Source organism: Solanum lycopersicum, chromosome 8 (genome assembly GCF_036512215.1).
Source record: "Solanum lycopersicum chromosome 8, SLM_r2.1".
NCBI lineage: Eukaryota > Viridiplantae > Streptophyta > Magnoliopsida > Solanales > Solanaceae > Solanum > Solanum lycopersicum.
In genome coordinates, this window is record NC_090807.1 from 55,967,754 (window position 1) to 56,028,725 (window position 60,972).

The window sequence follows — 60,972 nt, forward strand, 5'->3', positions numbered from 1 at the left end:
TACTTCCCATTTAGCCACAATGGTCACAGTACCTTTTCTGATGTCTTGCTATCATCAATATGTATATAAAGGGTTCACTGGTCGTCTGTAAATTGCTTCTGGACTGCTTTCCAGCAGTGTATTTGAACCCAAAAGTCTAGGGTTGTATATATTCATTGAATAATAGAATTGCTGCCTACATTCTATATGGATTCCTGGGGTTTGGATGTTGTATTGTTGGCCAAGAAGTTGCAACTATGTTATGCCTATAGGACAGGAATACTGTTATCGTGAAGTTCAAGCTGCTGTCTCTGATTCCATAATGTTGAGCAAGAGTAAAGAGTTATTGTTGTATTCATTGACACAAAAAAATGGGCATTTGTTTAGTTAAATTTCATGTCACATTAAAGGATATTTTTGAGTCTAAAGAAAATGTCGAGGGCATTTTAAAACGGAAGGACGTTTTTGAACCATTTCTAATAGGTTAAAGGTATTTTAAAGTTCTTTTCTATATTTATTATAAGTTTTGAATTTAACGGTGCCTTACTAATAACATTAGAATGATTGGATAAGGGATTTGAACCTATAATCCTTGTGTAAAACAAACTCATTTTTTTTGCTAATGCCTAAATTAAGATAATATTAGTGCATTGAAATTCTTTAAATTTTTGGTTCACCTGTAACTAATACTTTTATAAATTTTTGCCCTTGAGTGAACACTCGTATAATAACCTGTAAATAGTATGGGAGATGTAAATTGCATAAGTTAAAACCATATGTGACAAGCTCTACTCATAAATTTAATTTTAAAATATATATTTTAATATTTATAAAATAATTTATAGCTATATAAACATTTATTACTATTACTTATTTTGAATTATAAATATAAAAAAAAATTATTTTCTTAAATTTGGTAACAATCTATCATATATTATTATAAGCATGAAGCTCTAAAATGTAAAGTTGAATTATTATTTTACCCCTATACTAAATTAAAAAGTAATAAAATACTTTACCCAAATATAAATTAAATATCTAATTAAATAGTAATATTTGAATTACATAATAGAGGAGCAAAATGAGAAGTTCAGCAGTCTATTCAATTACTATGTGTGAAACAAATAGGATGAACACTAATAAAGTTTCAATTAATATAGAAGTTGAAACGTATTTTGCTATATGAGAAGTTGAAAGGAATCAAATTAAGTAATTGAGGAATATCAAAGAGTTTTTATCAACAAATCTTCAAGACTACACTATATAAACATAATCAATATTAGTCATTCAACACAAGCTTCCATTGTTAAGTGGGTACAAAAGTGTCTTCTAATTTTCAGGTACAATCTTATTAAGTCTAATTTTTCCTTTTGATTTGTTAACTTCATTTGAAGGATAACTTTCTAATTTTTTTTAATAGGTAAAATAAATAGTTTGAAAGGTATAACCACACATATCAAAAACTGAATGTTGTTGTACACATATGGTTTGATGCTGAATGATGATCAACTCTCTTTGAAACTCTCTACGCATAGTTTCCCGCAGAAAAGAAACCATGTTATAAACTTTTAAACTATTAATAATAAATTGAAATTGCAGTTGTTTGCTAGCAAAATATATCACATTTTCTTCAACAAATGCAGCAACTCCAAGTCTTCTCTAACAGTGATGGATAGTAGTTTTAAGCCTGTAAATGTAAGTCTGGGTTTATCTGAAAGTTTTTAAGGAAGTACTTACATTTGTAACGACACACATTAAGGATACAAGAAGACTTTATGTAACATCACACTTTCCCTTTTTAATTCTTTAACTTGATGTGTCTTTCTTGGAAATTTTACTTGTTGATGACTGTCTGTACATTTAATTGCTTATAAATGGGTAAGCTGTTTGAGACTTATCTAATGTGCAGTAGATTGAAAATATCGAGAGAACACTCGAAAAAAATCATGTTCTCCTAATAGTTTATTATATACTTTTTTATTTATTTTTTTTATTGATTTTTATTTGAGATATACGTGCAACGCACGTGCCGAAGACTAGTATATATAAAAAGGGGAGTGAAGGAATAAATGGAAAACAAAAATAGCAAGAAAGCAGCCAAAACTGCTGCCATCTCTGTGTGCTGACTGCATTTCTTTATTCAATTCGCCGCCCTCAACTGCAGCAGTATATCAGTATTCCTTTTTGCTTTCTCCCCACCACCAAAACAACTAAATCTGCAACCCCAGGTCATTTTCTTGATCCATCTCTCTGCTGAGTGCTGACTTCCTCTTTTAAAAGTTTGGGTTTTTTTCTGATACAGATTCATCTTAAATTAACAACAAAGAGAAATGGGAATTTCATCAGAGATGACAAGGGAGGATTCATGGGCAAAGCGAAGGGAATCTTTGTTGATTGCTTCTGCATATGAAGAGGACAGAATTCGCAAGTCTAGGGAATGTACTCAAGGTTACAAATTTTGAACTTTTTTTCCCTACTTTTTCTAGGTATTTGGAGTAATAAAAAATTGATTTTTAGCTTTGTTGTTTTCTTGATTGGGTGTTATTTGTGATAGATTATCCTCTTCGTTATCTGTTCCTTTTTCAGATTAGTGTTACTTTTCCATGATGGTTGTTCTGTGTTCTAGAGAAAAGCTAGGAACTTAAGTTTTTCAAGTAGCATTTTTGTTGGTTCTTGATTCTAGTTAAGGATTCCATGAAGACTTGAATTTGGCTTTCTGGACAACTAGATGGACCCCATTTTAAAATATGGAGTTTTTTTGCTGGATCAAGGATGTGTTTGGTAGGAAGGAGAATATTTTCCTAGAAAATGTTTTCTCTGAGAAACAAATCGGTTTCTTACTTATGTTCTTGTGCTTGGTAGTAAGCAAAAAATTGTTAGCTCAAGAGAATTCATATGGGGATGACAAAGGTGGAATTGTAAGACGTAGGGGTTGGGGGCGTTGGGTGGGTGAGAAGGATACAATAAACATAGACTGTCACTTACGGAACTTGTTTTCCCTACTTCCACTAATGAAGTCATTTTCGTCAATTTTTAAGGAACTTGTTTCTTTTAGAAAATATTTTCCAAAAATTTTGTCCAACCAAACATGTGAAAATAAGAAAACATTTTCCTCCTCTATACCAAACACAGGTCAAGTCTTGTTTTTCTGTTAATGAAATATTTTTGATCATATATGTAATTGGCATCCTTCCGCAGGTACAAGGTTCCCATCTAAAACAGCTTCGTTTAGCAAGTTTTGTTATATATAGGAAAGCACCTTTTATAACCTCATTTTGTAAGAGGGTTTGTTGTTTATATTCTAGATTGATGTTGGAAAGCATCGAAAATATTGAAAAATACAAAATGCACAAGCCTATTGAATCAGCATTTATCATGTTTCATGTCCCTAGATGAACCGATTTCTATGATAACTTGAACAAACTATGAAGCTGGCTGCTCACGGTTTCAGCACACTTTGTGTTGTGATTTCTTATGGAAGAGATTGTGCTACTTTTGCTTTTAGTAGAGTCGAATCAGCCCTGTTGTAATACAAAATAGCATAAAAACATGAGTACCAATGATTTGGTAATTGTTGCTTTTACATACTTGGCATGTCTGACCTAGAACATGGTCTTAGGAATATCCACATAAGTTGGACGCTTCAAAAACATCAACAGGAGCGCGTCGGATCCTCCAAAAGTCTATTCTTGCCTACCTTAAATATAAAAAAAGGGATAAAAACTGTTTGTTACCTCCTAAGAAGCTATAAAGTTGCTTCTGCTTTCTGGTTGGTTAAACCGTTAAAGTGATCAGGTTTCTTACATTAGATTTCTTCTTCTTGACTTGGTTTTGGAATTGGTTTGCTGGGTCATGAATGAAAAGAAACTTTGCGTGAATGATATCCTTGCCAATTTCAACTTTTGTTAGTCTTTCATTATTTCATCTTTCTCTCTGTAGGCTGTTATGAAAACTTGTAAAAAAAAAAAAAAGAAACAGCAGCTGTTAGAGAGTTGCCTCGAGTTCTATCATGTTAAAATTGATTGAAAATTTGTAATGCTTGGCTTTAGGTTAATTTCTCTTATAAATATTTTAGTCATTCAAAATTATGAATACCCTGTTTTTTTTATTTAGTCGTGGTATGGATATTTACTTCAACAACTTTTCTGCTATGTTGACAAGGTAAAAGAAAGTTCTCTCGTTCTTTTTTATTTGAGAGTGGTATAGTATAATATTTCATCAGCACAAAGCAAGTGCTGGAAACCATATGGACATTACAAAAAGCAAAAACTACAGGTCCTTCTTCTTTTTACAAGGCCCCTATGATGTTTTGCGGTGTACCAACATCTTCTACAAATTCTTCTTTACACCAAAATGAAACAAATGTAGACAGTTCATTTTGATTTTCTGCAGAATGCTGCATCTTGTGTTTACTCCCTTCCAAATAGTCCACCATATGCAAGCAAGAACTCAGTTCCACCAATTTTCTGCCAAACAGAACCACCGACACTGTTCCAGCAAGCTAAAAGTCTCCAGAAGCTTGGGCATAATCCCCATGATGCCTTTCATTTTGAAAAAAGAAGAAGAAGCCACATCTGTCAGTGATTGGACAGGGTATAAGGAGATGATTAATGCTTAACGCTCCCTTCTTACACAAATAACCTATTGAGGACAGTTCCATTCTCCTTCTCATCAAGTTATCTTGAGTTGGCATGCTTACCCTACAATGAACCATGAGAAGCATACCACCTTGCATGGTATTTTCACTTTCTTGATGTGCTTCTAGGGTCAATTGTTGATCTACTGTCCATAGTGATTTGAGTGCTGCATATGAAGATTTCCCTTTGCAGTCTCCTTTTCTATGTTTCGGCCAAATCAATTTATCTTTTGTAGCACCTTGGAATGGCTCTAAACATCTGAAGAAATTCAGCTACTCTGGTACCTACCTAGTCATTTAAAAGTCTCCTAAATCTTATGTTCCAAACTTTATCCCAAACTTCATGAATTGTAGATTCAGGCTGCTGCTTAAGCCGAAGCTACTCGTTTTTCTTTTCCTCTGCTAGTTAATTTACATATGATATAGGAAAGTTGCCTATTTATGAATTTTGGTTAGTACTATAAAGTGGAAAAAATATGCCTTATACCTGATTTGTTTGTGCATTTTGCTGAACTTGCAGAGGGTGTCCGTGCAGGAACTAAAGCAGCCGCAGTTGCTTGTGTTGCTAGTGCTATTCCTACGGTTCGTGAATTGATGTTCTTCTGATGATTGATTATTGTCTGCTGACGTCGAAATCCCCTTCTATTCATATAGGAAGTGTACAGAGTCCCATGCAATATAATTTACTCAATTAAGATTTGATTTTTTATAAAGATAAATACTTATTAGAAAGCATATAAAGTGATCAATGGAGTCATTCTCAAGCAAAGGAAATCAAGGGACTCAGAAAATAGGGAATACATTAACATCAAGACTAATCCATTGGATTTAATTAACTATCATTACTTAATTATAGGCCTAGAAATTAGTCTTGGAAATCAATTAGCCTAAAGTGTTTCTCAACAACTAATGCACTCTTGACTACCCACTAACTGTTTCTTAGCACCTTAGTGCATCTGTTTTAGCTAGTTTTCTCGAATCAAACTAAGAAGCATTAAGCTCATTTTAATTTCAGGGTACACTTCGCTTCATCCTATCCACAGTTTAAATCTATTAGATAAGGTTTAAAGCCCAAAGTTGTGTTTATTGATCTAGCCCTACCTCAACTCCCTCTCTCGAATTTCATTAAGGCTAACTAGGGCTGTTCGCTCCCATTGGAAAGAAATGATAGCACTAGACAAACTAAATTAACAAAGATCGATCCATAAAATCACAAATATTCAATTAATACAAAAGCGACTAGATACTAACCAAAACCATAATAATATCTAGTAGCATTATTCAACTGAAAATACAACAACTAAAACCAAATATCTCATTGTAATGCAAGGAATTAAGGAAAGGAGTAAGAAATTCTCATAAATTTTGCTCCAAATCTTCAATCTCCAAGGTTTGGTTGATGGATTCTTGCTCCCTAAGATTTAGTCAAAGTTACTCTGAAGATCTTCTAAAGTTTGAATTTATACATTCCGAAGTCCCGAAGTTGAAATTTCACATCTGTCCAGTTTTTCTCTCAGAACTACTCTTTCGCGTGGCATTGCCATCTCGATCATGGTTCAATGTTTTCCCAGCCTTCATGGTTGCATCCATCACGTTGCAGTTGCGTGTAACTTCTTGACACTCCACGATCACGTGAATGCTTTATGAGAATGCGAAGGGCAGTAACTGAGCAGAATTTCCTTTTTTCTGTTTAGCTACCTTTTGGCTTGTTTCCACTCGGTTTCTTCCAATTCACTTGTCAAAACATATTAAACTTGTAAACCACCATTAGTGCACTAATTTTCTCATTATTCGTCTCCAAAATCTTAGTAGAAAGAAGAGATAAGTTGTTAAAAAACTTATCATTGCCAAGCATTTAAAGTTTTAGACTATTTTGTTGCTATTATAGGAGTACAATATTGTATTCAAATTTCATTATGAATTTAGTTTGTCAATAGTTCCATGTATCTCCTCTGGTTCTGATAGCTATTGATGGTCAAAAAGTAGCTAGATAGTGCCGACTGCAACTCATATGAAGAAAATAACATTTTTGGCCAAGAATCTCCCACAATCATGAAAATGGAAAAATGAGACGTCATGGCATACCAATTTTATGTCTGAACTATTTTCAGTTGTCAGCTTAACTGTATAGTAAAGATGATCTTGCTCTAGATAAGTATGAATTCAATCTTATATTTCATGAAACAGGCCCTTCCTTTATTGATAATTACTCTTCTCTTTCAAACACTTTGATGCAGTAGCACCTTTGCTGTGACGGCAGATATATTCATTAAAAGGGAAAAGTTATTTTTTCTTGTCTTAGTTGCCTGTATCTTATAAACCTTGGCTCTCTGATTCTCAGTTGGTTGCTGTGCGGACAATTCCTTGGGCAAAGGCAAATCTCAATTATACTGCTCAAGCACTCATCATATCTGCTGGTATGACCTTAAAACATATGTTCACATATTTTATTGATTAGTCCTTCCAACTGTTAATTGTGTGAGTGGTCAGTGATTATATGATTAGGATTATATACCGGTGAAGACACAAAATCTTCCATATCATTTGACTACATTTTATGTGAATTATTATTTTCATCTTCTTGTTGTTTAATCTTTTTTCCTCAAATGGAAATGAGCATGTCAATTGTGCATGAGTATCATGCATGTTAAATCAAATAGCAATATTCTGTTTAATGCCTATCTAGCATGAGATTAAGCACATCAACTAATTCTAGCATATACTTAACCCTTGAATTTATTTTAACTTCAGACAGTCCACTCGATGACGTTTTGTAAGCTTAAAGTTAATTATATCAATTGAAGAGCCTTAATTTCTATCATCACTGTAAAATGTGGAAGAATTTGATATCCTTTTATGTAAAATTCAAGAGGTACTACTCTTTTATGGAAAAACTTTGTGAACAAATATAAATGAAATTTTGTGGAGATGGTTATAAGATTTGATAGAGAAGTTATTAAGAGTATTGGTCGAAACCAACAACAGATTTGAGCATAAAAGCACCCTTTTCTTTTTGGAGGGAGAGGAAGTGAAGTCCTCTTTAAAATATTACACTTTTGGATGCCCTGTTTTGACGAAAAATGCAGTTTGTTAACTTATTTTCTTAAATGTAACTCAGATGCACCATAAAGAGCTTTCATTTAGGATAATTTGCACCTTCTTTTTTAGTGATAATTTTTCGTATACTGATCACGTATTCATACCCAAAGGCATGTAATGCTGGTTAGGTACTTCATCTTCAGTTACCCTTGTTAATTGTTTGTGAAGTGCGGTAGCCTCTTTAAGTTCCTGAATGCTTCAGTTATCTTCCAATGAGAAATTTCATTATCCGGTTTCTTCATTCTTACAAGTCCAGTTCGGACATCTTGATGCAAGAGCTATATCTTACCACAATCATCTTTTGATCATACCACATATGAGCATTAAATACTTCAGTTTTGTCGAAACCTCCTTTTGCTTTTGGTCACCAGACATTATATCATGTACTGTACGTCTAGAATAACATAGCATGTTAGGTGTTCTTCAACTTCTATGTAAATTCGTTGTAATAATAGTTTTCTGTGTTTGTTTGCTTTAGTTTTCTTTCTACAGCTCGTAACATGTTTCTCGAAGTCCCTAGTTTATATTGTACTGTTTTCTTTATGTGAACAGCTTCAATTGCTGCATACTTCATTACTGCTGACAAGACAATCTTGGAATGTGCAAGGAGAAACACTCAGTACGATAAATCTGCTTAAGACACTGGCTGGTAGATCCTAATGTGTATTTTGTATGTGTTCCATTACTATGTACCTCTGTCTTAAAATGATATCTATGAAAGTTTTATGAATTTCATCATCTTTGCACAAATGTACTAGTTTTGGTTTGCACCATATATGAGTAATTTTCTTCTTCCTGTGTGCTTGTGGAGATTGAATAATCTGCATATTAATATCAGATTTGTGAGATTTGGTCTTTGATGATCATGGTAAATACAACATTTTTTTCTCTCAATTTTGGTTTGGGGCAGATAGCTAGATGTGGGATAATAATCCTTTGGGGTGGCCCAGTGATTTGAGTTTAGAACCTCGGGCTTCCAAACACATCGTAAGCTAAAATTGTGCTGATAAATAACCAAACCTGCAATGAATAGGGAAGGTATAGTGTTGTGCGGAATTTGATATAATACGAGAAAATATAAACGCGAAAAATAAGACAACAGATTTACGTGGTTCACCAATAAATTGGCTACGTCCACGGGAAGAGGGGGAACAGTTTTATTATGGAGAGGCAAGAACAAAATTACAGAATAGGGTTTGCCATAGTGTCTATATATAGTGCTAAGCTACGCCCTAACAGGCTTGGGCCCAAAATACATAATTGAAAGATAATTAAGGGTCCAATTCAAGGCATTCAACAAATCTCTACCTTGACTTGAATTCTCCAAACAGATTCTTCAGACGCACTATGATAGTGCCAGGCCTCCCCCTCTTCCTCAGAATTGTCCCGCAGGGCAATTAACAGCTTCTGATGTTGAGCAAGTCCAAACAGTGTTGAAACTTGCTCTGTGGAACCGGCTTTGTGAACATATCAGCAGGATTATCAGCAGTTCCTACTTTTTTCACCTTGATTCTCTTCTCACTTCTCAGAAAATGATACCTCACGTCAATATGTTTGGTTCTCTCATGATGGACTTGATCCTTGGCTAGACAAATTGCGCTCAAACTGTCACAATACACCGTAGCCTGATCATGATGCAGACCACGATCACTAACCAGCCCTTTCAGCCAAATCCCTTCTTTTGCAGCCTCTGTCAAGGCCATGTACTCCACTTCCGTAGTAGACAAAGTCACTGTAGGTTGCAAAGTTGCCTTCCAACTGACGACAGATCCTCCAAGGGTAAACACATAGCCAGTCATCGATCTTCTTATGTCAACATCTCCAGCATAGTCAGAATCAGAATAGCCAGTAACCAAACACTGAGTATCACCTCCATAAATGAGACCAACGTCAGATGTACCTCTAAGGTATCGGAAAATTCTCTTCACAGCCTGCCAATGTTCTCTCCCTGGTTGTCCCATGAATCTGCTCACTACACTGACTGCATGTGCTAAATCTGATCTTGTACAGACCATAGCATACATCAAACTTCCTACGGCACTGGCATAAGGGACTCGTGACATATACTCTTTCTCTTCTTCTGACTGTGGAGCGAACATGGCAGTGAGATGGATATTGACAGCACTGGGGGTATCAATAGGCTTAGATAAAGACATGCCAAACCTCGCCAAGACCTTCTGAATGTAGCTTCTCTGTGACAAGAAAAGTTTCCTTCTCTCTCTGTCTCTAATGATCTCCATCCCTAGAATCTTTTGAGCGGCTCCCAGATCCTTCATCTCAAACTCAGCACTAAGTAAACCCTTCAGCTTCTGAATGTCATACTTCTTCTTTGCAGCTATCAACATATCATCTACATAAAGTACCAGATAGATGAATGAATCATCCTTGAGCCTATTGTAGTAGACACAACAATCATATGAGCTCCGAGTATAGCCCAACTTCACCATATAGCTGTCAAACCTTTTGTACCACTGCCTTGGAGACTGCTTAAGTCCATATAAGGACTTCTTCAACTTGCAGACGTGATTTTCCTTCCCTGGAACTTGGAGACCATCCGGCTGAGTCATGTATATCTCTTCCTCCAACTCTCCATGTAGAAACGTTGTCTTCACATCAAGTTGTTCAAGCTCCAGATTCTGATGTGTAACTATCGCTAATAACACTCGGATGGAAGTATGTCTGACCACTGGTGAGAAGATCTCATTGTAGTCCACTCCCTCTCTTTGGTTGAAACCTCTGGCAACAACCCTGGCTTTATACTTGACTCCTTCTGCTGGTGATATCCCTTCCTTCTTCTTGAAAACCCATTTGCAAGTAATAATCTTTCTCCCCGAAAGCTGTATGAACAAATCCCATGTCTGATTCTTGTGTAAGGACTCCATCTCATCTCCCATAGCAGCAAACCATTTTTCAGAATCAGGACTTAAAATGGCTTCTTTGTAAGTAGACGACTCAGATGTATCTACCTCTTCAGCAACCTGCAGTGCATAACCCACCATGTCCTCAAAACCATACCTCGTAGGTGGCCGAACTCCAACCCTCCTTGGCCGATCTTGAGCTGTACTCTGATGGATATCTGATGGCATAGATTCTGGAATATCAGTTTCTGTCTGTGGCTCTTGATCCTCCTCTTCAGGTTCTTTCAAATCGCTCTCATTCTGAATGACTTGAAACTCCACCTGTTTATTAAGACTCCTAGTTTCTGACGTAGTTGTAGGCTTCACAATGGTTCTAAGCAGAGAACTTTCATCAAAGACAATGTTCCTGCTCATAATAACCCTCTTTTCTGTTGGAGACCAGATTCTGAAACCTTTCACTCCATCTCCGTAGCCCACAAATACTCCCTTTTTGGCTCTTGATTCTAACTTACCTTCACTGACGTGATAATAAGCCGTACAACCAAAAGCTTTTAGATTTGAATAATCAGCAGCTTTTCCTGACCACATCTCCATAGGTGTCTTGCACTGTATGCTGTATGTGGTCCGCGGTTAACCAAGTAGCAAGCTGTACTAACCGCTTCTGCCCAGAATCTTCTATCTAGCCTAGCATTAGAGAGCATGCACCTTGCTCTCTCCAGAAGTGTTTGATTCATCCTCTCAGCTACACCATTCTGCTGTGGTGTATTTCTGACTGTACGATGTCGAGCAATCCCTTCACCCTTACAGAATTGATCAAATTCAGACCAGCAGAATTCCAGCCCATTATCAGTTCGCAACCTCTTGATCTTCTTCCCTGTTTGATTTTCCATCAAAATTTTCCACTCTTTGAACTTTTGGAAAGCTTCACTTTTATGTTTCATCATGTACACCCAAGTCATCCTTGAGTAGTCATCAATAATGGACACAAAAAATCTACAGCCTCCCAAAGACTCAACACGGCATGGACCCCAACAATCAGAATGGATATAATCAAGTGTGCCTTTTGTTCTGTGAATGGCCTTTGGAAACTTGTTGCGATGTAGTTTTCCAAAGACACAATGTTCACAAAACTCTAGGCTCTTAACCTTATGACCAGCAAGAAGATCCTCCTTTGACAGAATTTGCATCCCTCTTTCACCCATATGACCAAGTCTCATGTGCCATAACTTAGTCATATCCTCCTGGTGAACTTTTGACGATGCAACATGGGCTGAACCTGTAACCGTGGAACCTTGTAGAAAATACAAAGTACCACGCATGACACCTTTCAGAATCAGATTTGAACCCTTCCAGACTCGCAAGACTCCATCTTTTTCCGACCAGCTGAATCCCTTGCTGTCCAAAAGACTGAGAGATATCAGATTTTTCATCATAAATGGAACGTGCCTGACCTCGTTCAATGTGCAGAAGCTACCGTCATGTGTCCTTATCTTGATCGAGCCTGTCCCAACCACCTTGCAGACAGAACTATTGGCCATTGAGATGCTGCCTCCGTCTATCTGCTCATAAGTCGTGAACCACTCTCTCCTAGGACAGATGTGATAGGATGCCCCAGAATCAAGAACCCACACATCTGAATGATGAGTGTGCTCATCCGCAACTAGGGCAATGTCTTCTTCAGAATTGGTGCCTTCTTCAGCAACAGCAGCAGACACTGATTGTTTTTTCGATTGCTTCTTCTTCTTCGGGCAATCAAATTTTCAATATCCCTTCTCCTTGCAGTAATTACAAACATCATCCGGCTTTGCACCCTTCGACGTCGGCTTATTTTTCTTTCCGCCGTTTTTTCTTCCCTTTCCGCTACTGGTGAACAGGCCGGAAGGCTGTATGTCCGTACTTGTGTCGTTAGCCTTATGTCGTAATTCCCTGCTATGAAGGGCCGATCTGACTTCTTCCAGCGACACAGTATCTTTCCCAACAATGAATGATTGAACAAAATTCTCAAACGACATTGGGAGAGATACTAACAGAATCAGGGCAGCATCTTCATCCTCGATCTTCACATCGATATTACGCAATTCTAATAACAAAGTATTCAATTGCTCTAAATGTTCCCTGAGTTGTGTACCTTCAGCCATTCATAAACCGAATAGACGTTGTTTCAGAAGCAGCTTGTTGGTTAGAGATTTTGTCATGTACAAACTCTCCAGCTTCAACCACAGACCAGCAGCATTCTCTTCATCCGAGACCTCCGTGATGACGTCATCCGCGAGACACAGCATGATCGTCGAGTGCGCCTTTTCCTCCAGAATCGCCATCTCAGGAGTAACGACGTCGTTCTTGTCGGCGCCCAGAAGCCTTGTTGTTTCAACAAAGCCCGCATCTTGATCTGCCATAAACTGAAACTGTTCCTCCCTGTGAATTTGTCGATTTTCACGTTCAAAACAGACATCTCGAATTCTCCAAGAACACCGACTAACCGAGAGGCTCTGATACCAATTTGTTGTGAGGAATTTGATACAATACGAGAAAATATAAACGCGAAAAATAAGACAACAGATTTACGTGGTTCACCAATAAATTGGCTACGTCCACGGAAAGAGGGGGAGCAGTTTTATTATGGAGAGGCAAGAACAGAATTACAGAATAGGGTTTGCCATAGTGTCTATATATAGTGCTAAGCTACGCCCTAACAGGCTTGGGCCCAAAATACATAATTGAAAGATAATTAAGGGCCCAATTCAAGGCATTCAACATATAGTAATGCTATGAATGACCTAGTATCGAATACTGGTAATAATATCAGCAAACGAACGTTGTCCCGTGCTTCTAGACATGCTGAGCTCCACATATTCTTGTACAATCAAAGTAGATCGATTCCGTAAAAGATGAGATCAGTAAATGACAATTAACTGAAATTTCATCTTTGTGAGATTGTCAATATTGTACCGAGGGCGTCTTTAGAGTATACCGAATCAATATAGCTATCCTTCTTCTGACAATTTGAATTAGTATCAAAAGTAAGTACTAAATAATTTTTTTTTCCTTTACTTGTTGATGTAAAATCATCTTCTATTCAATAGAAAATTCTTTCGAAACCCCTTGTCCTGGGTCAAGCTCGTCGCACCAGGCTTGCCTAGTGCAGGTTACTCTCCTATGTGATTTGCGAGCTATTGAGAGTTTTACCATGTGCGGAGCGGTGGCGGTTTTCTAGTTAGATAGTGAGATAATAATCTGTCATCTGCCATTCTCAGTCTTTCTCAATTTATATTCATTTCCAAAAATTATTCTTTTAATTATGGTCAAAATACCTGTTAAGTTCTTTAAAATTGGATAGTTAAAAGTGACAATAAACCAAATGTGCATTTTGAGAAAATAGAAAAGAAAAAGTGCAATTGAGTGAAGCTGATTATTGGATGATTATATTTTTAAATTAAGTGTGAATTAGAAAATGGGTCTATGAAATACTCCCTCTAATCCTGAATTATTTGGAAATAAATTCATACTTCAGAATTAGTGGAGAACTGTTGGGACTTTTTTTTTTCTTTCATATTTACGCTTCATTTTAGTGAGATTTTTAATTATTTTATATATTTAGAAAAATGATTTGGAAATATTAGTCTTTGGTTTATGTTCTTAAATATTTTTCTTAAAAAGTTGTGTGATACCTAACAATACAATCATATCAACTCGATTATTAAATAAATAGGTCTTTCCGTATTATTTAATGTTGGATTTAAACGATATGATATGAAACAATATAATTTAAGTATAATAAAAATAAATGTTGTATTTAAACTGATAATATAACAAGCAACAATCATCCAAACGAGGTGTTATTATGGACTAGAGAGTGAACATGTAGGAAATGAAGTGGAACATGTTTGAGCTTTTACAATTTATCTAGACTGGTACGTATAAATTAATATATTTTAATCAGTTGACATATTTATGTAATTGACACTTGAGAATACAAGAAAAAAAACATCATAATTCAAAACAAAGATATCTAATAGGAATATTTTTATATATATTCAGATGCTCAAATATTAAAAATAAATATCAAAACGATAAATAATCTGATTGTATAAAAAAAAATTATTGATAAATTTAATAAAAATATGTAGGTAAAAATGATAGAAAAATCCCTTTCCCTTCTTACATAGAATAAACAACACAAAATTTTGTCCACTTAATTTAATAGTTTCCCTTAATTTTTGGCAAATTTGTTAAAACAACTATAGAGGAAGGTTAACCTTATTTTGAGAAGACAGAGGGACAGTATAAAAATATATTTCTCTATAAAAACACAACTAAAATTTTGATTTTTACTATCACTTTCTTGATATTCAAATTGATTATCATTATAATTAGATATTAAAAAAAAAATGCCACCAGTTACTGAAGAACAGAAAAATCAAGATGTTCAAGGTATTTTCTTCCCTTTTTCTTTTTAATAGTTATTATCTCAGAATAATTACGTTTTTTTTTTAATTTTCTTCATCAAAGAAAACAATTAAAAAATAGTTCTTTCATTTCATATTCCTTTTTTGAGAAGCATATGTATCATTTTTAATTATAATTTGTCTAATTCTCTTATTTATTTTTAAGATTTTTATAATATTGCTTGATTATGCAGACATTATTCAAGATGGATTTAAAGGAGCTGTCACTACATGTGCTCTTACTTCTATAGTTGTGGTAATCTATCCCCTCCATTTCTTAAAAAAAATCTTTTTTCTTTTAATTTAAGTCGTCAGATAGATAAAAAAAAATTAATCATATTCGATATTTATATGAAATCAAATAATTTAATTTTAGTAGGACTAGTGAAAGTATAACGTGAGGATGCATACCATTTTAATCATGGTTAAGTAATAAATATTAGTAAAAATGGTTAATATTATTCATTCACTTCAATTGATTATCACAGAGTCACTAAAATTATCATTTTTACAACATAAAAATCATTCAATTTTTGCTTAAGAATCACAACGTGTCAGTAAACAATTTCTTTTTAAACAAAACGTCATTCAAATTCAATTTGTCTAAATATCATGTAATGTGTATTATTTCTTTCTAGTGATGCTTTTTATGATACAAAAATCAATGTAACAACAAAATGAAAGTTGAGCGATTATTTGTTCTCTGTCCTTGGTATTTATTTTTATTATTTTTCAGTTTGCTTCTACTCGTTATTGTCCATGGGCCAAGGCAAATATAAATTATGCTGGTAAAACATTCATCATATCTGCATGTAAGTAATTCAAAACTATATATTATCTTCAATTAAAATATTTCATTATTCCTAATGAAATTCAAAAAAAAAATTTCAGTGACTGCAGCTTCTTTTGCATTCAGTGCTGAGCAGTCTATAGTGAAGAAGCATCGTGGTAAAGAAAGGTGGGAATGACCATGACTCCCATAATAATCAAGAAATTAAATTTTGAGAATTAAAAAAAAAAATGTTACACTAATAACTATGTAGAAAATATTCCCCTTAAATTTTGTAAATCTTTGTTATAGTTTTAAGTAGATGCCTTCATTTACTTAAAAACTTATCATTTTGTGACGACTCCAAAGTGACGAGAGAACCAGAAAAACTTATTACATCAAACCATATTAATTGGTACATTGATGCAAGAATGTATAATCAATCATGATTTTATTGATAAACATGTAAAATATGTATTAACAGGCTTCTGGGCAAGATTTTATCTTTGGAGCATTATCTATTTATCTTGCATGTGAAATTAAAAGAAACGAATCGCGAATATAAGAATTCAGGCTTACAGTAAGATGTCATTGACATACCCTATGTTCAAGGGAAAAATGATGTTCTCTGCAGATACGAAATATGCTTCTTACCTCATTCTTTCAAAAGGTAAATGACAACAGATAGGGTTTTCTTTATCTAAATTCATTATAAATGGCCTATAATATGAACGGAGAAGGGGGTGAACTTGATCCACTACAGCCTAATTGGTGACTACTGAGAAGTTTACTCGAATTGAATAAGTTAGAAAACTAAACCTTGGTACTTTATGAAAGTGTGGATAGCCCTCTCCAATTCTTGCGTTCCTGAAGATAACCTCAAAAAGCATAACGGTAGATTGCATCAGCTGCTCCATTTTCATCGTTGCTGGCACCAATCACGTCTGCAACAGCTTTTGCCTTCTCTGATCCATTGCTAAGAGCAACACCGAGGGAAGCCAACTTAAGCATCTCCACATCATTCTCTCCATCACCAATGGCCATTATCTGAAAATAGAAGTGGAAGAGGAGTTGGAGAAACTATATAACTAGACTACAAAATTTTAGATTGTGCACGCTCATGCAGATCTAAAAATGGTATGAATAAAACGAAATTGATACAGTTTCATCACATCTCTGCCCCATCTTGAACTAGTCATGCAAAATATGCAATGGGAAAATCAACTATTCCCCCCTAGGCCATGGCCCCACTAAGGCTGTAGAGAAAGGAAATGATTAATCTATAGAAAGAACAGAAAGCTCCCCAGTCCAGAGGCAGATCTAGAAAGCTCCCCCAGTCCAGAGGCAGATCTAGGATTTGAAGTTCATGGATTCCTACTATAGGTTCAAGTTAATAAACAATAATAATTGGATTTACGGTCACATATATAAAGGTATTTAGTGGATTTCTAAATACATAATCAGGGCTTGAGTAAAACTTATTGGGTTCACGACATCACATGAACGCATAGATTACATTGTAGATCCGTCCTTGCTCCACACTGTCAATCAAAACATAGGTGTTCCATGAGGCTATGAGAAAAACATAAACAGGTCTACCAATAAAAGATGTTCCGTCATTTTGAGAGCGTTTGACAATGTAGATATCTCCAGCTCACTCCATATAGGCTAGGTTTTTATTTGCGATAATTATGTTGTCCGGACCAGCTTATCATCGCGAGATTTGCACTATATTCAGTGAAAGAATGTGTCTACACCAGAGGAACACCAATTCTTCAGAAAATTCTAACGTGTTATGATGACATTTTTCAATTAAGTCTATCATTTGGGAGTTCCATTCTCACACTTAACCGCTGTGATATTAATTTTACATTTGAAACGATTGAAAATAATAATAATAATAATATACTCCCCCCGTTTAAAAAAGAATGACCTCATTTCCTTTTTAGTTTGTTTCAAAAAGAATGACCTCTTTTTTTTTTTGATAACATTTTAATTTCAACTTTCCACGTGGCATGTTTAAGGTCACAAGATCAAAGGACAATTTTGTACATTTAACCTAACTTTAATTTAGAACCACAAGATATAAAAGTCTTCTTTATACTCTTAAACTCCGTACCAAGTCAAACCAGGTCATTCTTTGTGAAATGGGGGGAGTGTGTGTATATATATATATGTATATATGTGTGTGTGTGTGTGCGCGCGCGCGCATGTGTGCGCGTCTTACATGTATACAGCAATGCCCCTGAATCTTAAGCAACTCAAAAAAAACCTCAAAGTTATAGGCACATTAAACCCCATTTGTTCAGATATGTGCGGGTAGACTTTTCTGGCATTCTATTGTCCCAAATTCTTGGGTTATCAATCCCATTAACGGTAACTTCTTCAGCATATGTGCATCAGAGAGAATGAAGCATGTTTCAGGAACGAAACTGATGATACTACATTTTTGCTGAGTTAAGGATATCAAGGCAAGTTGCAGTAAACTTAAGTGTACCGTGATGATTAAATGCTAAAAGTAACATAGGGAAGATAAATATTAATACTTGAGTCAAGGTATTTTATTTTATTCTTTGAGAAAAACTGTGTCGATGTAGTTCTGGTTAACAATCTTCAATTCAACTGTTTTGAGATATTAGGTAGTAGAAGAGATAATGGAAAAAGTTCGATAGCACTCACCTCCTTAGGACTAACACCCAAATGATCAAGAAGAATCTTTACTCCACTGCCCTTAGAAGATCCAGGAGGAACAATTTCAAGTATGTCCGGTTGAGCTTGGACAACAGAGGCATTATCTCCAAGTGACTCCTCCCAGTATGGTCTCAATGTAGAACTCACTCCCTCCACAGTATCGAAGAAGATCACCTTCTGCAAATTGACAATAAAGGATTAGTTACAACCAAACCTAGAATATGGATGCTGAATGAATGAAAAAAAAAATATCCCCTACCACCTGCAGATGAAAAACTTGGAATGTGAACAAGCAAATAAAAATGGGGAGGAAGCCAAAAGTTAAATTTAAGAGTAAACAGAAGAAATGTGAAAAAAGATTTAAAACACAATTGGAAGTAAACAAAAAAGGTTGATAGAACCATTTTCCTTTTAGGGAGGAGTAATTCCCCTCCCTACAGATGGAGTGCATACCATGTGTTTACTTAAAGCGCCACCACTAAAAAGGGGACGAACCCTCCCATCCACACCCCAACAAGGAAAAAGAAAACTAAGAAGATCATACAGTGATGCAACTGTCCCCTTTTGCCCTCGACCTTGAATACACAAAATAACCATGACCATGGGAATGTCAAAAAGATAACAACCCAAACCTCCACACACCAGCAAACCTGACATCTGCATCTTCACCAACAAGCGATCCTCAAAAGAACCATTGTGATGCCTGAGCATACTTCAGATCAAAAGAGTGACTACTCAGGTATGGCATATGTTCCACACTCTTATTCAAGAACCATGGGTGATGCCTGAACATACTTCAGATCTTCTAAGCTGCTGGATAGGAGAGGTGGGAGACTGGGAGTAAAAAGCAAAAAAAATGGTGAAGCCTAGTTCCTTCTTGCATATGGTGGTCAGTTTGGAAGGAAAGAAATAATAGATGTATTGAGAATATTACTAATCCAATGCAGAAAGTAAAAGAAAACTGCATCAATACTTTATATTTTGGTGTAAAGGAGAGGGTATAGATGAGGTAGAACAATTAGCAGATTTCCTAGGCTCCATGTAATTATGATTACCTGCCTTGTCAGTTTATGATAGTTGTCAGCATACCCTCATTGCTGAGGAATACAGCTTTACCTTTCCCAAAAAACACATAGTAGCTAAGTTTATCTCTTTAGGTTGTCTTTTATTTCTTATCTTCCAGATTTCTAGCTAATTGCCTTTTCTTACTTGCTGTGATTACTATAATACGTAAATTATCAACTTCAAAAGCAATAAGAGAAAAGATTGTTTTTAAGAATCACTGAGCTCAACTTGCATTAGTAAACAGAACCGTGAATGGGCTATTTTAAGCATATGGAGAGGAATTTGACATCTAGACAAACTTTGGAAGGGTAGGGGAGGCTTCACCTCCACAACATAGCAATGTGCGTACAAGACGTAAGCCACCCCCACCCAAAAACAAAAGTTAAAAAGTCTATGATCAAATTTAACCAACTACCCAGTGTTTTGGGAAGCGAGAAGCGGAAAAAAGCGACGAGGGCTTGCTTCACAGGAGCGAGAAGGTGAAGCGAAGCGTGCGCTTTTTTTTAAAAAAAGCGACATTTAGTATAAAAATAAAAAAATATTAAATAACTAAAAAGAGGTAATATAGTCTTAGATTGAAAGAAATTACTTAGGCAAAAATACTCACAAGTCATAACATATAAAGCAAAAAATCAAAAACATAATTAAATCACAAAATACTAAAAACAAAAGGAAGTTTCAGAAAATAATAAAAAAGGCTGCTAGCATACACACTGATCATAAAATTAAAAAAAAAACAAAAGAATTGAAAAAAAAAACAGAGGCAGCAGTCAGTAAGAACTAAGAAGAAAAGAGCAGGCAGCAAAGAATAGAGATGAAGAAAAGAAGAGAAGAAGAAGAAAAAAGAGATGAACAAATTACCTGCAGGCCTCAGTCGAGATCTTGAGGAGAGAAAGAAGGGAGGCAGCCAGCAGCCTCAGTCGAGATCTTCACGAGAAAAAGAAGGGTGACAGCCAGCAGCCTCAATCGAGAGCTTCAGGAGAGAGAAGGGAAAGAAAGTCGCAAGGAGAGAAGGGAAAAAGAGTCGCGAGGAGAGAAGGAAAGAAGAGTTGTGAGGAGAGAAGTTATATTTCAGATTTTTTAAAAAAAAAACTAATTTTTTTAAAAAAACCCTAATTGTCGCTTTTTTTTTTTATAAAAAGCGCGCTTTTTCCTCAGCGTCGCTTCTCGCTTCTTCCTCTGAAGCGAGTGCTTTTTTCAAATCGCCTCGCCTCAAGTTAAAAAAGCGCACAAGGGTCGCCTCGCTTTGAAGCGCGCTTTTAACAACACTGCAACTACCTAATCATGTGGTGCATCTGCATCCTAAGTCAGCCACCAGCTTGAAAAATAAGGACTCTTCCAGCAACTTCAGATGCAGTTTTCCTTTCAGCTTAAATGTGTAATACTAGTGCAAGGTACAATTCCCGCTCAATAATAAATGGCACATGTTCAGGGCAACACTAAAAACCTACAATTGATCTCCAGTACCCTTCAATACTTGGAAAGTACTAGTCATATGCTTAGCAGCTAATTTCAGCTACATACCTGTATGTCTGTCCCAGTCAATAGTTGCTCAACTGAAGGAATAATCTCGGCCTGGCAAAATAGATTAGATATGAAGCATTCAGCAAAAAATCCCAATGCTTGTATACTGTCTAGCAAGATATAAAATATTGATATGGATGGTACCTTTGGCTCATTATATATGGTATGAAGTGAATCCACAAGCGGGTGATGAAACAATGTAAAGATCCGGTCCTCACTAAATGCAGCAAGGGGAATCCTATGCTCAAGAGAGTAGAGACATGCCTGTAAACTGAAGAATGGTCAGAATCAGGTCTCATATGGACAAATAAATTTAATGAGTCCTTTTTTATACTCCCTCCATTTCAAAAAGAATGGTCTAGTTTGACTTGGAACAGAGTTTAAAAAAAGAAAGAAAACTTTTTAACATACAGAGTATTTTTGATAGACCCTCGCTTCAAGTAAAGCATCTCCAAGAAGTTTGGAAAAGAGAATACGGAAATGAAAGTAGTAAGGACAACGGAATATAGCATAACAACAACAAACTAGTGTGATAACCGAAGCACAGGAAACACAAATGATAACAACAATTGATGAACAAGAAACTCCGTGAATAGTGCTAAAAATACTGGTAAGAGAGTAAGTACCGATACCACCACCTATCCTACCCCGCAGGAAAGCGAGAGAATTACTAGTAACATTTTATTCCAATTAGCAACCTGCAAAACCTCTAATTTAAAAACATGTTCTCGGAAAGCTCAAGATGCACATGTCATGTCTAATCGCCTCTCCTAATATTTCTTCAGCCTACATCTACCTCTCCGAATGCCCACCACTATCAACCTCTCACACCTCCTCACTGAGGAATCTATGCTTTTCTTCTTTACATGTCCAGACCATCTTAACCTCGCTTCCTTCATCTTGTCACCACGGAGACTACTCTCACTTTGTCTTGGATATCTTTTTTTGTAATCTTATATCTCCTAGTATACCCACATGTCCACATTAACATCCTCATTTCCGCAACTTTCATCTTCTAAGCATGAGAGCTCTTGACTGGCAACACTCCGCTCCATACAAAATAGTCAATCTATCCACCACTCTATAGAACTTATATTTAAGTTTAGGTGGTATCTTCTTATCACACAAGACTAATTAGGCGAGCCTTCATTTCGCCCACCCGACCCAATATGATGAGTGATATCATCGTCAATGTCTCCATTACCTTGAATTAAGGACCCATGATACTTGAAACATCCTCTCTCGGGGATGACCTGGGTATCAAGCCTCACTCTACACAAACCTCATGGTTGCATCACTAAACTTGTACTCTAAGTAATCAATATTGGTTCTGCTCACCCTGAACCCTTTAGACTCTAGGATTTGCCTCCTAACTTCTAGCTTAGTATTAACTCCATCACGAGTCTCGTCAATAAATACTATGTCATCCGTGAATAACATACACCAAGGCACGTCACTATGGATATGTCGTGTGAATAGACATTTGTAAGTCGGGGAAAAAAAGTATGAGATGTAGAAGGCTCTAACTTTAGAGAAAACTAATTTTGTTTGAAAGCAGACATTATTGAGTATCATGATGAAATTTGTGAAATGATGTGGAAGAGGCTTATTCCAATTAATTTGAAATTAAGGAGTAGTTGTAGAACAAGGTGCCCCTCATCTTCCATCGAAACATTTGTGATTCCTTTCCTTCCATATTGTTACGGACATTGGAGTTGTGATATTTTTATCTTTTTATAATCATGGTGTCCGTGCCAGGTCGTACAAGCCTTAACTAATTCCACGAGGTACCTAATATATCCCACCAACACTTGTAAGGAAAGGTAGGTACTCCAAGAGTCAAATCTGATGGTGGTGCGGTGTCTAGGCCAACTAGCCACACTTTGATTATTCCACCTGGTACTTGCTACCTCCCGCTAGCATAGATACCGAAAAACTTTGTCTATCCAGGCTTAGACAAATGAAAAGAAGTTGACTAGTAAATTTTTTTGCCAGATTGTCTCGCACCCACTTAATTGACCAGTAGGTACATCTTGATGCACTTTTTAAAGTTTATGTATTTTATTTAAAAAGAAGAGAACCAATAAACTGACCCATAAAATATAGGACTTACATCCTTCCATTTGAATTGACTCCTAGTGGATCAATAACATTTTGTGGTGCAATTATATCTTTTAATCAAAGAGATTGAATAATGATATGTGAGTAATGGGTAAAATAGATGTTACCAACCATAAAGTCGAACATACAAACATGATCCGAAAGAATAAGAAGAATACGATTGTAAACCAATGAAAGGGAACTAAGGCTGACACAAGCAAAGGAAAATTACCTCTCTACACACAACTGGATCCAAGTTTATTCGAGATATTTCCCTGCCTTGTCTGCCATAAACGAGCAACCCCTAGCATTGGGAAAAATTCAAAAAGTGAAAGCTATTAAATGGCCGATCAAGTGACATAATTACTCCTTTTAGCCCAAACTAATGACAAACTTTATATTTTGGGATGTTCCAAAATGTGTCCTTTTTCCTGAGAACCTTTCTTTTTATTGACTGATCAGTACTAACTCAACATCTTATAACCAAGAAAATTTAAGTGGGGACAACTTTTAACTTAAAAATGCAAACATTCTTCAAAAAGAAAAAAGTGAACTTCATCTCCATTCCTTTGGGTTGATTTTTTTAAAAAGGAACTTCATCTCCATCCTAAACCACTATATATTCAAATATAATAAGTAATAAATTCTAGGTCTAATTAATACACTTACCAATAAAAGTAGGAGTATCAGTTTACTTCATACTTGTTTTATTTCATTTTGGTCATAAAAAAGAACAACAGGACATAAAATACCTATGTCAAAAAAAAAAACATAATAGAGATTTCCAAACTCCAATAAACTTATCCTTCTAATTCTCCATCTTAACCTCGTTGTATTTTCAACTCCATGCCTTTCAGGCATTGATCACTTCATCCTCCTCTCTCTAAATATAATCATTTAAATTGTTCCATAAATTTCAGCCTTCCCAAAAAAAAATGAAAAAGATTGTATAAATCAACTTCATAAACTTCTTATTAAGGAAATCACCAAATCATTAATTCTCATTCCACTCTCCCCAATTTCACTCACAACACTAACAGACCATTTGATGTACATGCCGTGATATAGCTGCTGAAATAACCTGAATAAATAAGGTTGTAGAAAAGAATTTGTCAAGCAGTTGTTTCCTAAGTATATGATTGTCCTTAATAACATCATCAGATATGGTTCACAAATAGGCTACTCCGTCTATCTCTTATTGCTCCACGTTCCATTTTCTGTAGTCCCTAAATGGTTACATTTGTTTCCGAACTATCATTCAACATACAAGATTATTTACAACACATGAAGAACTTTCACTTCTTTTTTGGGAGGGGTGGGGGGTAGTAAGTGATCAACAAAATTCCCTAGTTTTGGGAGGATGTACAAGACGTTATGATTATCTTAAATGAATCTCTATATTATTTTTTAAGTGAATCTCGATTACCCATATCCAATTGTACATGTTGAATGGCTCGAAAAATTCAAAAGATGCTATTAATTAGGGATAGAAATGGAATAAGTTAAACCTGCACAAATACTCCTGGAGAAACCTCTGAAATAATGCCGTCTTTTCCAGCTAAACCTACACTCTTGAGCAGAGTAATGGCAGCAGGACGAGTCTGTTCACCAAGAAAAATACAAAGCTTATGATATTTGAACAGAAGCAGGAAAAAAACACAGTATATCGCATCAAGAGATACTATTATATCTAAAGGAAATCAGAGAAACTAGGCAGGATATGGGGAAAAAAATAGTTTGTCCTCACTTTTCCAGTAGCTATGACCACTTTTACACCCCTAGAAGTGGCCTCTCTAAGAGCTTCAGCAGTTGCTGAACTAATCTGACTTTTGCTGTTCAGGAGGGTACCTAACACCAACAATGAAAAGAAAATAACGAGATAATAAACAAGGTGAAACAGATTAAACGAACCAATTCTAAGCATCATACTTGTTTCCTTACCATCCATATCACAGAAGATGTAGCTAAACTTTGGTCTGTAAAATCGTAGACTCCCTTCTTTCTTCCTGTCTTTACACAGTTGACAAGTAAGATCAACTCTTCAATCCCATTAATTAGGAATGTAAACTTACAATACAGAATAATATAATAACTAGAAGAGAATAATTGAACGAAGAAGGCCACAATCTTTTAGTTCTTATTTGGTACATTACCAATGTTCTCCAAAAGAGAACTTCCAGCAGCCTCAGCATCATATGCGCTCTGAATTAATCCTTTTCCCTTCCACCCAAGACATTTTAGAAGGAGCTCCTCTTCTTTCTCCATTTCAGCTTCAGCTTCATCACTAATCTCATGATCGAACCCCAAAAGATGTAGCAAGCCATGAACCTGCAGGGGTGACGAACAACGATTGTCTCATTTGTAAGACAACATCAAATTCTAGAGCAGTTGGTGACTTGGTTCAAACCACTGTCATCCTTCCTACTTCAAGACAATGACAATCCAAAAGGCTTTAAATCTATAACCATATGACCACATGAAAGCAACTCCATAAAAAATGAACAACCGGAATAAATGAGTGATAGAAACTATGCATGTGTCCATATTTGATGAACACTAATGGATGGACTACCTATTATGAAAATTGCCAAGGGTACTAGATGTCGAAAATATTATTGACATCCAAATTTGAGGATCAGCCTTTCTTTCAGGGACAATATTCAGAGATAACCACACATTGCACCATAAATTGGGCAGAGGAATGAGTCATAAAGATATATTGGATTCAACAGAAGTATATAGAGATTGTTCAGAAGTATGTCAAACCTACCAGTAAGATGCGTATCTCGTCCAGTAAACTATGTCCCCTTTCCTCTGCTTGCCTTGCTGCTGTCTCCACCGAAATCACAATGTCTCCCAGCATTAACTGTTGAACATGGACATAGTCAGCTTTGTTACATGAGGCGTGACATGCATAATGAAGCATTTTCTTACAATTGGCAGCTCAAGTTCAGGTATGTGTTGTGACATTGAAAGGACATCAGTAGGGCTATCCACATCTCTCCAGTCCTTATTAAGTTCGCGGATGAACTCATCGTTGCAAAGCAATACTGACAATTCAACACTTTCAAAGCAACCAACGTCATTAATTGCTCTATCCCTCGTTTGATAGTCTGAATCTTTCAAATTATCAAATGCAAATTTCATAGCCATTGGAACATTAAGACGAAGCATTTCCGAAATATCCTGCAGAACCAGAATTGGGAATGAATAAAATAGAATGAAATGAACTCACAAACTAGAGTCACTGCAAAGTAGTGCCTGAAACTTTCTTGATAGAAATTTTGTTTGGAAATTTTCAGCTAGCTCAAGAGGAGGCTGTTTAGTATACTTAAAATGCATATATCTTCCTGCCTATTTTTACTGATTTTGGCATTTTTGATACTGAAGATCTTGAAAAATCAATAGCTATTATCCGCTAAGGACTAATTTCTTGTTCATATCTCTTCCCTGGCTCATGAAACACGTTTTGACGTTCTAAACAAAAATGTAGAAATTCTTAATAGAGAAAAATGACTTAGCCAAGAAGTTAAAATATTGCTCATGTACATGATTCTCAGTTTATTTCCCTAGTTAGCACTTTATTTTAGAAGGCAGCCTTCACTTCACAACTTTTGTGATAAATCCTTATCCACAGAAATGCAATAGGAACATAAAATGGTCAATAGGTGCCCAAAATGTGCATACATATGAGTTGCATATCCTTTTTTCTTGTTGCCATTTGCACTTGAAGTCGTTTGGTAGCTAATTAGATTTATTCATGTATCAGTAATATAGGGATTAATTATGAGTGAATCTATGTATTATTTAATACATGTATTAGTTATGCAGGAATTAGTTATTCTACCTTCCGATACATAGTTTCTCTCGTAACTTGTAGATATATTAGGTATGTGAGCTTCCAAATTATCAATCAAGCGACTATTAATTTTATCCATAAATTACTTATTTCCTATCTACCTACCCACTGTTGTATAAGTAATACGAAAATCAATAAAATGAAATAGTTTGTTTCTTATACAGCTACCAAACAACATCTAAAGTTCAAAACTTTACACATTGCAATAAAATGTCACACAAATCAAAATTAATGTATATCAGAAAGCAAACTAAGGTATATTACCACAATTTCAGGATCATCGGGCAATTGCTCTTCAATGCAAATGTTTACACTAAGTTCCAACTCTTTCTCTTTCTTCTTCAACGACCTTTTCCGAGACTTCCTATACTCTCTCTGACTAGCAAACACTTTGCCACTCCATCCTGCAACACTCCATCTCCTGTCCTCTTTGCAATTCAATCCATAATGAAACTTCCGACCAATAATTGACAAAGATTTGCCGAAGGAAATATGAGCCACCGTAGGTGACGGAGGGAGAATGAAATGCGAGTTCGTGGAGACACTCATGGCAGACGCGGCGGTAGGATGGAATGAGCGTGGAAGAACACGCGCCGCCATGGCGAGTGGTGGAGGAGTAGTCCTGCTGAGACGAGAAAGCATTCGAGTAGAAAAATGTATGGAAATAGTTGGTACTATATTTATTTACTTTAAACGTATCGCTCGATTGAGTGGCTATTTTTTGCCGGAATGAGAGCGACGCAGGAGATTTGGAATTTCACACGAGGGTCCATATGTCTAATGTCTACATGTGATATTTTTTTTATAGAGAAAAAGATTTAAAAAAATACCTCTAAATTATTATATTTGTTCTTAAAATATAATTTGGCTCAAAATATCATTTTCATCAAATTATTGGATTAAAAGTGTCGTTATTAACGGAAGTTATTGAATGTCATATTGCATTCAAATAGGATTTCACTTCCACGTAGGCTAAACAAAAAAAAGGTCAAAATGTCCTAAAATTATTCAAAATAGCTTATATTTACCCTCAAACTATATTTCAGTTCAAAATATTATTTCTCGTCAAACTATTGGGTGAAAATTACACTTCTTATTAATAGAAATTATTAAATGTCACGTGGATGTCGCATTGCATGCCAATAGAGTTCTATTGTTACATAGACTAAATCCATAAATCTTAATTACTCCCCCCATTTCATTATTTTTCAGAAACGATTTCACCCTTTTTCCCTCATTTTGAAGCTAGGGTTTGACAGTTTTCTTCGTGGTTGTAGGTTAATTATTTTTTTAACATAATTTTTAAATAATATATGTTCCCACGTTTTTGAATATTTTAAGTTATGATGTATAGTACAAATATGAGTGTCGGGACAAAACTCACGACTCCTTAAAAGAACTACTACTAACGAGTCATAAAATTGGAATTCTCAAAAGCAAGGAAGGTCTCACTCATAAGCAGACGAGCGGCTGAAATAATCTCAACAGACTCTTATTAAGGATCGCAAGAACATGTATCTACATTATTAAAAGATGCAAGTCGAATGACATCGATACATTGAATGTACGAGTATGTAATATAGTTAATTAACAAATAACTAAAAGAAAGGATTGCAATAGATAATAATGAACTCAAGCTGAATGTAAAGAAATAAAAGAGTAAAATCATTTAAAGCTTTACAAAATACTTTCTCATCTCTGAACTTAACATAATAAGTGATATATAAACATACACCTTTAACTCTATTGAGAGATTGTCTAATTGACAATCATCAATATGAGCTACATAATAATACAACGTCTCGACCACCCTACCAGAACTGTTTTATACCTTGCCAGGATATAGGACATGTTAACTAAGTGGATCCACTAAGTTATGCTTAAAAACAATAAGGAATCATCTAAAATTCATGATCTTTTACCCATGTTGGCGTACATGATTTATGAGGATTTTGATTTGTATGAACTCATCCCCATATCCAGGGGCGGAGCTACGGTGGTGTCAAGGTGCCCGATTAGACACCCTTCATCAAAAAATTAAACTCTATATATAAGTAAAATACTACAAATGACTACTTAATGTATTTGCTTAAGTCATATGCGGCCCCTTAAAGTTGTCCGTATATTTCACTTAGACACCTTAATTTAGCCTCATACCTATTGAACACTTTAACCTTAATAAATTTATACCAATTTAACACGAAATGATAGTCAAATAAAAGAGAAATATGCGTGCATTTCAAACGCTCAAACATGACAAATGGACCAAAGAAGCGATGACACATGACAATTGTATTAATTTTTTAAAATTTTTTATTTAAATAATCAAAAAGCAATTTAAGAAAACAAAAATTGAATTAATCCACTGCACCCCCACCCCAGCCCACCGGCCACCCACCATTCTTCTTCTTCTCGTCGACTTGAACTGCAACCTCCATACTTCTTCTTCTTCGTTTCCTTTTCACTGGCACCGACGTTTCAACGCCAGTCAACAATAACCTCCAGCCTTTTCTTCTTCTCCATTGAATTTTATCCATATTTCACCATTATTGTCAATCTAAGCTAATTCATCATTCACCTTTCATTTTGATTGCATCAAAACCTTCTATTCATTATCTTTTATCTTCTTTTCACTAATAATTATTTATAACAAATTACAAGAAAAATAATTTTTTATAGAAAAGATAATCAATTGCTTCATCGAAATATTATTTTTATCGAAAAAATAAAACTTTGCCAAAATATTTGAGACTTTAATTAGCTTTACATAGAAAAAGAAAAAACACAAGAAGAATTTGAGGGGATCGAAGAAAAGATGGATGGGGTGGGTGTGGGTATGGAAAGAAATCAGAGAAGTTGCAGAAAGGTATGTGGAAGAAGGTCTTTTTTTTTTATTTTAAATTAATTATTTTTATGCATTATTTATTAATTAGGTCTATTAATTGAAAAGAAAAAGAAAAAAAGATCATTTCAAATGGTTTCACGCGCTTGGGGACTGTGAAATACACATTTTTTGCCACATAAGCCATTTGTGTCCAATAGGAACTGTTTTTGAACACATAAGGTGTTCAATAGGTATGAGGCTAAATTGAAGTGTCTAAGTAAAATATGCGGACAACTTTAAGGGGCCGCATATGACTTAAGCCTAATGTATTTGTACACCTTGAGCCCAGCAAGCATGTATAGCCCAGTGGTTCTTGGGACAACTAAAGTTGCATCCGTTCGATCCTCACCAATAACATTTGTCCTTTATACCATTTTTAATTTTTTTAAAATAGAGCTTTTTTTAGTTACTATCTAAATCTACATAATCTTTTATGTCATTTTTACTATTTTAAAATATAGCTTTTTTTTAGTTACTTTCTAAATCTAAATAATCCTTAAGTGGATACAACTTAAAAATTTAAAATTTTTAGTAGCCAATTAGAATTTTAATTGTTTGACTTACAACTTATTTTTTCAAATTTAATTAAAGTTAATAAACAACGTTGAAATTTTATATAAAACAACTAAAAGTAAAAAAGACTCCATATAGAATTCTTTTTTAAAAAAAATTGTTTGATTGTGATCTTTATTTTACATGTCTCATTATTACTGTCGTCGTCGCTTAAAGCATAAAAATGATGTCATTCTAAATTGAATTTTCTCCTTTGTTTTTCTTCTGTCCGATCACGTTATATTAAACTAAACGCACTAAACTAAGTATTATGTAGTTTAACTAGATTTTTTTTGTATATATGTTCATAGTAGAAATTTAATTATTAATATTACGTGGTTTGATTATAAAAAAAAAATTGTACACCCATTTGTCATTTTTTAAAATTTAATGTATTTCCTAAACACCCTTCATAATATTTCTTGCTATGCCACTGGTCATATGGGTGTTCAAATATTACTCCAATAATATATATAACTCATGCTAATATGTTTAAAAGTATATAACTCTTCCTTTTGTTTGAAATAATTGCTCAAACTATCCTCTTAAAAGAACTAATTGCTCTTGAAATATCTTTTGAACTTACATTACATCAAAATAGACTTTTAGTGACAATTAATTAAAGGAAAAAGGTCAAAATACTCCTCAATTTTAGTTTATTGTTTGATTTTACTCTAGTTAAAATAAATTTAATTTTACCCCTCCTGTTGCTAATTTCTCCTGACAGTTTGCAGGGACAAGTTTGGGTTTTTCGACTTCCAATATGAAATTCCTGAGCCAAAGACCGATGCTGGAAGAACAAGGAGGATAAATGGGTCATTGGGTTAAAAAAGGAGGTAGGGTTTTTTTAAAAAAAAATCAGATCAACTTGGGTTGATTTGAGGATTCCATCTAATGAGGGTAAATTTGATGAAATCAGTAATGGAAGGGGTAAAATTAACTTCATTTTAACGCCGACGATAAAATCAAATAATAAACTAAAATTGAAGGGTGTTTTGACCCTGCCAATAATTTTTATATTCTAAAGTCACCTATTGCTGCAATTAAACTTCCGCAGTAAACTACTTTCAAGTAGCAAAATTACAACCAAAGAATCATAGCCTTTGGAAAATCGCTTGCCACATTTTACATGGCTTCATGTAGAGCATTAGTAAAAAAAAGCAAACCAACTGCAACGGCTATTAGAAGATTCTTTATGAGTGTGCAAATATTTCAGTCAGGAGTCCTTCTTTAAATGAACATGCTGATAGTGATAAGAGCTCCATGGTCAATGCCAAAAGAACAATTACAACTATGGAAACAAAATCGTCGTGCCCTGGTATCATTAAATTAAGTACTTGTATTCCATGTTCTTCTATTTAGTTTTTTTTTTTTTTGTCTATTTGAGTATGCCATGATTGAATGAACTTATCGGTGGAACTCTTCTGTAGCTTAGCTCTTCCATCACACTCAATGCTCTGAAGTGATGTGCATCTGTTTGCGCTTTGTTTTTATCAGTAAAAAGTTCCTGATTGGTCCAGGGAAAATGTGCTTATTACCTTTCTGTTATGGGTATATGGGGATACTATATAGTTTGACATTTGCAAGCTAGCTACTTTCTCATCTTCTTTTTTGCGTTTTTATTTGTTTAACTATCTTAGTGACTCTTCTGTTCCTGGCTGCTTTGGATGCACTTCCTCTGTTCATTTTACTACTTGTATATATTGTAGCATTTCTCTGTGTGTTTTTTTGTGAGTTGAGAATTCTCGGACTTCAAAAAGTTTTCTTATGTATTACATACACAGTTAATAGTTTACTGATTCTGTGTTGTATGGTACACTGCTAATATTGTTGTTGTAATGATCACTCTTTTATAATATTTTGAAAACGATAACCTGGTGTCAATTTTCACGCTAAAAAACTACTCACTTCAAAATGTAAATGTTGGGGGTCATACCTATCTAGTATGTATACACATGTCTACTAAATGTTGTATAGTATGTGCTACTGCTAAATAACTCTCTTCAGACACATCACTGCTGCATGATTGGCATATCATGGAACGATTGGTTTATTGTCCCAAGCCTCTCTTACTTCGACCAAATCAGGACGGTATCTCTTGGCTAGAACTTCTACTTGATCAACAAATGACTTGTTTCCAAGTTGACCTATGTGAAGAATCATTTGGTTCCATCTCTTTCGACATATCTCTCCATGCCTGTGGTCAAGAAGGTTGTCCCAATCCACATCTTCAATGCAGCTTGCGTCCAGCTCAAAAAGTGCATCAATTAGGCGATAGTCATCGACATCCGCCCATTCACCTTTGTCCACCATGGATGATGTTAATTGATTATACCATTTCAAGCAGCAATTTGTAGGATTTCTTGTGGACAAGTTTTCACTTATTGCATTCCATGCAATATTATCTCGTAGCATCCCATGTTTAGATTTCTTCTCTTCAGAAAGCTTCAGTCTCAGATCAGTGTTCACTAAATCAAACAAATTCTGGTACTCCTCCTGAGTCCATGAACCTTTATTCTGATTGGATTGCTTTAGCCTTCGCCATGTATCCTTCACATGCCGCCGATGTTTTCCAAGTTCATCAGCTATGCGTTTCCAATTATTCCCATGCTCTTTTTGGAGCTTTAGTAAAATCTCACACTCTTCTTCGGTCCATTTACGTGATTCACTCCTTCGAAATAAGATCTGCGCACGAGAATAAACTGCAATAGTAGGTCTATATGGTATAGACCTCCCTATTTCTTTCCAGCAACCCTTAATTTCAGGATAAGATCTAGCATTTAACACCTTTTTCAGCCCTTGTTCGCCTAAGTTATGTAGCTCTATGTATTTATGAACAGCCTCTTTGACAATTTCATCTTCAAGCTTTGAGAATCGCTTGCCCTGCAGTAAATTTTCTTCCTCGATCTCATGCTTCTCATCACTTGTATGATTCAATGAAGGGAAAATCTGAACCTGACCAGAAAATCTCACTCTCTTTCCACTCTTCTCATGTGTAGGATCTTCAGAGCTGCGTCCTAATTTTACACTTTTTGTCTTTTTGATATTACCTTTGTCTGTTTTATTTTTTTCTTCTATTTCTATAGATGAAGAAAGATCAACATCTTCATGTATATCCTCAGTATCATACATTTTCTTCAACTTCCTACTTTTATTCCCTTCAACAAACAGATAGAACAAACATCATTCTTCCACGAATGAAAAATCATAGCATATAAAAACACATCATCTATAAACTGAACAAGAAAAAAGTTATATGAATTCTGCTAGTAAACAGGAAAATACTTTTCTCTAGGTATATGAATTTACTTTGTTCTAGTTTTCAATTCTATTAATAGGGATCTATCAGTGCATGTTTACCAGCATATATTTCACTACCATGAAATATTCGTGTAGATACCTACTGAATTATTATCATCATGGATCTAGAACGAGGATATTTGCATTATAGTATAGTGAACCAAAGAGTTTACCGTCGTTGCGACTCTTGGAGACGTAACGTTCCATTGGAAGTCACAGTTATTGGTGCCGAGGTGGACTTCAGCTGCCAACATAAGCTGTATGTCAGCCTCTTTCGTCGTCAATGTCCTTGGTTACTGTGTGATTACCGCCATTGTTGTGTTCTGTTTCTCTCTTAGCATCCTCTGCGCTAGAGAGAAAATACTACGGGAATACAGAGCCCTCCTTTCGTTCGACTTTAAGGTTGGGCTTGGGCTTCGTTACCTTTTAACCCTTGTGATTCGTCTTTGACTATTTTTTTTCCCGACGAAATGTTTGTAGGGAAACTTACATAAATATACTAAAATAAAAAAAATATTTACCATTTATACCAATAATATTTTTTTTTCACTTGATCACTTTTAATTCATTTTTAATACAAGTTTAATACATATTATAAATAACAATTTATTATTCATATATAATACAAATTTTAATAATGGATAATACATTTATCGCACATTTTAATACACTTATAATACAATATGTCAAATTTTTACCAAACAAACATAATATATTTCAAAAAATAATTATAATTCATATATATTGCATACATAATTCACTTTTAATTCATATCGTAGATTTGACATAACATTGTTATAAATGGTAATAAATAAAAAATATTGCTAAAATCAGTAATTATTTATTAAAATGTACTAATTTATGTAATTTTTCCATGTTGGTATCAGTTTGTAATTTTGTACAGTGAATCTTTTTACTTATCCCTTGTCATTTTGATCCTTATCACTCTTCTTTACTTTCTTCGTCCCTTATTGTTTGTCATAATTTATATTTTTAGAGTTAAATTATAAAAATATTGACTAACATCTTTAAAATGTATTTTTTTCATCATATTAATATGTAAAAATTATAATTTATAGTATTTTTCATATAAATTTAGAATATCTAATTATTTTGTTTAAAATATCGAATTAAATTTAACTTTCGAAAAGAAACAATACCGAATGGAGGGAGCATATAATTGACATGTCATATCTACCACAGATATATTAATGTCATATTCATAATTACTTCATAACAATATTTTAAAATTATTAACAAAAAATATTAAATAAAATGTAAAATAGTAAAATTTATTTTGGCAATTTTTATAGTGAATTTCCATACATCCAATTCTCCCTATTTTCACTGTTTCAGGATCAAAATCGACAAGAAAAAGTCATCGTCGCCACCTTCGCCAGTTTTATCGGCGAAATTACATATACTTTCTCCCTCATCCATCTTCATCTTTGTCGCTTTGCTCCTCCAATCTCCACAAAAATAACAACCTAAATCATTGCATCAGCCGAAAAACCTCTTCACCGCCATGACCATATCCTCACCCATCTCGTTCTCCTCTCCACTAGCCAGTGTAGCCTCTTGTCTCACACTAATGTACTGTGAAACAATGGTGGCGTGCACCATCATCGCCACTTCTCTCTATCACGACGCTGTGATTCAGTGCTCTCCGGTGAGCATTGGTCCGCCTTCTCCCTCCTCGGTGAATCAGTCCCAAGATCTGCTAAACAAACAACTTTGAATTTCTATTTCTCCGTAAGTAATTTCAAGAAAAAAAAAAGTGTAGCTTTCTAAGAACTAAGCAAATGGAGCAATGAAAATGGTAGCAAAAGAGGCTTATATGCTAACTGAACGAAAGGATTCATCCCACTATCCATCACTAATTTTGTTATTATTATCATCTTAGTAAATTGTGAAGAAGGAAAAAAGAAAAGTTTGGTCACACGTGAAAATGTCCAAAAAGGAGGCGGTAGTGGCCACTAGCAAGTGAGGGGAGAAGTTTTTTTTGTTTAATTAATTGCATTTTTTTAATAAAGCTTCCTTTTGTAATTTTAATTGCATTTTTTAATAAAGATTCCTTTTAAAATTTTAATTTTTTTCTACCTAAAAAGTTATTCACTCGCTTTAAGGTGCGTGAGGTCACACACTTTCGTCAACTTAGTCATCTTAAAGACACATAAGTTTGGTCTATGGTCAGAGTGATTTGTTAAATTGTGTTTTATTGAGTTTAAGGGTCGAGATGACAAAGATGTAAGTAGAAGGGTTTAGAATACAAACTAATACAAATATAAGGGTCTATCAAACCATTTCACATTTTTTGATAATAATAGTTGTCATGCACTGAGCCTACATTCTGGGTAGGATCAGCACTCGATGATCATTTATGGACTCACGCGAACCCTTGGTTTGACTTACTTACTCAGCGAAAGACAATATTCATATCTATCAAATCAATGAAACTAACTGAACAAAAAAATAATACATTCAGCTTGGCCAAAAATGGCAACCGAAGTCTTAACAATAGCAATAATAGTGAAAAGACTCAAAGGACTAACATCTGACTGTCTATGAAGCCTCTAACATAACTAAGATGGATGTTGGGACAAACCCCTCAACATCCTAATGATGTAAATTGGAAAGCAAGTAAAAGAGTCCTACAAAATGCAAGGAGGCTCACCAACTGACTCTAGAATGCTCAACTGGATCAACGGTGCACTGGATGTTGATCCTCGTTACCTGCATCTGCATCACAATACGATGCAAGCCAACTGGAATTAGTACATTGAATGTACGAGCATGCGAGTTGGAATGCTAAACAACATAGGCTTGAAAGAGATTCTGAGAGAAACACTTACCTTGGCTCTGCTCAACTCATGAATACTTATTAACTCATTTCATTATAAAGCAATTTAAAACAAGTGCAATATAATAGAAAAGTTGTTTAAAACATGATATCAAGTCTGTGTATATGCAAGGATACAACATAACTCTAAAATGTATATAAAAATATAATAAACTTGTGTATATAAAAATAAAATAACTGTTATGGAAATTTTCTAACCGACAACCATCACATTAGAGATATAGTGATGATACAATGGTCTACCTCACGCTGCCAGTGCATCCGATATCCCGCCAAAGGTATAAGACCTAAATTGCCTAATGGATCCACTAGTCTACTGTGAAAAGGGTTCATCTAAAAAGTATGACCCTTTTATACCCATGGTGGCTACATGGTTTTATGGAGACGTGATTTATCTGAACCCAAGTTCGTCCCCAATTCGATGCTCAATACTACTCCTAAAATATACTGGCTCATATGTTTTTAAAACATACTTCTTCTGTGAATTGAGATTAATACTAAAAAAACTTAGCTCAAACACTATCTTGGAAAACTCAGTTTCCTTGCTTGCTTTATTTAGAAAGCTATTACTCTTTTTTGAAAACTAGCCCGAAGGCGCTTTGAAAAGCCCAGTTTTCATTCTTATTTAAATGTGAAAATATTTTTGTACACTTTTGAGAATACTTAGTACCCATTTGAAGAAAGGACTTCAACTTGACTCTGAACTGAACCCAAAACTTAAGTCTTAAAATGTAACGACCTGTTTAGTCGTTTTGAGCAGCAGATTTTATTTCTGGAAAAACTGGCTAAGTCGATGGATCCCACGATGAACCGTCATGGGCACGACGAACCGTCGTGGGGTCTCGTTCCAAAACACTTAAAATTCTGATATTTGGGTACTGAAATCGACTCTCTGAACTTCGTGACGACATGGCAGGACGGACCGTCGTGGGCACGACGGACCGTCACAGACCCTGTGATGAAGTTGAGTCTCTGAACTCTACGATGACTCAGCAGGACGGACCGTCGCAGGCACGACGGCCCGTCACAGACTGCGTAATTCCAGGTTGAGTCGGATTTCTGTTAAATGTTTTAAGGGGCGTTTTGGACTATTCCTGCTATAATTATAAATTTAGTGGGTTAATGTTAATAATTTAACTACTTGAGGGTTAAAGGAGATAACCTTGAATTAATTAATGGGTTAATTAATTCATCATCTTTTATACTTAATTATATCTAATTAGGGTAAAAGAAAGAGGGTTTGAATAAGAAAAATAGAAAGAACAGAGGAGAAAGAGAAGAACGATCGAGAGAGAGGAGAAACGAAGAGGAAAACAAAACCTTGGGAAATTTGCTTGCTTGATCACTAATCTTCGGTGGAGGTAGGTTATGGTTTTTATGCTATTCGTAGTAAACTCTTAAAAGCGAATGATATGTATTGGGTAGTGTTGTAAATCCTTCTATATGCTTAATTGTATGCTTGCATGAATGTGATTATATAATTGTGATAAAGTAAGCATGATGAAGCTATTGAATCTTAAATCTTGAAAGAAAACCTAATCTACTTTGTTAATGATGATGCCTTGGTATAAAAGAAGGCTTGATGAACGAAAGTAGTGAGATTAGAGGATTTGGTGCCACGTTCCGGTACCAGGATAGTATATGAGGATCGGAGTGTCACGTTCCGACGCCAGGATAGTATATGGATCGGGTGCCACGTTCCGGTACCAGGATAGTATATGAGGATCGGAGTGTCACGTTCCGACATCAGGATAGTATATGGATCGGGTGCCACGTTCCGATACCAGGATAGTGTATGAGGATCGGAGTGTCACGTTCCGACACCAGGATAGTATATGGATCGGGTGCCACGTTCCGGTACCAGGATAGTATATGAGGATCGGAGTGTCACGTTCCGACACCAGGATAGAATATGGATCGGGTGTCACGTTCCGACACCAGGATAGTATGATGAGGATCGGAGTGTCACGTTCCGGCACCAGGATTAGTAAAGAGAATGAATCTTGAAATATGTTAATATACTCAATTTAATGAACCTAATTCCCAAATGAGTATGATGGGGAGGCGTGAGTCCTCATTGATGTGCTTGGTGTTGCGACCAAGGGTTATGGTAATTGTAAATGCCGCATGTTGAGTATTGTAGTTGATTTTATGATATTATCTGATATATACTGTTTTCTATTTTGAGTTGGCCGATGATATCTACTCAGTACCTGTGTTTTGTACTGACCCCTACTTGTATGTTTTTCTCTTGTTATTTATGGAGTGCAACAAACGTGCCGTTGCCTTCAACTCAACAACAACTCTAGCCAGTCTTCACCGCGTCAGATTTCAGGGTGAGCTATTGTTCCTAGCTCGGACTGGATTCTCTCTCATTCATGTCTTGACGTCCTTGAAGTTCGGACATGGACTATCTCTTGTATTTGTTTTAGTTTCCTAAACATTCTTAGATTTAGTAATTTGAGGATAGATGTTCTTGTGATGATGACTTCCAGATTTTGGGAATAATAAGTATTGATTTTCATTAATGAGTTTAAGTCTTCCGCATTATATTATGTTATTTATGGTTGAAATGTCGAGGTTTAGATTGGTTGGTTCGCTCACATAGTAGGATAAGTGTGGATGCCACTCGCGACCCGTTTTGGGTCGTGACATAAAATAAAGTTAAAAATGTTTATAAAAGACTTATAAAAACTTGGAATGAACTTCTCTTACTTGACTCTTGACTTCTCTTAACTTTGATTTTTTTTTGCTCTTGACTTGATTCTTAATTGATCCTTGAATTTGAAGTTATGGATTCAAGATTGTAATTTATGATGTGGTGATTTCTATATGTTTAGAAGTCATTTCGAGTAATTAGAATCACAAGAAATGTTAATACACTAAAGAAAGGCGTAAACAAACTATATGTTGAAAACTAGATGAAAACGCCAATTTAGGCGCGTCTGAGATGCGCTGCGTTCACTTGAATGAGGCTCAATTTTGGTGCAGTGTTGGCGCGCCGCCCTAGCCTGCCTGGCGCTATGGGGCATATCGTTCCATCTTTTCCCCTGACCAAACTTTGAGGAACTTTTCCTCTCATTTTTTGACTTTAAATCATTTTAATTTAACTCTTTTTCTCAAATTCACTTTATATTTATGTACCCACATCATATATTCAAGGATATAATCCAATGAAGTCATGAAACAATACTTCTACATCGAGAAATTCCTAAATCTCAACTTATGTTCAAGAACGAAGGCAATTCAAGAACAACCAACAAAAACATACAATTTCCAATTGTCTTAGAATTATTTCATGTTGATTCAAACATGTTTGGCACGTGGGTGAATGAATCCAACGTTATGGAAGACTCACATACCTTTTTAGGGATCACCCCTGACGAAATCTACACTCAAAGCTCGAAAGTTTCTCGGCGATTTCTTGATTTTTCTTCTCCTTTCTCCTCTTTTCTCTTTTCTCCAAGCCCTAGCATGAACTCTAACTTTTCTAAACTGAACAAAGTCTTGTTTTACCCCAACTAAATTCTAAAAACGAATTAATAAAATTATGTAAGGAAAAGACTAATTTGCCTTTCCCAAATTCGGATTAGACTTTTCTTAATCCAACAACCCAACGTACAAAAGGCATAACTCACTCATATGAACTCGAAATCGAGCAAACTTGGTGGCATTGGAAAGATCATTCCAATAGCTTTTCAATCATATTTGAAATTACACCTAACTCATCCTGAGTTAGGAGTTATGATTGTTTGAAGTTGACCAAAAAATCACTTTTTACTTGCTTAAAAATTTCCAGATTTCCTTGTACTTTCCTAAAATAACTATTTCCATATTTTACTACACTTTATTATTTTTGAAAATTAACTATCGAAAAAATGGGTTGAATGTTTTCTTAGATGATATAGTAATAATTAATCATTTTTTATGTATATTTTTATAATATTAATTTTAGAAATAAAATTATGTTTTTTATAAATTATTTTTTCTATATATAAATTTGTAAAAAAATTAAAGTTATGCTAATTCTACTATAAATTATAATTGGATATGACTATAATTCACCTTCACAAAAATTAAAAATGTAAACATATAAGTTTTTTAAACAAATAATACAATGTACTTAAAAATAATCGAAAATAATAAACATTCTGTTGTAAAATGAACGTCCACACAGTATACTTTGTGCCAAGTAAATTTCGTGGTCAAGTAACTTTGTGCCCAAGTTTTATAGCATATACATATCTCCTCTTGTAATATGAAATAATAACAAGAAGTAAAAGCACATATCATATATATTATTATAAGTGGGAAGCTCCAACCTTCAAAGTTGGATTACCATTTGCCCCTCCACTAAATCAAAATAAATTAATTCATTTTTAAATACTAATATTTAATTACATAATGGTATAATATGAAATCCAACAACTACACTTTAATTTTTTTAGTTATGACATCATAATTGTAATTAAATAGGTTAAATTAAATTAGAGTAGAAAACAATAATGTATGGAACTCTTCTAATTTTGTGATTCTTTGAATTTGAAATTAACATAAATTTATCTATCATAATACAATAATGTATGAAACTCTTTAAAATTTGTGATTCTTTGAATTTAGAAACTAAAATAAATGTATCTATCATGATTCAATGTGCACTATTAAAAAATTTTGGTAGATGAAAGAGCAATCAAATATCACTATAAATACGAGTTAAGTGCTTCCTAGGTCATCACGTTTTTTTTCTATCATCTATTATTCTCTTTTATTCTTCCTAGATTACGATATGAATACGTATTGTCAAGAAGCTAACTGGGCAGAAGAACAAATATTTTCATTCTGAAATTAAAAGAGAAGCAACAGAAGCTTTCTTACAGTATAGTTCAATAGTTAAACTTAACAGTATAAGATATGACTTATATGTCTCTTTAGATCTTTATTATGTTAGATTATGATTTTAAGTTTTTCGTTTTCATTTCGGAGTTAAGGTATGGTTGTCCATTATGAATTTGGTATGCAATCCATATTTTTATGTAATTATGTACTTGTATTGTATGAAAAAAAAGTTCTTTGCTTTTGTGTTATTATGCTTTTAAGTGTTATTTAATTGACAAAATTTCTATTAATACATGATGAATTTGATAATATTTGAATAGTTTATGCCAAATATGTTTTTGTTTAAATAGAAGTAATTTAAATAAATACATAATAGTAGTGATGTTAGGGGAAATAATAATGATTTATATATATATATATATATATTTTTTTTTTATTTATTTATTTTTTTTTTGGTCGGACTAACGTGCAAAACACGTGTCAAGGACTAGAAATAATGAAGGAAAGTTACTACTACTATTACTTTATTTCTCTCTATCTCTACTCTTTTTAATTTCAATTTATTATCTTCATTTTATAACAAATTATCAGCACGAGTCTCTGACCTATCTCAAAAATATACATGAAATGAATAGTAAAATTTGAGAGATATTTCGGTACAGTTAGTATCAGTTATGTATTTTACCAATCATTTTGTTATGATCAAATTTAATGTCACCATATCACCTTTCTGTATCTCCTTTTTGAATCTAATATTTATTTAATAACTAGAGTTCTTAAAAAGTTATTTGGAATTATTAGTATTATGCAAAAGATATTTATGTTTACATTATTGTCGGTGTAGTTGTTATATCTTAGTGTAATAAATCTTTGTATGGCATAACTTTGATATTGGTGAATTTGAATATATATAATTAACTGAAATAAGCTTTTTAGTTAGCAATAGCTATGATATATTCATTTTTGAATTTGTGATTTTCTTTCACTCTTTTTAAAAGTATATTTCCTTTTTATGCTTTATTTTGGCTCAACTAAGAAAAAATAATAATAGTAAATAAAATAATCTTATCATTTGAGTTTTGGGTCTCCACTTTAATTAATGTACAAAAAGATAAAGTGAAATTATTATTGACATGTTATGTGCAAATATGAGAATATATATGTATTGTCATTATAAAATATACTGCTACACACGTTTAAAACTTCATTTCTAACATGAAGACATCAATTCACTACTCCAAAAATAGTTTAACACTTTTAAAAAGATTTTCATTACATTTGCCACTATATTATATTTCAGAAAGGATTAGTACAATGAGTTTTTTTTTTTTTCAATTAGAATATGCATTTGAATGATTTCTAATCTTGAATAATTAGTAGGATTATGTTATGATGAATTATTATGTCAATTTTTAAGTAATGATGTTTACCATTTCAAATGAGGTTGGATATATCTTGATTCATAAAATAAGATAAAAAATATATGATGGACCAAATAATTATCCTCATAAGTAGAATTTAATTTGAGATATTATTTTATATATTATGATTATTAGTGTTTACCTCTAGTTGCTTTATCTATGAATTACAATTGAAGAAAGAATTTTTCTTAACTAGCAACAAATGAAATCAACGTTGAGAATTAATTTATTGATTTTTCAATAAGTGAATTATTCATAAAACTTTTAAGTTGAAAATAGTATTCAGAGCCAGCTATGAAGATTATATGATCTTTTGAAGGGTTATTATGATTAAATTTATTTATGCTATTAATAACAAAGTAACAATATTTTAAAGGCTCAAGGATGAATTTTATTTTGGACTATATATGATGTCATTGATTGAGGTAAGATGATGAATTCAAATTTCACCGCATAAAAAATGTAAGACATCGATTAAAGCTCCATGCACCATGATGATAAGATATTGAGTTTAAAACCTATCGTAATTTGGTCTAACACGCCTTTGTATGGATACGATATTGGGTTAAAGTCACAATGCAATATATTGATATATAATGATGATCGAGCAAATCGATATGCTCTTGCTAAAAGTTGTGAAGTCTGTCACACTGAATATGCTCCAATCACTTAAGTGAATGTGATAGCAATACAATAAAAGTCTGAAACATGATAAAATTATTTTATTATTGGACATATAAATATGGACGTGAATGGATAAAATAATAATAATACACATTATAGTGAAAATTATAAAAGAAAGAACATTATGAGTTCTCAAAATGGTTCTTCAAAAAGTGAAGGTAATTTTTGTCATCAAATGATATGAAAGGTCACTTGAAACATGTTTGCTGTTAGACCTAATAATTTGATAAGTTTATAATCCTCCATCAAAGAAAAGAATTAAAAAATGGTGATACACGTGACTTTCAAAAGTGATTTTAAGGTATGTCATATGAATATGATAAAATTTCAAAGCACGACAATGAACTTCTAATGAAAGGAATAGTTATGAAGCATAAATATATGATTATAGTTAATTTCTTGAAGAGAATATAACTTGTGATAAGTATCATGAAAAATGAACCATTCTTGAAAGTGAATATGTCAAGAGATGATGAAAATTACAAATAAGAACATACTCATATATAATTTATTAAATACCACAACTCACCCTTAGGGGAGGTAAGAGAGAAAAAAAATTATTTTGATATAAAAGATCAAGTACTTTTAGTAAATCACAAATATTATGGTATGTTTTATTATGAACAACCAAAAGGACAGAAGAAGAAAATATTTTTTTGCCACAAAAAGATTGTCATTGATTATGTATCTTTGCATGCCAAGAATATTGTCAGATATTAAAAAAAAAAGGAGGAGATACTAATGACAAAAGTAAATCAAAAAACAAGTTTATTTGTAATAATTTTGACTATGACAATAATGATATAAATTTCTTCTTGGAAGAAATGTTTACCACACAATCAATGTTATGAAGTATGTGGTAGTATCCAATGTTAATTATGAGCTGTGGTGAACTATTGTTCTACTACTCAAAGAAATAGTTCATGATATTGTAATTGTAGTAAGTCTCGAAATAAACTATTAAGTTTCAAAGAAATAGTCAAAGAAAAATAATAATAATATTGAGACTATAAAATATAGAAAGATTTAATATGTTCATTTACTACAATCAAAGAAGATTATAAATATTTATGTGAAAGATTACCTGTTTTTCATATTGTTTGTGGTAACTAAATATGAGCATGATGATGTAATCACATGCAAAATAAACTAGAAGTTTATTGAAATAAATATCAGTTGACATGATCGGTTGACGATCATTTCGGTTCAAATATGATACAAAGATAAATGAGAATTTATGTGGTTACATATATATTGAAGAACTAATAATTTTTTTTAAGAATTCTCTTGTGTTGTTTGTTCTCGTGATAAAATTATTGTTGAACTAGCTAAGGTTGAGATTGTATCTCCTTAACTTTTGAAATGTATAAAAAGGTGAATATGAGTCCTCTCACCCTCCATGTCGATCATTTACTATTATATAGATGCATCTATATCAAGGTCACATGTGTTTTATTATCAATTTGCAACTTGATTTTTGCAAAGGTTGTTTGCTTGAATTAATAATTAAGAGCATATTTCATCTTATAAAATTATATTCATAATGTTGATATATATCCAAGTGGTTTAAGCAAAAATTACATGACTCCAATTATAGCTAAACCATTGATTATAAGAACAAAACTCTCAAAAGAAATTTGGTATGGGAAATGTTATTTAAAGTATAGCAACACTTGTATGTATTAAGCCAACATGATTACCCTATCAGAATTGGTTCAGGATCATCAACCAAATAATTCTCATCTAAAAATTTAAAAATGTGATATATTATTCAATTGCTCCACCACTACATATTGCATAAAGATGAGTTCCCAAATAAAATTGGGTGAATATTAGATTCTCTAACATTAGGGGGAGATGATAACCAACTAGAAGATAAGTTTATGCATAATGACATATCATTGATATGATCCTCGCTGAAAATATAGCTTATGTCAATTGCAAGACATATTCACTGACCATATGTTATAATCTAGTTATAAATGCTCAGATGAAAGGTCGTTGAAGGACATAATTTATGGCATACCGAAAGCGTGATAGATAAATCGATTCAAAAGATGAAACTTCTTGACAAAAAAGATGAACAAATGATCATAATAATGAGGCAGGTGCTTTAGAAAAAGCACCATGACATAACACTTCATAAAACCTTAGAAAAGATTGAGGTATCTGAAAATTATGAAAAATAATGAGAGCTCGATATGTTATGTCATATAGAATAGATACCAAATAAATCGTTAACGATATTTTAATATAATTTAGCGCTCAAAAATATAGTGACGAGAATCTTGATATTAAATCTGTCGAAAGTTGATCAATAAATTGTTGGCCAAAGAAAATATAATTCAAGTATATATTATATTTCACTTTAAAAAAAAGCCGTTTTGGACTTATTATCCATATACCAAAATATAATGTCAGTGGGGTACAAATGAATTATTATGCGATACGTAAAATTGTAAAATATAAAGTATAGCTTGTGCATTGAAAAATAAAGAGTTTTTGCAAAAACCCTGACATTATTGTATGGGGACGCATTCTCCTAAGGTGGATGCAATGAGGTTTTTATCAATCTGATATGAAAAACTTGGATACGCATGATGAATGACTATCACGTCTAGTTAGACACTAATATTATATGGATATTCATGAAAGATTTAAAAAGTTATAAATTGATTTCATTGAATAGTACCCCAATGGTTATAAGATCGCATAACATAAAGATCAATTTCGATCTCATTGAAATGGTTAGAAAATATCATGTCATAGTGCAATTGGTGCACTTATGTATCATATTATTATTATTTATGGTAAATAATTTTATTAATATACATGCAAAATATAACATCACTCCTATCGATGAAAATATTAGAGTGAATCAAATATTAGTATAAATTATTAGATCAATTGTGTCAAGATTTATTGACCATGAAATTGCAGGAGATTATGTAGTTTGACATTAAGAAAGTTATTTATTTTCAAGTCGGAATATTGTCATATCAAATTATTTCAAAAGAAAGTCAATTTGATTGTTCTACAAGTGAAAGTCTTTCAATTCTTGGTTGTTGCTACTAAAAAATCAAATGAGCAATTTGTCTAAACCAATAAGATCACAAATTGAATAATTGTCAAAATATATTTGAATGAAATCTATAAACATATCCAAAAAATATGTGATCTTTCTTTAAAAAGAGATATTCCAATAACATTATATGAAGACAATGTTGCATATGCTCAACTAAGAGGAGGAAACATCAAAGGAGACTAACTAAAATATATTCCATCTAAGTTCTTTTCTTACTCATGATCTTCAAAACAAGGATAAAACAAATGTTCAATAATTCGTATTCACCAAGAATTGTCAACTTCAACCTTTGAGAAGCTGAATTACAATATCGGAATATCTCATCTTTAATATATTAAGTAATGTTTTCAATAGATGGAGTAAATATGTGCTGCGTTCTTTTTTCCATAACCATTTTATCCCACTAAATTTTTTTGGGAAAAGGGTCTGATATACCCCTCAACTTTGTCATTTGGAGCTGATATACCCCTCGTTATAAAAGTGGCTCATATATGCCCTTACTGTTATACAAACGGCTCACATATACCCCTGCCGTTACAAAATGGTTCACATATACCCTTCATTTAACGGAAGTTAAAAGATTAGTTTTAAATTTACATTTATTACTTGTAATTTTTTTAAAAAAAATTATTTAGGGGTATATATGATTATTCTATCAAAGTTCAAGGTATATTTTAATTTTTTTCATACATAAATTATTTTTTGACTTCTTTTATTATAATTATTTGAGTTTCTTATTCTTATTTTGTTTTTTTCTTTCATTCCTTAGTTTAAAGAAGAAAAAATTAAACAATTTTTTTTGTGTATTGTAATTTAATTTCGTGAAGAAAAAATTTGGTCATCTACAATAAGTTCTACAAGAATATTAGTGAAACATAAACAAATTTGACTATCAAAATAATAATTATAAATTAGTCATTGAAATAAAAAAAATAAAAAAAATATTTTACGAGGATTAAATTTACTCATATGGATTATATTTTTTAGAAAAATAAAATAAAATTTAGATTAAAATTATTTTTTTTTCATTTCCGTTAGAGGAAAAGGGTATATGTGAGCCATTTGCTTATAAGTAGGGGTATATATGAGCCACTTTCATAACAAAGGGTATATCAACTCTAAATGACAAAGTTGAGGGGTATATTAGGCCCTTTTCCCAATTTTTTTTGGTAAAAATTTTTAATGAGGCAACAAACAATATGTGTTACAGAATTTTTTCTTTAACTAAATTTATTTTTACATGGACATCCGGGGGGGGGGGGGGGTTGTAAATGGATGTCCACACAATATGCTTCGTGGCCAAGTAACTTCGTGCCCAAATTTTATAACCTCCCCCACGCGCGCGCGCGCGCACACACACAAATATTCTCTCGTAATATGAAACAATAACAAGAAGTAAAAGCACATACAATAATATAGAAAAGTTATTACTACTATTATTTTGTCTCTCTCTATCTTTACTCTTCTTAATTTCAATTTATTATCTTCATTTTATAACACATTAAATAGACATTCACCATGAATTTTCTATGATGAATTTGTTAGAAAGAATTTGTTTTATGAAATAAGAAATAATAATATAATAATGAAGAGAGAAAAAAATATTTTTTGGTGTAAAATTTGATGCAGTGAGTTGAAGTTGATTACACCCAAAATAGTGTTGTTGGAGATGCCCTTAATAGGTTTATAGAGTTCACTGAACTTTTTTAGGTGTATTAGAGAAATTTGGACCTGAAAGTTAAGCATATTAGAGGATGGATACATGGGTATCGAAGATAAAACAACATGAAACGAAAAATGTGACATTGGCTTTACATGTGAGTTTGTCGATAAGCTCAAAAAATAAAACACATATAAATAATTTGAAATTCTCTCCGTCAGTTATATAGTCCAATACAAGAAATATGAATCAAATGATCGATTCACCGTTGAGAACGTTAACCCCCAATGGGGAGCGACATTCACATATGAGATTTAGTTTTAAATATATTCCTATTCCTATCCCTCATTTGTATTCACAAGCTATTACTCTCAGGTTTTATAATCAATAACTCCCAAGCTCTCAAATACTATCCTTTCTTTATTTTTTTTACGAAATTGTTGGACAACACGTTTGAAAAGAGCTTAATCTATTCTATTACTTTTGTAAATTGACCATAGTAAATAATAAGGATAAATTACAAATTAAGTGATAATCCAACAAGAAAAAGTAGATGGAGGAAGTTATAATGTAAGAAATAATCTTTTCACATTTTAATACGATTAAATTCTCATTTATCTATTTTAATTTACATCCACACACCATTATAAAACATAATGATGTATATCTCATTTCAAATTCATCCCACACAAAATGTATTATATAAGTTCAATACAATACATGCTCAGCACGGGTCCAACATGAAAGGATCATGATCTTTGATTTTAATCAAATATATATACAACAGTCCATGCAGATTTTCTCCATTGATATTCAGTCAGGTGGCCTTAGGTTTGCCACAGATTTTCTCTTAACGTAACTATCTTTTCATTCTGCCTTTATTAACCTTAGGTTGGTTAAGAAATAAGTAGAGAAAATATACTTAAAAATATTTTGAGAGCTGTGAACTAATAGTTTTAAGTAATCAAAGCAAACCAAAAAAAAAAAAGAAAGAGGTGGAAGAACCTATTCATAAAAAGGCATGGAACAAAAAAGTTTAAGAGGAACTCTACTGCAAAAGTGTTTTTCTCAAAATTCTCTAAATTACTCCTCCTAATGTTAGAAGTGTGTGACCATCTCATTTAAAAGCTTAAGTTGTGGACCTTTGCCTTTTCTGATATAATGTTGAAGTGTGTGACTATCTCATCTAAAAACTTAAGCTGTTGGAGAGACCACACTTCTCTATTATTAAATCTTATCATCAACATAGTATCAGAACCATGCCCATCCCAATTTGTTGCTGGACCCCATTTAGATATGTTCACGCTCCAGTTGAGGTCTAAGTATGCGGGAGAGTGTTAACAAGTCCCACATCGGTAGAGTGATGATAAGTTGATCTTCTTTTATGGATTTGGACAAACCTCTCCTCTCCAAAGATAGCTTTTAAGGTTGAATAGGTTCCGGATGACATATCTTTACACCTATACATTAAAAATGTAACACGATTTTAGAATCGGAAGAAAAGAACAGTCAATACAAAATATAATAAGACTGACATTATAACATAAGCTTAGAATTCTCACACAAAATACAACATTGGATCTACAAATTAAGTTGCACTAATTAATTTGCAACTTGAGCAAACAAATTTTCTTGTGAGCCTCACGCAAATCTTACTTCTACAGCAATTCATCTTGGTAACTAATCACGCCTAGGCGATATTAATATTCATTAATTAATAGACGATTTTCTCACCTACATGGTATACGAATCCAAGATTTCCTAGCTAGAGGCTAGACGGTATCAAACCACGGGACAGGATCGTAATTTTGATTATGAGTAATTTAATAAAGTAAAGTAAATGAAAGACTTACAACCCATAAGTCTCTTGCATCAACAACAATAGAAGAATCAAGTCCAATATTTGATGATCCTCTGTTCCATAGCACAACTACTACTATTTTCTCACTTAAAGGCCCTGTCCAAACCAGTTACAAGTGTATATATTTTTCTGATTTTTGTATCTTTTTTTTTTAAAAAAAAATGAGTTATTGAAAATATAAATTAAAGTTCAAAATGTCTATCTCCAAATCTCCATACTGCTCAACTTTCTTACCTTGAACTTCCAAGTTTATTTGATCTCAATCAATGTCAACAATTAAAAACATGTTACGTTCTTATCTTATACTACTAATGGTCTTGTTAGAATACAATTAGGGTGCAAAATAAGTGGATACTTGAAAATGTAAAAAGAGTGGAAGAAGTGCACGATTTTATTTCAAACACACTTCAAACATAACATCTGAAGTATCATATGACTGACGTGAGATGTCCAAACAAAAAACGCTGAAGTCAGACAAAAATATATACGACTGAAGTTCAAACAAAAATGATCATGTTTGCTTGAATTCAAGGCAGAAATACATGAATTTCACTCTTATGTAATTTCAGACATTTTGTTAAGCCTAAATTGAGATTCTTTATGCATGAATGCATATATGTGCAACTTTTAGATGAGTTAAAGTAATGACTAATTAAAAAATGAACTGGATTAGGTCATTAACCCACTCAAATTTAAGCAAATCATATTTTCATGTATTACGCGCAGACAAGATCCAAAAAAAAAAGGCAAAATTTATCTGAGTTACTGAGAATCTTATGCATAGATAGTGTTATGAATTTTTTACTGAAATAAGTTATTATTTGATTCAATTCATCAAAATAATATGTTTTTTAATTTTTTTTTTACAAAACTAAAATAAACGTATTTGACAATAACGTATTAGATATTATTTTATTAAAAAATATTTAACGACAGGTAGACAAATAACTAAAAGAGTAAACAAACATAAAACATCATTAGAGTAACATTTTAGCTTAGTTAAATCATAATGGTTAGGTGTGGGAATGATAGGATGTACGCATACCTTACATCTACCTTTGAGAGTAAAGATGTTGTTTCTGATAGACCCGTCCGTGAATCTAACTAACATAGGAAAGTATGAAAGAAAAATAGATAACAAAATGACAATGTATGTGATACCTTCCAACTGCACACACAAGTGTATGTGATCGTCCAAGTAATATAGTAATCCTAAAATAGTCGGATTATTGAACTCAAAGAAATTGTCAATTAATTAATTTTACTAAATTATACTACTCCAATTATTTATTTAAGGCTACCAAAAGAATGTGATTTATAAATTAAAAAATGCAAGAACAAAGAACTAAGATTATCTTACTATGATTGGGGAAATTCTAGGGTTGCAGCTTACTATGAATTCATGCATATTATCTTCTTTTTAAATTTCGTTTAATTGTCAAATCATGTTTTACAACGTTGAATGTATGATTATGGTCTCCCGACTTCTTATCGCCTACCATAATTGTCAGTCTAACTACATCGTTGAGCGGGGATAAATTGAATCAATTGCGGAGCATTAAGTTTTTATCTTGTTTTTTTAATCAAGCAAGGTATCTAGGTATATCCCTATCCTAGATAGAAATCAATCCTAATTCTAGAGAAGATCATGATCCTTTTGCCTCACGATCTATCCTCATATTCTTCTCTCGAGTTCAATTCAGACAATACATTTATTTCAATGACACTAAATACTAAAATAAAAACAAAAGAGCAATTTATATGATAACAAATTTCCAATTCATAAAATTTAATACTAAACAGTTATCTTATAGACACAATCCTAGAACAGGGATCTTTAGCTACTAATCTTTAAGAAAAGAAGAGAAAAGAATCATAAAAAGTATAATGTCTTTTCTCTACAAAGTATGAAGCCCCATTAATAATTATTCTTATGAACTTTTTATAGAGGTAGGAAATCCCAAATAAAATAATTCAATCCAAAATAAATTAGGAAACTAAAATCAAAACGGAACTTAATTCCACATGAACTGTACTCGGTCCGTCGCCTTAACATAATTTGTTGTGGCCTCATTGATTGCCACATGGCAACTGTGCCAATTTCAATTGAGTTTTTGCACTACACTTTTATAGATATAATAATCTACTCCATTCGTTTAAAAAAGAGTGACCTAGTTTTATCATGACCCGAGTCTACACCCGACGTGGCCGACACTCAAGAACCATTGTTGGTCCTCAAGCGAACTCTCATCCTGGCTGACTACTAGTGGAAGACTTACTTAAGCATACAAAGCTTAAAAACTAAATAAAGATTCAATAAAACTCAACTTTACAAAGCTTTAACTCAAATGAAAAACTTTGAATAAAATAATATATTCAACTAGCCATAAAATAGGCAACTTTAGTCTTCAAAACATTTAATAAAATAAATAATTGATTCAGAGTCCTCAACTATACTGACTATCTATGAAGCCTCTAACTGATAAAGATGGAAGTCGGGACAAGACCCACGACATCCTGACTAAATTGAAAAGTAAATGAAATCATTCGAAAGCAAGGAGGCTCACTATGGCTAACTTGAACTCTGGGATGTATCAACGAAACTCCTGTTGATGATCTTGAATACCAGAGTTTGCATCACCAAAAGATGCAGGCCAATGGCTCAAATATGTGGAACGTACGAGCATATAAGGGGAATTTTAAAGTATAACATAAGCTTGAGACTTGAATAAATAGGAAACATGTTTACCTCTTTTCAAACTCACTCAACTCAACTAAACTTAAGAATAAGATATTCAACTTAAAGATTAGATACTAAACTTCAGAGATATGATACTCGACTCAATAAAGCACAGATTAACTCAAGATACTCAACTGGAATACTCAAAATTGATACTTAATTGAATTCATTTTAATATAAAGCAGTATAAAACAAGTGAAAAAAGAAAAGAAAAGATGTTTACAAACATGATGTCAACTCTGTGTATATAACAAGGATACAACATAATTTTGAAATGTATATGAAAATACAATCAACTGATGTATATAAAAATACAATAACTTCTGTGGGAGTTTCTCTAACCGATAACCATCATTGTGAGCCTAGTGATGGTACAATGTTTTACCTCATGCTGCCAAGGACATCTATACTTTGTCATCAGTATAGGACCTTACTTAACTTAGTGGATCCACTAGCTTAACTTACGTGGTTATCTAAAAAGTATCAACCGTTAATAACCATGACATCTACATAATTTTCACAGAGACTTGAGTTAATATGAACTCTCATCCCCACATATGTGCTCAATACTACTCCCAAAATATATTTTATCTCATTCTTTTGAAACAACTTTCTTCTCTAAGTTGAGATAATTGCTCAACACTTAACTTTAAAAGCTCTCTTGGAATTAATATTCCCTTTTCTTGCTCAAAACTCTGTTGAAAATCTTAGTTTCCTTTTAACTTAAATGTGAAAACATTTATAAATCTTAGGGAATATTTAATTTCCTTATAACTTTTGAGAAATGAACTCAACTTTTTACTCTTTGCTTAACTTGAAAACTTTAATTTTATTCAACTCTTAGGGAATACTTAGATCCCTTATATTTCTTTTGAAGGAAAGACTTCAACTTTTTACTCTTCACTTTAATTTGAGACTTGAGCCTAAAAACAAAATTAAAACGTTTAATAAAGACTCTTGAAACTTTAAGAAACTTTGCTTTGACTTACTTCTTAACTTCTAGAGTTAAATCTTAACTTTCCTTGAATTGAAGTATGGATTCAGACTTCATGGTATCATGTTTATGGATGATTTCATGATTTTCATCTTGGAGGGTTCATGTGGAATAATGAGCATGAACGACTCAACTCAAGAATTCAAAGACACTTCTTATCTCAAAACTGTTCAACTTATAGGGTTCATGCGGAATTACGGGCATGAACAATTAGCTCAAAGACTTCATGGATAACATGTAATAGTACAATGATTAGAAATATAAACTCAATTGGGTTAAAAACTTATTTCTCAAGACTTAGGTCTTGAATATGATACTCATCTCAAATGTACTCAACTAATTGGAGTTCATACAGATGTTATGGGCACAAACAACTCAACTCAAGGATCAAAATATCAGTAAGGAACTCATGTATACGACTTTTATCATTCTCATACTTACTTCCTCATAACTTAGTTCAAATCAATAGTTTACCTCAAATGATTTACCATTGAACTCAAAAGCTTTCTTGAACTTCACTCTTAACTCTCTCTCTCTTGAATGTGAATTATGAATTCAAGAGTTTTGATTCATGATATAGAGGATCATATTATGAGAAGATAGGCTATGAATACATTCTCATATACTCACTTACTCGAGTCTTGAAACAAATTACTAGAAGTTGAAGAAGACTCCACAAAAGGACTCGAATGGACTCTCTCAAAAGGTTCAGAAGAACTCTCAAAACTTGATCTCGACTTTACATTGAATTTGAATTATTATTTCAAGGTTATGATTCATGTTTTGAATGATCACTAAGTGTTTAGAATTAGTTTCAAGTGTTTAGAATCAAAAGGAGTGAAAATACACTATAAATGAGCTCAAACGAGACAACCAACGAACTAGGAGTGGGGGCAGGCGACCCTGGCGCGTTCCAAGCGTGGGGCGCCAACCACTAACATCAGAGAGTGACTTTTGGCGCACTGCAGGAGCGCTGCCCTAGCCCTTTGGATGCATCTGGGGCGCGCCACGCTAGCATCTCCCAGACATGCTTTTGCTCTCATTTTCTGACCCGAAATCGCTTTTAATCAATTTCTTTTCTCAAGTGTTCCTTAGATTCAATTACCCAAACTAAGTAAACATTAATTATAAGGACCCAAAATGAATTAGGTCCAAATAGAGTCTGACATGTGTGTCATAGGTTTATAAGGTCTTAAAATGGCTAATTATGGTGTTAACAGGCAGTATATAGAGTTTGATAGAGTTTGGAGGTGAAACGTCCAAGAACAACCTGTGGCATTTCAAAGTTAACCTTAAGACGTGTTGGCGTGCCTTAGTATGTTTTCTGAGATTTTACGTAGTGTTTGGAACTTAAATTGATAGGAACAGTTTCTAACACTTAGATCCGTATTTGGGGTGGAAACTTTCGGGCATGACTCCCTAAGGTCCCCTCAAAAGGCCCTCAAGGAGGACCCCAACCATGGCTTAAACACCGCCTAGGCAGTGTCAATCGATGAGGTAATCGACGCCTCGTGTGTTGGTTGACGCCCTATTGATCGGAGGCATTGGTTGAGACTTATCATGTCGAGCTAAGGGCACCTTTAAGCAGTCTTTGAACAAGACAACGACTTTCCAGTATGGCTCATCGTCTGGTCAACGCCGCGTCCATGCCCACCGCCGATGCAGGCCTGTAATTCTCGCAGTCTACTGTTAAATGAAGAGGTGAATTGGGAATTCATACCACATCCAAATAAATGCATGAGCGGTTATTTTAGGTAGTTTTAGGTATTATATGACTATTTAAACAATAAAAATACCCCTAGACTCTAGAATCCAAAATCAAAACCTCTCTCTAACATTAAAACTCACAAAAACACCATTAGAGAAACTGGGAGCAGCAACTTAGGCAATTTCTCCAAGGATTCAAGCTAAGATTAAGGATATAACATAATGTATGTGAAGCTTATTCATTCATGGATTCTTCCATCCATGAAGCACCATAGTTTCCCCTTCAATTGTGAATCCAAAGAACCCCAATCTAGAGAGGGTTGTGATTGCATCGTGGGTAAGACTTGATTGTTATCCCAATCTAATGGGTAGCATTCAGTGATGTTTACATGATGATTATATGTTGTTTTATGGAGTTTTCATGGTGAATTATGGTAATTGAATTTGAAGGTGATCATGGTGATCTTAGGCCACTAGAGACTAGATGAAGGTTTTATATTGATTCTTCTTAAATTGATTTTATTTATATTAATTGATCATGATTGAATCAGCTAAGCATGAATTGAACTAGATTTGATTAATTAGTATTGGTCTTGATTGAAATGAACCCTAAAGTATGAACTATGACTATATTCACCTAGTATTGAAGAATGTGAGAAGAAAGCTAAGACTAGAAGACTATATAATCTACCTATGAATGAAGATAGAATGAATTGATGAATAATGAACCTTAGGATAGTTGTGTTGGATGTATATTTTGGATGATTGATTGAAAGTGATAGAATTCACTTGAGCATGGAGAGGTGGTCTAGGACATCCCTCTGATACGCTCAAACTTACTTCTCAAATGAGAAGTAAAGCGTTCGCGTCAAGTAAATAACCCAACTAGTGAGGTTGGGATCGTTCCCACGAGGAAAATAGTCTAGACTTAACTTCAACTTGTTATTACTATTGTTCGGTTGATGACTTCCTTAGAAAGTAAAAGCATAAAAAAGGGGGGTTTGTATTTCCTAATGAGCAAAATTAACTAACGAACTTGAAAGAGATACTTAACAGCTTTTAATGTTGGGTTTTAATCAAGTAATCAAAGTAACTAGGGTTTACGTGTTCCCCACAGGTTCATAACTTGATAATTCTAACTATAACAATTCTTTCCTAGTATCTTGCATGCAAAGTGATAAGTTATGTATTTCTAAATCCTTGGTCCGGCATCTAGAAAATCTCACTCCGCACCTTGGTCCGGCTACGTGTGTTGCTTTCCTAACCCTTGTCCTTACCTCATATTAAGCATCGTATTCGATATTTGACTAAGTTATTACCTCGTACCAATCAATACTAGCCTATTAGATAGTATACACTAAATCTATCTTAATAATTCTTTTCCTATTATCTACCTCCTTGGTCCGGCAAGTAGCATTAAGGCGAGTTCTAACGTTGATCATCCGTTAAAAAGACTTCTAAGCGAAAGAATTATTAATACTTGCAAGACGCTATTCTAGAATTGTTATTTTAGCTAGGGTTTATCTCATTATTTGTCTATGGTTCCCACAACCCTAGTTATGGAGTTTAGTTCCTCATAGCCATAAACACAATATTCAAATATGTTAAACAAGAATTCATGTACTTACTTCAATGAGAAAGAATAAAGTCCAAAAATTTGCTTGATTAATTACCAAAAATCACTTGTAAGAATCTCTAACAATCAAACACTCAAAACACAAAGTCTAATAATATGATGTTTAATCTCACAGAGTCTAACCTCAAAAACGAGGTTTTTCGAACTATTTATAAAAAATAAAAACCTAATTAAACAAGGATTCTAATTACTGGAAATCTGCCAAAACGCGGCTGGGTCGACGGACCACGCGACGGACCGTCGTGGACTCCGTCGTCCCATACTTGGTGCAATTTTTCTTCTGCTTTATTCATTCCCCTCAACGACAAGTGTGACGGACCGTCATAGGCACAACGGTCCGTCGAGGGTCTCGTTTCAAAATACTTCAACTCTTGAAATCTGGGTACTAGGATCACTTCTCTGATCTTCACAACGAACCTGCAGGACGGACCGTCATAGCCATGACGGACCGTCACAAGCTTCGTAATCCCACACTTGGTCAGACTTCCCCATCTTTTTTCAGCAGCTTCTCTATGCTGCCACCTACGGACCGTCACAAGCACGACGGACCGTCATAAGCTCCGTAGGTGGTCTCTTCTGCAATTTTCGCTCAAAATCTCCACATTCAGCTTTGGACAGATTTCCTGCAAAACAAAGAGAAACTTATATCAAAATTAGCATAAACAAGGCTTTCGGACACACTAAACTTAAGGAAAAAGTATTAATTATACCGTGAAACCACGGTATATCAACAACCTTAACTTAAATTTGTTGTTTGTCCTCAAGCGACGCACTATGACTCACTACACAATCTTTGTACAATAGTATTCATATTTTATCCTTTGCAATCATTTAGCTATCAATCCCGATTAATCTCATCAAATCTATACATGCTATCACTATTAGGCTTGAATTTTGTGGGATTCGAACATGACACAGACTCACCATGCACTAACACCTATCCTCTTCAATTTCTCACCGAGGTTCTAACAATTCCGGTATTGCAACTAGTGTCCTCACTTTAGAACAAAATCCTCATTTTTTACACAATGATTTCAGTTTGAGTATAAGGATTACATTTCAACACTCGCTCTCAGAACAAAGTCACACTCATTCATACCTATTGCCATAAGCTTGCCCTTATTTTCACTGCCTTAAGTTTGCTATACAACCCTTAGGATCACGATAGGACTTTTTTAGCTTGTAACGTAGGCTCAGAGTCAGGTAGGGTATATTTAGGTATACTTTAGTGACTTTTTGCCCTCCTTGACATATCGGCTAAACCTTCCACTTTCTATCACTTTATCTCGCTCAGTTTCTCCTATTCTTTCACCTTGCTGTTTCCCTTCTTTCTTCATTTGTGTAAGTAACTCTTTTCATTTTTTGTTTGTAATTCTTGAATATTTCTCTTTTTTTTTCAACGAGTTCTTGAGTCACTTTACTTTTGTTCTTTCTCTCTCTTTGTTCTTTCAACCCTACTTTCCAGAGCATTCCTCAAAACAGCCACCCTCAACTCATGGCTTTGCCATGAGTCAAGATACACAATACCCAAAGTCGGGTCAGGGCTATAACGAAGGTTGTTTATTCATTAGCCACCCTCGACTTATGCTTTTGGCATAAGCTGAGGTGCACATGTCCAAGGAGGGACCAGGCCAACATATTGTTCTCAAAAAAGATTAGTTGGGGTGAAAAAGAAAGGTCTAATTTTAAGCTCAAATTATTTGGATCAAAGAAGGATAACTTTCATTTGGTTTCTTTTATTTAGGCTAGAAATGAGCTATATTGAATAAGGGCCTATGATCCTTTCCTAATTGTCTATTACAGCTTACTTTTAGCAGGACTAACCAGGCAAGTTCTTGCTCAGTACCAATAGTGGACTATTCAACTTTCCTCACACTCACTTGACATCTCATCACTATACCAGATTATCAGACACCTAGTTTGACTTGAAGATTTAGGGTAATGCAATGGTGTAACTCTATTTCATGTTTAGAGCCACACAATTATCAGTTACTAGGCCTAGTCATGCAACATTTTCCAGTTTGATCGGGAGATCATTTTAGCCATCATGCTTCAGAGTTAAACTATGTACAGAAAATATAACGTGCCGGTTCAACAGAAAAAGTAATCAGTCTTTTGGGGAAAAAGAACACAGGCAAGAAAACCCCAAAAGAGGATAGTGAGTTGGGCTACTCAGACTTCACCCTAACACTCACTTTTCATTTACCCCACCCCCAACAAAAAAGCATGCAATTGTCCTCAATGCATAAAAAAAATCTAAAGATTAGAGGGGTAGGTGAAGCAAACCTGTGGCGCATAGCGCCGTCGATCAACAAGCTGGTGGGTCTGGTTTCCCAGAACCCACATCCTCTGCAATCTGGACACCCTCAGTGGTGTCCTCAGCAATCTGGACACCCTCAGTGATGTCCTCAGCAACAACCGCACCCTCAATAGTGCCTCCTGCTGTCTCTACAGTGCGGGAGCTAGACGCCTCAGCCGCTATCTGCGATGCTCTGATGTGGTGTGCCTCCGCCTCAGCAAGTGAGGCTCTCCTCGCGGCCTCCATCTCTCGGCGCTCCTTCTTCCTTGCTCGCGCCTCATCCTCTGATCGACCCCTCCGCCTCTTGCCACTCTCTCGAGGGGAAGGTGGGGGAAGTTCTGACGTAGCAAACAGGGCCGCCAATACAGTGTCCTCAACAGGCTCGACAGGCTCCGGCACTCTCGCCTCTAGGATCATGTCGATGTCTGCACGAAGATTGTCGACTGCAGCCTGGAGAGTCGACACATCTACCGGAGGGGCTGGACGGGCTAACACTCTCAACTCAAATGCATCGAGGCGCTGGTGAACCTCAGTAATCTTGCGCTGCATCTTCCTCTCCATACGCGCTTCAGAATCAGTAATAGCCTTCTACATCCACGGCTGGATATGATGCAGAAGGGTGGCCATTTGTGCCTCCAATTTTTGGACCCTAGCAAGCGGGGCCGGTAACGGTAGAGGAGCTGTGCGAGATGAGCTCGGGGCTGGGCTACTACCCGGGATAGACTCGACCGGGATAGTGTCAGTGGACGCCTGTGTAGCGGTGCGGGCCTGGGCCACCGTGTCCGCAAGATCATCAGCAAGTGGTGGCTGCTCTGGACGGGGCCCTCGATATTGGGCTAACTCATTGGCCTCGTCTCTGATGAGGCCGACGTCAACGGTGCCCTGTGGGGTCTTCAACTGATCTATGTGCCATATGGGCACACCTGCGGTCCTGCAAAGAGCAAAAATCATACACGGGAAGGGGTAGGTAGTAGTGACCTTGAATGCCCTCTCGTGCATGACTGCCTGGAGAAGCCATGTGAAGTCGACCTCGAATCCGGCTATCATCGCAACTATCAACACTGCTTGATCCCAAGTGACGATGTTATCAGCAACTGTGGGGGAAAGGCAGTGACGGACGAGCAGCCACAAGAACTTCGCGACGAACGTGAGGTTGGCCTTCTTGATGGCCCCCTTCGGCTCAGTGACCCAATCTGCACCCTCTCCGTCGACTGATAGATGCAGGGCCATCCACCTCTTGGTGGTCTCTTTCAGTTCCTGCTCGCGCAAGAACTGGCCATCCTTCACAATCTGCCAGCGATAGTCAAACTCGGCAGTGTGGGGGGTCCGCGTAGCATCTGCACTCTCGCTGTATAGGAACCGGCGGATGGCTGGCAGGGAAATGTCAACCTGCATGCCCTGGACTCAAACCTGCTCCAGTGGGGCCTG

General features: G+C 34.4%; 4 protein-coding genes across 5 annotated transcripts; 2 read left to right on the forward strand and 2 right to left on the reverse strand.

Annotated features, from left to right (window-relative positions):
- The first annotated feature begins 2,020 nt into the window (after positions 1-2,020).
- Positions 2,021-8,587, forward strand: LOC101246364 (early nodulin-93). The gene is made up of 5 exons (XM_010326762.4): positions 2,021-2,207; positions 2,282-2,427; positions 5,136-5,197; positions 6,957-7,032; positions 8,267-8,587. The coding sequence occupies exons 2-5, from the start codon at positions 2,310-2,312 to the stop codon at positions 8,350-8,352; spliced, it is 342 nt and encodes a 113-aa protein (XP_010325064.1). The 5' UTR covers positions 2,021-2,207; positions 2,282-2,309; the 3' UTR covers positions 8,353-8,587.
- A 6,272-nt stretch (positions 8,588-14,859) lies between these two features.
- LOC101246649 (early nodulin-93-like) lies at positions 14,860-16,267 on the forward strand. The gene is made up of 4 exons (XM_019215296.3): positions 14,860-15,003; positions 15,212-15,273; positions 15,754-15,829; positions 15,909-16,267. Exons 1-4 carry the CDS (start codon positions 14,961-14,963, stop codon positions 15,983-15,985), a joined length of 258 nt encoding a protein of 85 aa, XP_019070841.1. The 5' UTR covers positions 14,860-14,960; the 3' UTR covers positions 15,986-16,267.
- A 17-nt stretch (positions 16,268-16,284) lies between these two features.
- Positions 16,285-27,770, reverse strand: LOC101246947 (endoribonuclease YbeY-like). Of its 2 annotated transcripts, NM_001323559.1 has the most exons (12): positions 27,290-27,719; positions 26,101-26,352; positions 25,937-26,032; positions 25,320-25,494; positions 25,108-25,176; positions 24,914-25,014; positions 24,675-24,767; positions 23,399-23,470; positions 21,211-21,330; positions 21,067-21,117; positions 18,466-18,654; positions 16,326-16,833 (listed from the first exon to the last, which is right to left on the reverse strand). In NM_001323559.1, the coding sequence occupies exons 1-12, from the start codon at positions 27,665-27,667 to the stop codon at positions 16,666-16,668; spliced, it is 1,764 nt and encodes a 587-aa protein (NP_001310488.1). In that variant the 5' UTR covers positions 27,668-27,719; the 3' UTR covers positions 16,326-16,665. The 2 variants fall into 2 exon arrangements, with proteins under 2 accessions (XP_069143710.1, NP_001310488.1); XM_069287609.1 differs by lacking the exon at positions 23,399-23,470 and having other exon boundaries at positions 16,285-16,833; positions 27,290-27,770.
- A 4,463-nt stretch (positions 27,771-32,233) lies between these two features.
- On the reverse strand, positions 32,234-34,128 carry LOC101245867 (uncharacterized). The gene is made up of 2 exons (XM_010326764.4): positions 33,935-34,128; positions 32,234-33,619 (listed from the first exon to the last, which is right to left on the reverse strand). Exons 1-2 carry the CDS (start codon positions 33,966-33,968, stop codon positions 32,496-32,498), a joined length of 1,158 nt encoding a protein of 385 aa, XP_010325066.1. The 5' UTR covers positions 33,969-34,128; the 3' UTR covers positions 32,234-32,495.
- Positions 34,129-60,972: the final 26,844 nt, after the last annotated feature.

Excerpts from the sequence above, each read along its gene's own strand:
- LOC101246364 (XM_010326762.4), top strand. The coding sequence starts at position 2,310 with ATGGGAATTTCATCAGAGATGACAAGGGAGGATTCATGGGCAAAGCGA. Across the intron at positions 2,428-5,135 it reads GTCTAGGGAATGTACTCAAG|AGGGTGTCCGTGCAGGAACT; the intron begins GTTACAAATTTT and ends CTGAACTTGCAG. Across the intron at positions 7,033-8,266 it reads AGCACTCATCATATCTGCTG|CTTCAATTGCTGCATACTTC; the intron begins GTATGACCTTAA and ends TTATGTGAACAG.
- LOC101246649 (XM_019215296.3), top strand. The coding sequence starts at position 14,961 with ATGCCACCAGTTACTGAAGAACAGAAAAATCAAGATGTTCAAG. Across the intron at positions 15,004-15,211 it reads GAAAAATCAAGATGTTCAAG|ACATTATTCAAGATGGATTT; the intron begins GTATTTTCTTCC and ends TTGATTATGCAG. Across the intron at positions 15,274-15,753 it reads CTCTTACTTCTATAGTTGTG|TTTGCTTCTACTCGTTATTG; the intron begins GTAATCTATCCC and ends ATTATTTTTCAG.
- LOC101246947 (NM_001323559.1), bottom strand. The coding sequence starts at position 27,667 with ATGCTTTCTCGTCTCAGCAGGACTACTCCTCCACCACTCGCCATGGCG. Across the intron at positions 25,177-25,319 it reads TTCTCTTTTGGAGAACATTG|ACAGGAAGAAAGAAGGGAGT; the intron begins GTAATGTACCAA and ends AACTGTGTAAAG. Across the intron at positions 23,471-24,674 it reads CTCCAGGAGTATTTGTGCAG|GGGTTGCTCGTTTATGGCAG; the intron begins GTTTAACTTATT and ends TCCCAATGCTAG.
- LOC101245867 (XM_010326764.4), bottom strand. The coding sequence starts at position 33,968 with ATGGAACGTTACGTCTCCAAGAGTCGCAACGACG. Across the intron at positions 33,620-33,934 it reads CTCCAAGAGTCGCAACGACG|GGAATAAAAGTAGGAAGTTG; the intron begins GTAAACTCTTTG and ends TGTTTGTTGAAG.